Source organism: Vulpes lagopus, chromosome 11 (genome assembly GCF_018345385.1).
Source record: "Vulpes lagopus strain Blue_001 chromosome 11, ASM1834538v1, whole genome shotgun sequence".
Taxonomy (NCBI): domain Eukaryota; kingdom Metazoa; phylum Chordata; class Mammalia; order Carnivora; family Canidae; genus Vulpes; species Vulpes lagopus.
Genome location: NC_054834.1, coordinates 38,852,822 through 38,924,910, shown reverse-complemented (window position 1 = coordinate 38,924,910; position 72,089 = coordinate 38,852,822). Strand labels below are relative to the sequence as shown.

Below are 72,089 nucleotides of genomic sequence, written 5' to 3'. Positions count from 1 at the left end.
CTTTGCATGTAGCTCTCTGGTTTTCCCAACATCATTTATTGGAAAGACTATCTTATCCTTATTGTACATTCTCACCACCGTTGTCATAGATTGACCATATAATGTGTGTTATTTCCTGGCCATCTATTCTGCTCCATTCATCTGTGTGTCTGTTTGTGTCCTAGTACTATAGTTTTGATTACCATAGGTTTGTAGTATAAAGTCTAAGAGCATGATGTGTCCAGATTTGTTCTTATCAAAATTGCTTTAACTATTTGGGATCTTTTGTGGCTCCATACAAATTTTAGGATTATTTGTTCTAGTTCTGTGAAAAATTCCATTGGTATTTTGATAGGAATTGCATCAGATCTGTAGATTGCTTTGGGTAATATGAATGTTTTAACAATATCAATTCTCCCAATCCATGAACATGGTGTTTCTTTCCATTTGTTTGTGTCATCTTCAAAGTCTTTCATCAATATCTTATAGTTTTCATAGCACAGATTTTTCACTTTGTTAAATTTATTTCTAGTTATCTTATTCTTTTTGACGCAACTAGAAGTGGGGTTGTTTTCTCTAATTTCTCTATCTGATAGTTCATTATTAGTATCTAGGAATGCAACAGATTCCTGTATATTATATTTTGTATCCTGCAACTTAACTGATTTCACTTATTAGTCTTCACAGGTTTTTTGGTATAGTCTTCAGGATTTTCTATATATGGTATCATCTTTGAATAGGGACAGTTTTACTTCTTCCTTTCCAGTTTGAATGCATTTTATTTACTTATTTATTTACGTTTGCTTGCCTAATTGCCGGGGCTGGGACACCGAATATTATGTTAAATAAAAGTGGGAATGGGCATCCTTGACTTATTCCTGATCTTAGAGGAAAAGCTTTCAGTTTTTCACTCTTGACTATGATAGTAGATATGAGTTTGTCACATATAGCCTTTATTATGTTGAGGTACAGTCCCTGTATACCCACTTTTTGAGTTTTGATTATAAATAGATGTTGAATTTTGTCATTTTTTTCTGCATGTATTATTCATTTTGTTAATGTGATGTATCACATTGATTGATTTGCAGATGTTAAACCACCTTTGCATCCCTGGATTAAATCATACTTTATCATGGTGTATAAGACTTTTATTTTATTGTTGGATCCATTTTGCCAATATTTCATTGAAAATTTTTGCATCTGTGTTCATCAGGGGTATTGGCCTGTAATTTTTTTAATTAATTAATTAATTTTTTTGTAGTGTTCTGTCTGGTTTTAATATCAGGGCATTGCTGTCCTCATAAAATGACTTAGAAACATTCTTTCCTCTTCAGTTTTATTTTTTGGAATAATTTGAGAAGAATATGTATTAACTTAAAAAAAAATTGGTAGAATTCACCTGCAAAGCCAAAAAAAAAAGTTTGTTTGGAGATTTTTGATAACTTATTCAATTTCATTGCTATTAATCAATCTATTCAGATTGCCTATTTCTTCATGATTCAGTCTTGGAAGATTATGTTTCTAGGAATTTTTCCATTTCTTCTAATTTCTCTGATTTGTTGGTGTATAATTATTTATAGCAGTCTCTTCTGATCTTTTTTTTTAATTTTTCTTGTGGTATTGGTTGTAACTTCTCTTTTATTACTGATTTTATTTATTTGACCCTCTCTTTTCCTGATAAATCTTTTCCTCTCTTTTCCTGATAAATCTGACTAAAGGTCTATCAATTTTGTTTATCTTTTCAAAGAATCAGCTCTTAGTTTCATTGATTCTTTTTCCTCTTTCTTCTTTCTTTTCTAGGAGACACTGCTGGGTTTTTCTTTTTTCTTTTCTTTCTTTCTTTCTTTTTCTTTCCCTTCCTTACTTCTTTCGTTGTTTTCTTTTCTTTTCTGTTTATCTGTCTGTCTCTTGTTTTTAAATTTTTTTTTAATTTTTATTTATTTATTTATTTATTTATTTATTTATTTATTTATTTATTTATGACAGTCACACACAGAGAGAGAGAGGCAGAGACACAGGCAGAGGGAGAAGCAGGCTCCATGCACCGGGAGCCCGACGTGGGATTCGATCCCGGGTCTCCAGGATCGCGCCCTGGGCCAAAGGCAGGCGCTAAACCGCTGCACCACCCAGGGATCCCTGTCTGTCTCTTATTTATTGTGATCTTTATCTTTTCCTTCCTATACTAACTATGGCCTTTGTTTTTCTTTTTTAGCTCCGTCAGGTGTAATATTAAATTGTTAATTTGAAATTTTCTTTTTTTGTTGAGGAAAGCCTGTATAGCTATAAATTTTCCTTTTAGAACTGCTATTCCTGTATCCTGTAGATGTCGAAAACTTGCATTTTTCCATTTTCATTTGTGTCAAGATTTTATTTATTTATTTATTTTTTGCTTTTTAATATCCTCATTTATCCATTGGTTGTTTGGTAACATGTTGCTTAGCTTTCATGTGTTTGTGTTTATTCCAGTTTTCTTCTTGTAATCAATTTCTAGTTTTAAACCATTGTGATCAGAAAAGTTGCCTGATATGATTTCAATCTTCTTAAGTTTACTGTTTTTTGTTTGAATGCCTAATGTGCAGTCTATCATGGAGAATGTTCCACATGCACTTGAAAAGAATGTGTATTCTGCTGTTTGGGGGTGGAATGTTCTATATATATCTGTTAAGTACATCCTAATAGTTTTGGCTAATGATCTAATGGTTTTGGCTCAGGTTTTGGTCTCATGCATGGTGGGATGAAGCTCCATGTCAGGCTCCATGCTCAATGGGGACTCTGCTTGAAGATTCTCTCCCTCTGCCCCTTCTCCCACTTTCTTTCTCTCAAATAAATAAATAAATCTTAAAAAAAATAAGGTCTATTTTGTCTGATACAAGTATTGCTTTTAATTTCCATTTTCATGGAATATCTTTTTTCATCCCTACACTATCAGTTTGAAAAGGATAAATAGAGCTTCTATAACAAGGGACAAAGAGACAGCATCAAGATTGGTAGGAGTGGCAAAGGCAAGTTGTCACCAAGAGAATAACCACCTCTCCAGGAACAGCAATCCACAATTGGGAGGGATCTCAAAAACATGAATTTTTTTTTCCTTGAGGACCAAGGAATTAGGTCTCCATATCAGGTATCCAGTCCTCGGATCTTGCACAGGAGAGATGAGCCCCCTAAAAGCTGGGCTTTGTAAACTAATGAAGATTACATCCAGGAAAACCATAAACTTACAAAGAATGGAGAACCTGATCTTAAAGGATTTGTATGCAGTCTCACTTGCCCTGGGACCCAGAGATAAAATACCAGTCAGAAAAGAGCCTAGAACATAGGTGAAAGAGACCCATTTACTAGTCCCAGGGCATCTGCCCAAGAGGCAGGAAACTGCTGAGACACTCAGTGGGGATGGAAACTGCTGGGCTTCATTCTCATGATCACATTCTGCTTTGCTAGGGCTGATACTAATGGGTGCCACCTTGGAATTCTCACTCTAACTTGCTAATACTGGCAGGTATTACTCACAGCCTCTTGTGGCATACTGGATTCCATGAACCAATAAAATGTATAATATTATCTTCATTTTCTACATTATACCAAAACCCAAGGGGCCGTAACTATAGGGAATGCAAATAATAGATAGCTTAGGAGTGTTAAATGACCTGCCTAAAGTCTCATAGACAGTGAGTAGTAGTCCTGGAATTCAATGTACTTTCCCCACCCACTCCTCCAACTTCTACTAGATAGCACACAGAGTTACCCACTCTGACAGCCTCTCCAATCTCTCCTCTCTTAAACTCTGTCAGCCACTCTGACCTTCTTGCTGTTCCTTTAGCACACTACTTACTCCACTGCCTCAGGACATTTGTACCTGCTGGTTCCTCTTCTCAGAATGCCCTTCAACTAGATGTCCATAGGGTGTACTCCTTCATCTTCTTTAAATTTGTGATCAAAGGTCACCTGTCATAGAGACATTCTCTGCCTACTCTAAAATTGCAGCTGTTCTTACTCTCATTCACTCTTTTTTTTTTTTACTTTTCCCACAACATTTATCATCCTGTAAGAGATTATACCATTTACTTATTTTTTTTATTATTTATCATCTGTGCCTCACAACTACTAGAAGAAGGAGATCAGATTTCTAAAATCTTTTTTCCCACTCTATTACTATGGCTTTAAACAGTGTTGACCATAGAATAAGTGTTTGATAAATACTTAAAAAAATGAATGAATGAATGAATGAATGAATGAAAAAATCCTTAAAATACTCACACAATGCTTTGTATTAAGTTACTTTTAACACTTATAATTTTGTCTGATGCCAGAAAAAAATAAAAGCAAGTAAAGGCAATTCTGTAGGGAGTTAAAACAACATGGGTCCAATATTCATCTTTATTATGGATTGGCTTGATTCAGTGAATAAATTTATATCAGGGATTCCTAACTTAATTTGTGTGGATCTTCATGGACCTCTGAGAATGGAATTCAGGGGTCAATACATTATGAATAAATGTGTAAATTAAGTAATATGCTTTTAGCATATTTAAGCAGAGGAGCCCATCAAAAAACTGGCCACAAGAATATTTCTGAATACATTTCATTTTGCCAATTACCCTTCCCCCCAAAAAAACTGCTCCTCCTGGCCTAGCTTGATAAAAATTGAATATGCCTATCACACAGAACTAACCCTCACAGTTTTAGGCATACTGTGTGTATTTACATATGAAGTCAAATACTATCTCTATTCTGATGGAAATTATGATATAGTTTAATTTATAAAAACAATCTTACTGTGGATAATTTTTAATAGTAAGAAAAATAAATATGCAATATAGATATTTCATTGGCTTATGAAACATTTTTTCTTAATGAAGTCCTTTAAGTATTAAAATTCCATAACTAATTTAGTGTTTCATGCACACATAAAATCTAAATTAGTCAATGTGACTATTTTGAAATTTGAGAGAAATTTAGTATTAAATTTTAGTATTAAATAAAAATATAGTGGAGTTGTCTCTTTTTAAAATATGGTACAATACGAGCATACTTTAAATAGTTTTCATTTGGAGGATCATTTATTTCCCCTAGGTTTTTATGAATTCTCAGTTAATATTACCACCACAATGAAGATTAAGAGAGTGAGCTCTAGAGTCTTGGTCAGAGTGGAATATTAAGTGAATGATTTTCATAGAATTAGGATTCATAACTCTATGGATTTGGCTACTTGGAGCACTCTGGCCTGTCACTCTTCATAAGTACAGATAACAGAAGCCACACTGCCCCTCTTGGATAATGCTTGTACTTATATGTTATGTTGAGCTTGGAATTGTCACATTTTTAAGGAAAAAATTGGACAAATATTGTTTTTGATGTTTTATAACTATTTCCCCAAAGCCCCATACTCAAATATTGACTTGTGTAGGTCTAAAAGACTGTGAATTGAATGTGGATTGTAAGGATTATTGCACAGTCTAATGAAGCACCGCCACAGGCAGAGGAAGGAGACCAGCGCAGCCTGCTGATATTGGAGCATCCAACCCGCCTGAGGTTTCAGAAGACCAGGAAGAGGTGCATCCTTCAGAGGAAGCATATGGAAAGCCTGTGGCTGAGGTCAGGAATCATGTGGTGAGGCAGTGTTTTCAGGACCATCTGTGTCCATATGCTTTAAGAATATGTTCTGGTGATAAAAGTTCTATAGGAATGTTTTTGGAAATGAAACGGTAAAGCTCAGGGACAGAAAAATCTACAAGGGACGGATTATGTCTGAAATTCCATCTTGCAAATAATTCTATGTGTTCTGTTCTGCTTTACATTGCTGCTTCCACCTTCCCTCCCTTTTGGAGAGAAGAACAAATGTGTGTAAATGAATAAAATTATTGTTTCAATTAAATCTTTAAAAAGGCAAGAGACATTTGCCCACAGGAAAAAAATGAAATATTACATACTATTCACAACACCCCAAATGAGTTTATTTCATTTTATTAGGTTCAGTAAATTCCAATTTTAAGAAGTTTTGACATATTTAAAGGTAAGATAGATGTGGACTGTGTTTAGGAGGGTAATAACAACAATCAGCAAATGAAGAAGGCTTTTCTGTCTTAAACCCATTTCCTTGGGATGCTAAATATGAATAATGATTCAGTGTCCAAGATTGATGTTTTAAAAAAAAGCAGGCAATAAGTTTTCTTAGTTACAATTTAAGGAATAACTCATTTATGCAGAGGTCTAGTATAATGCCATCTTCATCACAGAGAGTGTGGGAAAAAACTTTCAGCACCTAAACATTTGTCACAGAGCCTTCCTCTATACCAGAATGGGGAATGTGGATTTGAGTAAAAAAACCCGATTTTCTGAAACAACATAATATAGAAATCATCACACAGGATGAATGCTACAATCTTTTTTGTTTTTTGTACATCAATTAAGAAGGACAAGAAACCAAACACATTTTAGAAAAGTTTCCAACAAAAGCAGTTCAGTATTAATAAATAAACCGATACTTGAATTTATTTACCTACCTCATGTAGTCGTTTTTGCAGTGGGGCTGTGGCATGACAGTTGATATAAAGTGAATAACAAACCGATTACTACCTGACCAGTCAGAAGTTTAAGCCAAGCCTATATGAATTAACCAGGGAGCCCATGTTGAGTAAGTCTAATTTTTCTAGGAATCAATTCTTCCTTCTTCAAAATTAATGTGCAGGTTTGGTTAGTTTCTTTGTTTCCTCTTAGTCCAAATATTTTAAAATTATGCAACTTTAAGGAACACAAACAATGTAGTACAATTGTTCAAGTAAGATGTAAAATACTTTGAGCCAATATATTTTTGAAAATTGTCATTCCAAAGATTCAAAATACAAATAAAATAGAAAAACAATCTGGTTACTTATTAAGTAATCAACATTAATAAATTCATCAGTTTCACTTTAACCTGAAATTACAAAATGGAGGTTATTATGACTTTGGATTTCATGAGGAAACAAAAAAAGGAAATGTAATTTTTGAACCAATTGGAGAAAATTCTTACTTTGTATTTTTCAATTATATGTCAATAACAGTAAGAATGGTAACCAGGCAAATAATATTCTATTAAATTTCATGTTGTTGCCCAATTCCATTAGACCACCTGAGATATTTTTAAAAGCCTGAGGCAGGAAAGGAACAAAATTAAGTCATTTATCTTTTGACTAATTTGTTCATGAAACAGACGGACTCATGCAGAGCTCCTTTCAGATAAAATATACCAAATGCTTTCCTGATGTCCAAAGTCATTTTAATCTGCATATTTCTAGTTCATAATTAACTGTCAAAATTATGATATTTTATTTAAGAGAACCCCTATCAAGGAAGAATCTTATGTTAGAAATTTGTGTATTTTCAAAATTAATTTCCACAATGCCTATGATAGATAATAATAGAATACCTTTGAAATCAGACCTACACATGTTGACTGTGTTTAATTTCCACTAACTGAGTTTGTTTTGTTACCTACTAAATTGAATCTTGCCCTCAATTTATAATCATATAGATCTCTGGAATTCTAACTATAGAAAGAAATGTCTATAAACCTAAAAGTTAGGGTGAGAAAGGATGAAGAAAATGTCATAACCTTGGTTTTGGTCAGTTCTTGTCAGTTGGTTGCTACTGGGTGAAAATCCTATAAAAAGAAATTTAACCACAATAAGATACCTCTTCACATCCACTAGAATGGCCATTATTTAAACAAAACAAAACATAAAATAACAAGTGTTAGTGAAGACATGGAGAAATTGTAGCCCTAGTGCACTATTGATTGGATGTAAAATGGTGCAGCAGCTCTGGAAAATCGTGTGACAGATACTGGAAAAATGAAACATAAGATTATCATATGATTCAACAATTCCAGTTCCAAGACTCAAATAGGTATTTGTACATTCCTGTTCAGAGCAACATTATTATTCATAATAGCCAAAAGGTAGAAGCAACCCAAGTACCCCTTGACACAGGAATGGATAAAGAAAATTGGGATACCTGCTGTATCATGAATAGACCTAAAAAACATAATAACCAGTCACTAAAGAGCTTCTTATGAGGTTCCTAAAGTAGTGTAAGTCATAGAGACAGAAAGTGAAATGGTGGAGTTTCAAGGGAGTGGTCTAGGGGAGTAATGGGAAGTTGCTGTTCAATAAGCAGAGTTTCTAGTTGGGGAATATGCAAGAATTCTGAGGATAAATGGTGGTGATGGTTGCATAATAATGTGAATGTACTTCATGCCACCAAATTGTACCCTTAAAAATGACCAAAATGGCACAATTTATGTCATATGTAGTTTATCACATCTTTTTAGAGGGACAACTATGGCCAAGAAACTGTAAAATGCTTAAAAAAAAAAAGAAAAGAAACAACAACCCAACAACATATGCTGTTTGTAATACATACCTCATGTCACTATCCTAAAAATCTAAAATTGTTATAGATCTTTTAGATTCATTTAAAAAGCATTTTAGTTGCAAAAACTCACACAATAGGAAGAGTTTGTTTTGTTTTGTTCATTTTAGGTCCTAGGTAGTACTTTCACGGTGATCTTTACATTTACTAATTTTTCTAAATTTGTTTTCCTGCTTGTCTCAAGTTTGTGAACATGCCCTTTGCAGCAGTAGTTCAAGTGACCAAACAAGGCACAAGCAAAACATCTTGTTCATTCAAGGAAACCTGTATGTGGATGGCCTTCTTTTGCAATGCCATCTGTCTGCTTCCAGATTAGTCTTTACATGTAGAGCTATTGCCCTCTTTCTAAAATTTATCTTCTGACTTGCAAAGTAGATAATGTTACCTGGTTAACTTCAGACATATATTGGCTATCTCTTTAATTTATATTTTGAAGAAGTGAAAAAATATATATTGCCAGGTAGAAAATCCTTTCCCCGTGTAGGCATGTTTTATTGCCTGAAAGATGAAAAGGAACAACTCTGTTTTTTCCCTTCCAGCAAATCTGATTTTTTTTTACATATTATGAATAACTAAATCTAGATAAATAAGCATGTTACAGAGTAATTGGCTTTCTCCTTTGCCCACCAGATATAAACTATGCTTTTAATTTTCTCTATTCCTTATTCATTTTTTGATATAAATGTTCAATAGGGGTTTAAATCCTTTTCCCAAGCTTCTCCTTTATCATGTTTCTAATTACCTAGCCTAATTGCTCAGAACCTTTTAAAGCTTGTGAAGTTTTTAAATGGTTTTCTTTAATTATGATTCTTTCGTGAAGAAACTGCAGCTAAACAAAAGTTAAAGCTGCACATTGAATATCTGTGTTCTAGAAGTCAAAAGAAGGAAATGAAATGTTTGCTTTAGAGACACAGCCCAAGAAAAGTGATTTTCATAATGATCTTGTATCGGCCACTTGATAGTATAAAAAGATTCAAGATTCGTGGTGACGAATTGATCTAATGAATAGACTCATACACAATATAAATAGTACAGTATACAGATGAGAGCCTATTCTTTTTTGTTTCCATAATTTGCATGTGCACAGTGTCATAACAGTAAGGAAGGATTATTGTATATTGAACATAGATGCTTTCTGCCCTGTATAGAAATTTAGAACCCTAATTCAGATCTCAAGACGAAGACAATTATCATCAGCAGTTTCTAACTGGGTACTTAACATAATATTACTGAAAAAAATCAAAACATGGTGTGCTGGGCAAATGGTATTTTATATGGTTGTGACTTTTTTTAAGGTTTTAGTGAACAAAGATATATTTTTAAAAAATTATCTCACACATAGTATAACCAAAACTGTGTAGATTCAAGCCAGGTATTGGAATCAGAATGTGGTTTGCTTTGGAATGGCATAGATTGGAAGGGTTCATTTATTTCTAAAGATTCTAATGATAGCTGGAGGGTCAGGAACAGATGCAGGGATGCAGATAAGAAATATGTGACAATGTTCCTTTAGGGATCAACGTTTGGGAATGTGAGCCCCAAAGGCAGGAGAGAAGTAGAGTATGAAGTTGAGCAGAAAGCAGAATGAAGGAGGATTAGAATTTGAGAAAAGAATGTCAGGATGAGATTGTCTGAGGCAGTACGGGTAGAAATAGAGGGATTATGTGAACAAGTTTGGTAAGGAAATAGAGAAGAGATGTGGGCTGAAGGGGCCAACAGTTAAGGTACAGAGGGCAGATTCAGTTGTGATGGAGCCATGGAGAGGTACAAAAATAGATAACCACAGAATTAATAAGCAACCAAAGTCTACATAAGTCTGACAAAGAGACACATCAGTGTCAGAAATGTCTACTGATGGGTAATGGTTACCTACACATGGAAACTGGAAGCCAGCTCCAAGGCTAGCCCCTGGAGCCTGAGCCAACCATGCCAGACACTGACCCGTAGGGACAGCTAGTGTCCCTGCTCTGATCTGATCACTAGTGGGGACACTAGCCGGGCAGCCCCTTCCTGAAAGACACTGTTGTGGGCAGAGTAAAATGAGCCTCCCTTCATCATCATCATCATCAGCAAACCAGTGATGCACAGCTGGATGGCATATTATTCAGGCAGAAAGGAAAAAGTCCCTTTCTCAGGGTGGACTCATCTCCACAGTGGTTGGGCAGGGCTGACTGCTAAGCCCACGTGGGTCTTGGCCCTAGTATCCTTGTGCAACGCCCCCCAACTGTCCAGCCATGTGAAGCATTCCTGCCTCAGGTACAGTCCCTATAAAGTGGGCTATAAATGGTATCAACAGAAAGAAAGGCTTCATTCTTCTCTCACTTTTTCATTCAAGAAATACTTACTGAACATCTGACCTGTTCTAGGTATCGTGCGTGACTATAATCCAGGCATGAATCAGATGAAACCCCACTTAAGGCCAAGAACCTGGCCCGGACTGAAGCTGGTGAGGATGGGCAATCAGATGACTGGCCTGTGGCAGAGCAGTGCTCCATCCATTTAGCACCATCCAGAAATCTATGTATACCTCTGTATGTAAATTCATTCCTAAAAAAGAGAGAGAAAGCTCATTAACGAGTGAATACTTTTCTATTTCAAAATCTGGAGTAGAATTTGCAAAACACAGACTATCAGCATTCCCACGTTTAAACTAAATATGTTTTAACTTCTCTGTAACTAGGAGTACTTTTATCCACATGAATGACTATAAAATACATTGTGGGTCTGGGTTCTGACATTACTTATGTTTAGCCGTGTAAATATAAATGCGTGTGTAATGCTCTTAGATCTCAGTGTAGGTAAGTTCTTTTCCAGCTCTGGAGTCCTCTGTTTATGAACTCCATTGGTCTATCTCACGTCTAAATGAAAGATAATATTTATACAGCACTAATCGTGCTGTCCTTAGTACTTTACATGTAGTGACATATTTAATCCACTTGAAAACCCTGTGAAAGAGCCAATTTATAGTTGAGGAAATTTAATGGAGAAAGGGGTTACTGACAGCTGCAAAGTGACAGAGATTTGCATGCAGGAAATCTGTTTCCAGAGTGGCTGCCCTTATCTAAGAGGCCACTGCTCTCATCAGATTTCTTAAGGAGCAAAAAAAAAAAAAAAAAAAAAACTCAAGTGTCAGTGCAACTGGAAATCTAGGATGTAAATCAAGCAACTACTGAGATGCTTCAGTAGAAGAAGAGGGGGTTGGTGGGGAGCAGGGGGTGGAGGGGCAGGAGCCTAGACCTCTTGTCTCTTTGTCCTCCCCCCTCTAGACCTTTTTGTTCCACAGAGAAGCGACTCCAACCTACCAAAATAGATGCAAAATAAATTATCTTAGTTGAGATGCCAATATTTTGACTTTATGCCTTTAGAGAGCACACACATTCACTTTTGCTTAAAACATACTTATTGCTTATATATATATCTATATATATAGATATATAGATATATATATCTGGGAAGCAAAACATATTAATCCTATTTTACAGAAAAAGATAGTTTTGCAGATTCTCCTTGTCAGCATGAAAGATGAATATTATCATGTAGTTGTGCTTGCTACATTGCAATTACTTTCTCAGCAGTGTATTAATTAGTCAACTGCAGTAGTCTAGAACTCTTTGATGCTAGGTAATGAGATTAATAATAGATTTCTATCCACCCTCCCAAAGCTACAACAGGCATCAAGTACTTCCAATCTGTATTGCCTGTATGTGACATGAAAAAGCTCTTCAGGTATCCACAGTTAAATGGAGACCATCATGTTCAGCACACCACAGTGTCTAGTGCTTACAAGGGCAACATCTACGAGAACAGCATTCCAATATTCCATTCTACACCGGTGTACAATGGACTGGCTTGTTTCAGTTACGTACATAAAGTCGCAAGTGCTTTCCTGTAGGAGTAATTTGATGCTAGCTGTAGCCTGATGGATTGTAGCTTCACAGAAACACAGGCCTGCAGGTTAGGAGGTGCTGGACACACAACAAGTAATGTGTGTTGGGAAATATCTTTTGTAAAAATCAAATATCAAGAATTCCTCTTCTTGAGGCATTCATAATTTTCTCAAGAGAAAGCTGTTTTGTGTGAAGCAAAAGTAATGGATCATAGAAATATTATCAAAAAATTAAAGCTGTATGATGTATTATAAATCCTTACATGGACATGGAGAAATAATCAAAGCCATACTCATTGTGTATATGGTTCTTCTGCCTTGTACAGTTCAAGCATAGTCTTTTCTTTCTTTTAATGTCTCAGCATACCTTTATTTGGCCAGTGGAAATATGCCACCATGTGTTCTGACGTGCAGAGCTTCCTAATCATGTCAGAACCCCAGTAGACTTGCCTTCTCCTAGGGGCTCCCCTCTGGTGAAAGACTCACTATAAGAAATTGAACCCTACGTTCTGGATTATGTCTCATGACTACTTGAAACATCAGCAATATGAACATGAATTTTAAAGCTTTGCCCTTCTCAATTTCTTACCAAAATATGAGGAGTGATATCTGTGTACTGGCAGTGGTCCGTATCTCTAGGTATTTGTTCAAGATTATATTCACTGACCTCTCTCTCTCTCTCTCTCTCTCTATATATATATATATATATATATATATATATATATACACACACACACATATATATACACATATATGTATATGTTTATATATTATTTATATATTGTATTATATATTATAATATATTATATATATATTATATATTATAAAAAATGAGCTCATTTCAGGAGATGTTTGGCCACATTCTCATTTGTAGACCTAATGCTCCCAAACATTCATAGTATGTTAAGATTTTTCTTTTTTATTGCAAACTATAAGAAAAAATATATTATTTATAGAAATATCTTTGTTTATAAAAATATAACAAATTGTGATTATTAACTATTGTTCTCAAATACAACAAAATTTCTTTTTTTTTTTTTTCAACAAAATTTCTAAGCAACTTTCTCAGGAGGATAAATTTCACTTTTGCATCAAAGGGAATATGTGATGTTTGGAAACTTCCAGAGATATATGTCTGCACATATTGTCTGTTAACATGGATACTATAGATTAGTGGGGACCTGCCCCATGAGATGACCTCAAAGAAGGGGAAGGAGTAATGACTAGATCTCTTTGCTGCCTGTTCTTTCTTCCCCGAGGAGGCTAAAATAAGGTTCAGAATATTACCCTGCTTGAAAGTAAGTGCTCATGTTCATTGTGGACAAAAGTGTGGTATCATCACTGACTCTAAGCATGAGGAACTGTGAGCCGTGAGAACTGCATGTGAATTCAAAGATTGCAGTACATGTGGCTTGGTGTGTGAATGTGTGAGTATGCATTAGTGTGTGTGAGTGTGTGTGTATGTGGTGAAATTGGAATAATAAAAGCCATAATTTACTAGAATGAGAGTGCCTGCACTGCCTTCCGTTTTTTCTACATCCTCCTTTGACATAGTGGTCACATTATTGTCCTATAAGATTAGACTGATACAGTTAATTTAATGAGAAAACTGACACCACTATTTTTCAGAGCTGACTTAGTATAATCTTCATTTACTCTTATGCTTTGAGTTAGGTGCATTAAGTTGACAATATTAAGTGCACTAGAATGTTCTAAAAGTCTGCTAGGTTGCCATGTGACAGAAAGGGACCTAAGAAAAATTTCAACCAGTGAGATTTGAAATGCATTCCTAGAAAGAATGAATTTCATTGTCAAGTCACATTCCTTGATTAAACAAACATCCTCTTAAATTCCAACCGATCTCCGGCAGGAAGTTAGTCTTTTATCAAAGGTTTTGTTGTTGCTGAATTCCCAGTATGGAGGTGTTCCCTGATGTTAAGTACACCTTTTCCCTACCCTCTTTAGTTAGCATAGGATAAAGGTCCTATTCATCTGAATCAGGTGCATGTTCACCAACTTTTATGGCTTTGCCTGGGGTGATAAAACTGTGATTGAAGGTTCCAGTCCAGTTTCAGGACTAAAAAGAGCCCGTTTTCTCTTCCCTTGCATACTAGTGGCTGATGTTCCTCAATTTTATTTGATTATATCCTTTAAGGCGAGGTTAAGAAAATTTTTGTATCATTAGAACCTTAAATATTGAACATGCTTTGAGCTCTAAAATAAATATGTATTTTGTTCAGTTTTTTATAGTTTATTATTTTAACTCTATTTAATTTATACAGAACCATCTTTTTAAAGGACTACAGATTAATATCTCTTAGAAGATTGGTATTCTGGAAATGGAGTTTGAGAAATTCTTCTTTAAAGCTTTGTCTCCTATTGAAATGCAAATGAGATTACCCATTAAGCTGTACCATTTCACTAAGTATAAGTTCTATTTATCAAATCTTTTCCTAACAAGTTTCAAAGATGGGAGGAGGAAGGTATATGAGGATACTGATGTTGGTAGGAAGTTGAATCCTGGCCTCTTTTACAGTTTTGTTTGAGCACATTCTCGGGCACATGTGGTCAAAAGAATATATTTTAAATTGAGGCATAGAGCATTCCACTCCAGCCAGGAGCTATGGTTATTTGGAAGCACATTTGAACATATCATTGATTTACTGAAATCAAAGAATTAAGTTGTTTTCTGTGTGGTATATTAATTTTTGAGTGAGTCACTTTTCTGCATATTAATATTTTTAGATAGTGATTACATAACAGGGATATCATAAGCAAATTATAACATTTTAAAAGTAAAAATCAAGGACTTTCAAGGTTGTGAAGCTTAGTCATGATCTTATTATTATCTTGGTTTCTAAATTATTATTACTGCTACCATATTGTCTCTTCAGCACCACAATCACCACATATTTTCCTTTTATTTTTTTAATTTTTTTAAAAGATTTTATTTATTTATTTATTTATTTATTTATTTATTCATGAGAGACAGACAGAGAGAGAGAAAGAGAGAGAGGCAGAGACACAGGCAGAGGGAGAAACAAGCTCCATGCAGGGAGCCCGACATGGGACCCGATCCAGGGACTCCAGGACCACGTTCTGGGCCAAAGGCAGGCGCTAAACCACTGAGCCACCCAGGGATCCCCACATTTTCCCTTTATTTCCTGGGATAATAGAGTTGGTGGTTGTTATGGGTGAATTGTATCCCCCTGAATTCTCCTGTTGATGTCCTAACCCCCAGGACCACAGAATGTGAATGTTTTTGGATATAAAATATTTATAGAGTTAATTAAATGAGGTCATCAGAGTGAGCTTTAATCCAATTTGACTGGTCTCCTTACAAGAGGAGGTGATTAGACATGGACAGAAAGATGACCACTTAGGAACCCAGAAGTCAGCTATCTGCAAGCCAAGAGATGAGACTTCAGGAGAAACCACACACACTGACACCTTGAGCTCGGAACTTCCAGCCTCTGGAATTGGAGGAAAAAAAAAAAAACTTTTGTGCTATTTACCTCATCCAGACTGTAGTATTCTGTTATGACAACCTTAGCAGACTAATGCAGTGATTATGCAGGGTATTTTCTACTTACCCCTCCAAATGCAGTCTCTGCTTCTCTTGCTCCGCAGAAGCTGATCTTCATGAACCCTGATCTAGGCTTCTCTTACCCAGTGTCTTCAAGCTGGGTTTCAGTAAAAAGGAAGCATCGGCAGAGGAACTGTGACCAGGAGGAGAGTAAGATACAACAATTATCCTCCTGGCTTCTTCAGGCTGGGTGTCTTCAGGTACCTGGCCCTCATTAAAAACTGCAACTCCTATTCAGCAACCCTCATAGCTTCAGCTTACTGGCTTAGGTTTCTAATTAACCTCCCTTCACTTGTCCAAAGTCTAAGGCTGGTAGGACTCTGTCTGTAGCTCCCTGCTCTGGCACTTCCCTCTACCCGCCCACATCTTGTACATAGCCCCCTTATTGGCATCCTCAGTAACCTCATTTGAGCCTGCCAGCTGCTCCTGCCAGGGCACTGAGGCCGCAGTTTAGTGAATGTGAAGGAAACAGTCTACTCTTAGCAAGACCAGATCAAAAAGTCAATGTTACCTGATTGGAATATGTACTTTACGGTAATACATTGTCGCTTTTTTCCTATTCCTTTATATTAAATCTGATAGTGCCTCAAATAGATGGTACAATCAATGAATAATTAGTGAGTAGCTATCTTACAATACCTTTTAAAGATGTTCATCTGCTAGAGTTGATGCTTTTAATCTCCAACACATAATTGCAGGTTACTCTAAGGAACCAGAGAGGCAGAATTAATGTTAGCATTTCTTAATTCACATGGTCTCAAAACGTTTTCTCACTCAACCTCACCCTATTTATCTCCTTTTTTTCCTATAAGGGTTTAAAGGTATTCACAAATCTAGAAATTGGGGAAAGTGAAAAACTGGGTTTAGTAAATGTAATCTATATTAAATATCATTAACTCTTATTTATATCGAGTGAATCCTTGAAATTAAAACTATGTTAAGATCATTGTACTCTAAATGATATAAAGTAATTACCAAACATACTCTAATACACAAATATTTCACCAACCAATTCTAAACTTATGTAATTTGTCAGATTTCAAGACTTTTTAAAATTGTATGTTTTTCATAAGCCATTTGTAAATATACTGTGCTAAATATTTATAATAATTGTACTTCTGCTGCCATCTACACTTTAAGGGAAAGCATTGCATGCAGACTTCTTTGTATTGGATGAGTTGATGCATAAAAAAAGAAATGGTGCAGAAAAGGATTATCTGACAATATCTGGTTTATTAATTTTAACAAACTGTTGGAAAAAAATGTTGTAGGAAACTTACAAATAAATGCATTTAGTTGTTACATAGTCTAATATATGTAAGCTTAGTTTATTTGTTAATCTTTAATGGAAGAGGAAAGAAAGGGGAAATGTGTAAAAGGATGAAGCAACTCATATTATTTCAAGAAGTTTTAGGTAGAATAAGCAACACTGTAAATTAACAAGATCAAGTAAGGTTTACAGCAGATGTACTTACTCTTTTAACGTTGATCTCCGCAATTAAAAGTAATCTACAACCATTATGATATGTCTGCCCCCACCGTTAAATATTCATAAATTTCATTGGGAAGCCTAGAGTGAAGCTATAAATGTCAGGCTTTGGAGGGAGTTGGCATCAGGTCCAAATCCCAGTTCTGACACTTACAGGCCATGTGAACTTCAGCAAGTTGCTCAGCCTGTCTGCGTGTCGTGTTCCCCATCAATAATAAGGAGATAATATTACCTGTCAGGTAGATTTGTTTTGAGGATTAAGTCTGGTGACATAATACCTGTGCTAGACACAATGTTCAGGACATTTTACCTGACAGTCTAGATACCATCTGTCTCAGCCTTCAAGCCAGGAGTCTCACTGAATTTCCGAGATGCTCTAATCCTTCCCTACACAACCAGAAAGTTGCCTTTAATATTTAGCATGTATTATCTTTGCTGTTTAATTTTCTGATTAGAAATTTTACCCACACTTACAAAATTCAGATGCTGCAGAAAGAAATCTATCATCTAATTGATGATAGATACATGATAGATCGATAGATATAGATAGATAGATGATAGGTAGATAGATGATAGATAGATAGATAGATAGATAGATAGATAGATAGATAGATAGATGTATCCCCAAAGTACCACTCTTCCTTCAATGGCTGCCTGTCTTCTCTTGCTTGCTGCCTCCTCCAGGCCCGGCAGGCCCCAGGTTTTAGCTAACCTTCCTTTGCCTCTGTTCATAAGTAACCATGTTACCTGGCACCTCTTTCCTTCCTTAGAGCAATTTAGTTCTCTCTTAGCTTATCTCAAAGGTAGAAGATTTCCTGTAGGTCCTGCATAAAATGCCAAGGATTGTGGGGTCAAGGGTAGTAATTATTGTAAGTAATTTTTTGTTTGTTTATTTTTATTACATTGCTTTTCAACAAACTTTTTCACTTGAAAGTATTTCCTGGGTAATGTAACAACCAAGGTCTCCACCAGAAAAACATGGTAGACTCAGTGGATTTAACCGAGGAACTGTCTTTAATGAAAGGACCCTTTATAGAAGTCTGGAGAGAATTGAGGGAACACTCAGGGATGGTTAATGCTCCCAGGGAATAGCAATACTGAGAAGCCATGAGAAGCACTAGGCCAGTTGGCCACGGGAAGCAACGGTACTATAGATGCCCAGAGAAAGCTCTAACACTGTTCTAGCTTACATTTTAACCCTAGAATTAGGCCATTGCTGAAGTTGGAATGAATTCTCTGAGCTTTGTCTCCTCCTACTTCTCTTAAAGAGAACCTGATTGGACAATGTAGCATAAAGCTGCATGGAGAAAGAAGGTGATTCGATAAGGGAAAGGAAGGGGAAGGAGGGGGAAAGATGCTGCAAACAGAATGTACACAGAACTCCTTCAATACATAGACATATAGGATTTCTTCTCTACAATTAGTTGTCCTAGAGCTGGAAGGCAGAGAAATATAGTTTGTCTTCTGCTTGTCTTCTCCTTTAAAATTTTCCCCTTTAGTAAGCTCCAGATTATTTTAAAGAAAATACATCTGTTTCTTAATAGCATGAATTTAATTATTTTATATCCACTAACATGGGCTTGGTATAACCTAAAAGTTTAATAAAATGAATTGAATTGAAATCTATACAAAATAGATTTATAAAGAATTCATGTATTTTTAATATGAACAATGATTGAAGCACAGTGCTATCCCAAATTCCTGAACATTTATACATGCAGGTTATTGAATGTATCATATATAGTGTGGCTGGAAGCTGCATGGGGCTCCCTTTGTAAACAACAGTTTATTTGAAAGTCCACTCTGAATTATTTTTCAGTATGCATCAATTAGCCATTGTTAAGCATCAAAACCCATCTAAACTTAGTGGCTTAAAGCAAGTACTATTTATTACTTCTCATAACTCCCTTGGGTTGTCTGTCTGGAAATTTCTTCCTTTGGTCTTGTTTAGAGTTACTCATGTGGCTGTAATCATCTGATGGCTAGACTGTGACTGGAAGCACTGCGTGTTGAGCAGTTGATACTGGCTGTCATCTTGGGAATCTTTGTTTTCCTTCATAGGCTGGCCCTCTTATCCTGCCATAGAGTAGTCTTCCATACAAAATGATGATTTTGAGTTCCAAGAGTGAAATATCTAATCTTGGGAGTAACAACAGTGTCACTTAGTCCACATTCTATTAGTCAACACAAGGCAACACAGGTTCTAGAGGAGAGAAAAGAGGATCCAACTCATGAAGTAGTTAAACATTGAAACAGGCATACTTGGTAGAGAAGAATCTGTCATCTTGACAAATGATATCCCACAAAGATCTAACTGGTTATTTAGCTGTGTTATCCAAATTAATAAGTTCTCTTGGATCCTTTCATACAGCTTATATTGTTCCTCGCTCCTGTGAGCTTACAGTTATTCATGTTTATAGGTCGGTATTGCCCACAATACTCTAAACTCTAGGTAAAATGATGAAATGTCTTTATCTTTGCAATCCAATTGCATTATTTGGTATTTGGTTGTCAGCACCAGATAAGCCTTTCTCTTCTCTTCTCCTTCTGTTCCGTATCTTGCCAAACATTTAAGAAAGCCCAGGTGTCCTCTCGTTTAATGACAATAAGAATTTCAACCTGTACAAGTGTCTAATGACACAGGAGCCCTCAAACCTTGCCCCACACCTCAAACATCATGAAAATCCCAAGCTTGTCACATTTCCCTATCTTCTTAAGCCATTTGGGATCAGCTTTGGAGGCCTGCCCCACTTTTCCTAGAAATACTCATTATGTAAGTAATGAGACTCTGTGTGTGTGTGTGTGTGTGTGTGTGTGTGTGTGTGTGTGTGTGTGTTTCCATCCATTCTGACAGTTGAACCAAATTTTGAATCTTAAGAGTGGCCACAACTGTTGACATTGTGAACAGGATTGTCTGGACAATAGCAACCACTACCAGCAGTATTTCTTTTCTTGTTTTGGCTTGCTAACTGGCTCTGCTACCAGCTGACAAGCAAGCCGTTTGAACCGTGCTGCTTTGTGCTGCATTTAATGAATTCTACCTAAGTTGGATATTTTGATAACTAACATTTAGGGACAAGAATTTGAAATTAGATGCTTCTTATTGTGCCTCTGGATCATATACCTATTCCCAGGCATATCCGTGTGTCTTAGATTGATTCATGTGTCCAGATTTCTTTTTTGTTGTTGTTTTAGATTTTATTTATTTATTTATTTATTTATTTATTTATTATTTATTTATTTATTCATGAAAGACAGAGAGAGAGAGAGAGAGAGGCAGAGGGAGAAGGGAGCTCCATGCAGGGAGCCTGATGTGGGACTTGATCCCAGGTCTCCAGGATCATGCCCTGGGCTGAAGGGAGCACTAAACCGCTGAGCCACCCGGGCTGCCCAATATGTCCAGATTTCAATATAAATTGTGACTAACCCTAGACTATAGGAAAATAACCTTATCCTTTGACCGTTGGTTATGTGCCTCACCAGACATTGGTCCTGTTTATACAGTACCCTGTCCAATAAGTGACCACGGCACAGTCATTCATATGGAGGGAGAAGAGCACTATGTAAAGAGCAGTCATTATCTGAAGATTTGAATTACTAAGGTCCACACTCCTAAGGGTAGATGTCTTATTAGGACTCTACAAAATGCCTTTGCTGCTGCCTTTGCATTTTGCTGCTATCTCCAGAAAACACCCTTATCCTTAGGGTTATAGGGAAAACACATAGCAACTCTGTGGCGCAACCAATGAGTTTAACATATCCCTGGGGGAAAACTTTACCCCTGATAATACTGATTTGAAGCTATATGGAGGAAGGAATTTATAAATAATTGCAAGGTAGAGAAATCCCCTCATAGTCTATCCAGTAACCTACACACACACACACACACACACACACACACACACAGAGAGAGAGAGAGAGAGAGAGAGAGAGAGAGAAAGAGAGATGTTAAGGGAGATGAGACCAAATAACAAAACAAAACAAAGTCCCTCAGAAACTTGCATATAGGTGAAGGAGGAAATTAAAAATAAAACAAAAACCTGAAACAGAGGTCCACAATTTAACAGAATTAGAAATCCAAAATTTACTAAAAGAATTTATATAACAAAAAGATGAAATGGTTATGATTGGCTTGTACACATCTACAAAATATATCCTGAATTAATGTTAACATCTGAAAAAATGCACCAATTAGAAAGCCTTCATGGCCTTAATCATTAGTGGGTACAAGTTACAGTTATATGAGCAATTCCACTAAATTTCAACAAAGTACTCCTTATAATCTTAGGGGAATATAAATATGAAAGGGAGGACAAACAAGTGTGCCTCACCTTAGCCATTGGAACTATTGCCTATCTAAATTCCTATGATCCCAGCACACATAGTCCTAAAACATTGGGTAGTGAACATGGACAATGTGATGCAATGAGTAATACATTAAAATTAATTTTTGGCACTTACCAATTGGCTTGACACCATCAGACTCTCTTGGACCTATCCCTTCCCTCCCATTAAAAGTTAATAAGCTCCATGTAAAATAAAATAGGATTTTCCAGGATTGAAACCCATTACACAAGACCTATTTAGAAAAGGAGCAATTATCCTCATGGATTCTCCATTTAAGAGACCTATTTGGTCTGTTTTTTAAGTTGGAAATAAAGAGACTCACAGTGGATAACTATAGCCTTAATGCTGTGTTCCCACCCATTCCAGTCCTATATTGTGCCAGAAGAGTCCACCACTCGTTTTAACCCCTTGACTATCTGGAAAGTCCCTTGGGGTAAACTGAGCAAGCAACAATGACAGCTTATATATTTTATTGATGGAATCACTACTATGCTCACTGGAGAGCTTCTGCTTCTTATTCCTTAACTGGGATAATCCCAATAAAGGATAAACACAAAGGTCAGTAGCTGGCCAGATTTCAAGTAATCATCTTAGCACTGATGCCCTGGCCAGCAATTAGCTTCATCTGCACATTTTTACTGATTCTTGAGCCATTGCCAATGATCTTGCTTTGCTGTCTGGCCTGGCCCATGGCAGTAATAAGAACAATTCCTTGTCTGAGGTTGCCCACTTTGGGTAAAGAATTCTGGCAATTTCTTGCCTTATAGATATTCAAAATCCAAATCAAGTTCACATATATCTCTGTACATATTCAAGTCACCCTACAAGTCCCCATCAAAACACTTCTTATTCTCTGTGGAGTTCTACATCAGTTCCACATTATCAGAAGCGACCCAATTTATTTCCCCAAATACGCAATGTTGGGCTCTTGAACAAGGCATTCAATAGAACTTTCACTTGCCTTACTGACATCTGGCTGCAAGCCTCCTAAACACAATAGTGGCTTATTTAAACAAGTTCTTACTCAACTGGATAAAATATAGTACATTTTTGTCATCAACTGAGCATCTGGTATGAAGAGTAATGAAAGAGGCTGATTCCACTTTTTTATGTTTCAGGGCTGCCATCTTTGAAGCTTCACTCTGTCCTCTTCTCCTTCTGTTAAATATCTTGGCAAGTTGATAAGAAACTTTGAGCACTCCCTCCTTTAGTGCCTGTGGCAGTTTAAAGTCACACAGGCCCATGCCAGAGTGGTAACTCTCACTGCATTCTCACTTGCTAAACACCACAAAAACTCCAAGCCAGTGTCTTTCTCCTGCTCTTTCAAGCCATGCTCAGACTAGCTTTGAGGACCAGCCCTGCTTTTCCACCAATGCCTCATTACATAGGCAATAAACCTTTCAGATCCTTTTGGCATGTGTGTGAGTGGCATCTTTAGCCTTGACATCAGATCAGTTTGGGGGCAGAAGCAGGGGCCATCATGCTTCTTCAGAGAGACTACAACAATTTTTTAATCTTATTTTTAGGAAGACAGTGTGATTTAATGAAACAACATAGACTTTGAAGTTAGACAAACATAGATTTTATTTCTGAACTGCTACTTCTTAGCTAAGTAACCTTTGAGCAAGCTGCTTACTGTGTCTCCAACTCAGCTTACAAGACATGAATAAGTATTTCCAAGATCAAAGAGTGTAAAGCTGATATGAAATGAGTACTCATGTAAATAAGGAAGGACTCAAGCAAGATTTTCCTATTTAAATGTTTGTCACATTCATTTGATGTTTATATCCTGAATCTGCCTATAAAGGTGGCCTAATTTCCAACACCATGTTAAGAAAAAGGTTCCAGAGAACGAACAATCTTACCTTCATATGGTCAACAGCCTTGAAAAAATTTCCTCTTTCTGCCCTTCAAATTACCTGTTTCATTCTCTTTCCTTGTTGCCAGATCTACTTAATCATTTCTGTTTTCCTTTTAGTCCCTGAATACAACAAATACCCTTCAAAAATCATTTTGTTTAACATTATGGTTTAAAAAGCACTTAACTCAGTTTATGTGCATGTTTGGACTATAGGACAACTTATAAAGACTATCGGTGATTTATACAAGTTAGTAAAGAAGCCATTCTCTAGTGGTGGTAAAAGAAAACTCTTCTATGGATGTGATATGGAGAAATGTCAAATCATGGGCACATCACTCTGGTAGCATTCAAAAAGAAAAGGCTTATTGGTTAAGAGATGACTGTATTTTAATCCCGCACCTCTCCTTATTACCTAAGATTTAGAGCAATTTACTTAACTCTTTTAAATCTAGATTTCTTTATCTATAAAATAAGAAATATACTTGTGACTACATAGTGCTGATTTGAGAATGAAGTGAAATAAAGCACCAAAAGTGTTCAGAACAATGATTAACAGATAAGATACTTGCAAATGTATACAAGTTGTCATTAATACACAGTGTGAAAAGGAGAACTCTCCCTGAAGAGGAATGCCTATGAGCTCTCCCCGGTTTCCTGCCATGATATGGTATTTGAATAATGTAGGAGGTTGATTCTTCTATATACACACATCTGATTGCATCAGAAATTCAGGATTAAAGTTATTTTCCTTCTTTGGTTTCGATGATGTACAGCTTTCCAGGCATACACTGAATCAGGCATTACCTGATAGACTAGGAAAATAAGATACCATGGAATGCTCAAAACAATGGCATTTAAGGATGACTTCTATGACTATAATACATAAAATGGGTGCAGTGGTTTAAAAATATATATACAGGGGCACCTGTGTGGCTTAATCAGTTAAGTGTCTGACCGTTGATTTTGGCTCAGGTCATGATCTCAAGATGGCAAGATCAAGCCCCAAATTCGGCTCCATGCTGGGAGTGGAGCCTGCTTAATTAAGATTTTCTCTCTCCCTTTCCCCTCCTCACTTGAACTTCTTCTCTCTCATAATAATAATGATGATGATAATAATAATAAGTCCACACACTTTAAAGTGTCTCCCTTCAAAAGATGATTATTAATTTTATTCTTCTTGAATGTGGGCTGAATTTAGTGACTCATTTCTAATGAACAGAATGAAGCAGAAGGATGCTATGTCACTTCTGAGACTAGCTTATACAGACAACACAGCTTCAATTTTGGGTTCACTCACATTTGACTGGATCTATTGGGAAGCCAACTGACATGTCATGACAAGCAGACTTCAGAGAGACCCATGTGCAAGGACCTGAAAGTCTCTGAGAAATAGCAAGAAAAGCACTGAGACTTGAAAACTGCCACATGAGTGAGGTTGGAAAATTATCCACCACCAATTGAGCCTTCAAATGAGAAAACAGCCCTGGCTGACAGTTTTACCACAACCTCATGAGACACCATGTGTCAGAGACATCCAGCTCCATCAATCCCTGGTTACTGACCTGTAAAACTGAAAAATAATAAATCTCTGTTGTTTTAATTTGCTTAGATTTAAAAGTAATTTATTATTTAGCATTAGATAACTAATACTAATATAACTAATAATCTATAATATAATATAATATATAATATTATATATAATATATAGTTAATATATAATTATAAATATATATTATATATATTTATATATTATATATAAATATATATAATATATATATAGTTATAATAATATAACTAATAGTTTTCTCTAGATAACTAATCTAGAGAAACTAAAGTTTGATAGATTAATTTAAATGTGAAAAACTAGAAATTAGACCACATAGATGCAGTACAAATGGATGTAAAATACCTTTTATGAAGATTAGAAATAATCTTCTAGATCTAGAAAAATATATATATATATATACACATATTTATGGCATATATACATACATACATTACATCAGAATGCAATGTATATTATATTCATCATCAGAAACACTTACTAGTAAAAAATTAATTTTAGTGTCTGACTAGATGAAATAGAGGTATAGAACTTTGAGCCTAGAAGAAATCATAATAACACAAATTGCTGATCCAAGTTGAATTTAAAGAATAATAACAGTTCTCAATTTCACATTGTGTTAAATCAACAGCTCCAATGACATAGACAGCAATCTCAATAATTTGTACTGAAAAGAATATAATGTATGTCAAATTACAACCATGAATTTGTGAGCAAATAAACTCCATATAATAATAAAATGTTGCAATAGACTCACAGATAGGGTCATTTCAAGGACTCACTAATATAACCTTTGTCTGCCTATTTTTAAAGGAAACGAATCCTTGATATTTGACCACAAAGATTTTATTCCATGTGAGAAAGTTACTGAAAATTTAGAGAATAATGGCTCTAGTGCAAAAATGTGAATTCTATTAGAACATGTATGGTAACTTGACATCATAAAACTATAAAATGAACGATAAAACTTTAAAAGGAGTAATTTCTAATGAGGAATAGAATCATCAGTTCATAAATTTTATGGTTTTCCAGTTAGGTTCTGTGGTTGATAGATCAGGCTAAAGTTTAAAACTAAGAGCTCATGACATCAGTAAACATGAGAAATTGCAACTAGTGTTGATTAGAGAATCTCCCTTAACATACACACACATAAAATATACACATTCAACAATGAGTTCACCATATTTTTGTGAATTGGATAGTTCTTAACCTAGGAAACTTAATATGTGTTCCTGGACAGAGGTTATTCTGAAAGTTTTCCATATCCTTATAGATTCATTTTTCTAAGTAGAGATACACACACATAAAATGTACACATTCAACAATGAGTTCACCATATTTTGTGAACTGGATAGTCCTTAATCTAGGAAATTTAATATGTGTTTCCTGGACAGAGGTTATTCTAAAAGTTTTCCATATCCTTATAGTTTCATTTTTCTGAGTAAAGATATTAAGAACGCATGCTCCGGATGACTGCCAGCTTTTAGGGGCATAATTCTGTGCATACAGCATTGCAGATTTTGCCAAAGTAGCCCTACATTCCACAACAAAGAATAAATTAAATGCATTGAAAAAATACCTATTTATTAACACATAATTGTCCATAATACTTTAATTCACTTTTTAAAGCTCCTTTCCCATTGTACAATTTTCCATGTGAAAATAATTTTCTATAATTTACTTTTTTCAATAATTCTACCAGTTTATACATAATCAAGATGGTTATTTCTTTTTTGTAAAGTTGGAAGTAAATGTTGCCATTTTTTTCATGTACTTTGTGAGCCATTGGAATCACAAATAAGACTCACAAGAAAAATATAAAGACCTCATATAATTTTATAGGAAAGCCTACTTAAGATTCCAGAAAATTTAAAATCACACCATGTATGTTCTTTCCAACTTTTTTAAACTTCTATTTCTCATAAAGAAATATAATAAAATCTATGCAATGAAAAATATTTTTTTACTTGTCTTCTTGGGCCTCAGGGTACATCATTGGCTTTGCTGAAAAATCTGAACCACATGTTAATGGAAGAAAAATGCCAAAAGATATAAGGAATGGTGGCAGCTACTGAACAAAATAAATTAGGTTGAGTCCTTGGAGTATGTAGCAAAAAGATACAGGATCTATGGAAGGTTGAAGAATTTAGCGATCCTTTCTTTAGACCTGGGTTTGTATTCATTTCTCAACTAAATACCCATACAATCTTGAATGTGACTTTAAAACATTCTGAACCACAATTTCTTCATCTGTAAAGTTATTAAGAGTACTCACTTCCAATAATTGTTGATAATATGAAGGAAAATAATATATTTGAGGCACTTAACATAGAACCTAGCGATCAGCATACTCCTGGCCATAACCCTTATTATGTATGTGTATAAAATTTGTTGACTATTTTATTATTATCCCCATTATTAGTGATATAATTAATACTCTCACAATCATCAATATTGCAAGTAGATACTATTGTTTATTTTGAATTTATAAGGAAGCAGAGGTGCTGAGAGTTTAAATAATTTGCTTATATTTCCACAGCTAGGTAGTGATAGAACCATGATGTGATTTTAAGTTTTCCTGACACAAAACTCATGTTGTTTTAATGTACCATAACACCTCTCTCTCATTTCAGAGGTGGAATAGAATCCATAATTCCTCCATAGTATGTAGCCTAGCTGGGTTGATGGTGAGGTTGTCAGAATAGATATAAATTACTCAGATAGTTAATCTTTTAAGTAGATAGACTTTAAACTACCCTGAAGAGTGACCAGAAAATTAAGGTAGGATTATATATAATATCTATATATTTCTTTAAAGTCAAGATGAATGACAAGTAAGATATGCCAATTGTTGCACTGACAAAATAGACAGTATTATGGCAGCTTAAAAAAATCCAGAATATATATTTATAATAGTCTTTTACACCATCTGTCTCACAAGTGTCAAACTTGGCTTAAGTGTCTGACATGCACAGCTGGTGATGGGCTGCTGTGATCCATCTGCATATATGCCTCATGCCAGTGGCTTGACTGGTACTAATTTGGGGAATCTGTGCTCTAAAAATATTCATTTTATAGCTAATAAGTATTTATTTGCTGGTATGTGTGTATTCAGAATGTCTCATATAAAACAGTGCCACCAGGAGAATAAAAAGAAGTAGTATTTGAGTTTTCCTAGTAGCTTTTTGTAGATATGGTTCTAAATACTGTAAGCACAATTTGCTCATTTTAAAAATAGTAATAATAAACTTCCATAGGATTGTTGGATAAATGAAATAACACAATTCACTAAGCACTGTGTTTTACATATAGTAAATATACATTAACTACCACTACTATTATTCCTACTACCATTATCGTCATTACAACTAGTTCATAATGCAAGGAAAATTGCTTGAGATAGAAAAATTAAATTCAACAAAATCAACTAGAGGCAAACTAAAAGGTTTATCATAAATATAATGAAACTTGAAGAAAATAAGGGTGTTGTAATTAGAAGTATATAGACTTTTAAGTATACATGTTAGGAGAAATAATAAAAAAGTCAATAATAATCAAGACAGGGGATCCCTGGGTGGCGCAGCGGTTTGGCGCCTGCCTTTGGCCCAGGGCGCGATCCTGGAGACCCGGGATCGAATCCCATGTTGGGCTCCCGGTGCATGGAGCCTGCTTCTCCCTCTGCCTATGTCTCTGCCTCTCTCTCTCTCTGTATGACTATCATAAATAAATAATAAAAAAATTTAAAAAAAAAAAAATAATCAAGACATAAAAGACGAAACTTCTGGACATCAAGAATTAGCAAAACTAAATTTAAAAAAATCCTAGTTGATAAAAATTATTTGAAACAATAAAGGAAATTTTTAATATCCTTGATATGTAAAGATCTTTTCAACTCAGTAAAACAGTGAAAATTCCATTTGATAAACAGCCACATTACATGAAAAGACAATATTCAGAAATATGAAAAAAATCATTGTTAACCACATGAAAAATGTATATCCTCATTAACAAGGAAAGATAGTCAAATTAACCCAATGCTAACTTATTTTTATTTTAGCAATTAGCTATTATCAAATGATATTAATAATGTTCAATATACAGTAGATCAGTTTGTTAATATCTACAGAGTATGAGTATAAATCTGTCGATATGTATCAAGAAACTTTTAAAAGTTAGCCGGGTGGGGCACCTGGGTGACTCAGTTGGTTAAGCATTTGACTCTTGATTTTGGCTCAGGTTATTATCTCAGAGTGGTGAGATTGAGCCCCACAATGGGCCCTGAGCTTGGCGCGAAGCCTGTTTAATATTCTCTCTCTCTCCCTCTGCCTCTCCCCCACCTTCCCCTCCCTCTCTTAAAAAAAATAAAATAAAGTTAGCTTGGTAATTTAACTCCTACTAATCTATCATAATTAATAGCAATTCAGACAAATGTTTGTTCTGGAAACAAGTCAAATATCCCCCAAATTAAAATATTTCACATAAATTTACATTGTTAGATATTTCTATACAAAATACAACTGTTAATAGTCATGAGAAATTGTAAGAGAAAAAAATATTGCAATATGAAAGTACTGGGAAGAATTGCAAGACTAAAGGACCAACTTTCTCCTGCTCCAGTTCTACTTACATCCTGGGATTCCATCGGTTTCTGCAGAAGGGGAAATAACAATGACACAGGTTCCTGTCCTTGAGACATTCAGGAGGTTTTTCTCAGGATAAATGGAGGGCAGAGCTCAGGCCTGCCTGGGCCTAGTCACCAAAATCTCCTGCTGCAGTGCCTGTCAGCCCAGCCTCCACTAACCCCTCATGGTTCTCAGCAGCCTGGACTTTGTCAGCTTGGACTTGGTACACCTTCGGTAGGACTTGACCCTTGCTGCAAACAATAGGTCCTGGGCACATTTAGAGGCCACTGTTGCCCACCACTGCTTTCATTAACAGTGAATGTGAAATTACTGATGATTTTTATTTTCTTACTTCACATTATTTTAGACTCCTTAGAAGAATCACAAAACTGCTTTATAATTGGATTATAATTAGACGAAATGGTAGGTTAGGTCCATAAAAGCTATGAAGCACAATTGGGATGTCATAGGAATTCTGTGCACTAAAGATATTTTTGAAAATTGATGTTGATGATGCTTATTGTCCAAATTCTGATGCCTAAATGAGAAAGACTGTCCAGCCCTAGAGGAATGAGGAGTCAAAAGGCAATAGAACAAGGACAGGTATATATGTCTTCATTTGTCTCTAGTGAGAGTCAATTCATCTCCAGCTTGAACAAAGAGGGAAACACTGATGTTTCTACAAAGGGGGAAATGAAAGGAAATCTTTAGCTTATTTTTTTTTCTGAAAACCAACATAACGAATTGTTTGATTTTCATATACTGCATAACAATTATATGCCGTGACAAATTGTTTCTTGAGATTGGTTCCAGGTGCTGCACTTGATGCATAATAAAGGAACTCAGAGAAAAATGAATCGTTTTCATTTTTTATAAAACTAACGTGAACTAAATGATTAGAACATCTTATATCCACTGCACTGTTTTCCTCTCTCTCCTTTTCTCTGTCTCTCTCTCTTCTCCAGTTCTCTCTCCAGTTTAAGGCAATTGAGTTATGACACATTTTCCTTTTTCCAAAAGAAATGTGTATTCAATAACAAAAGAAAGCTATTTTAAAGATGTCATTTTTTAAAAGGCAATGGTAAATGACGCTTATTCTTTTTCAGAAAGAAAATAATTGCTTTAGTTGAAGAAAAGGGGAAAATTCTAAACTGAAAGAAAAAAGGCAAGCTGGGATTTAAAGGAGCTTCTGTATAAGCAACAATCAAACACCTGTTGTGAAAAATATGATTAGATAGGTAAGTAGATATGAATATAGATTAGATGTGGACATCCATATCCACTATATATATTAAATATATACACACACACACACCAATACATATATGTGTGTTAGTATATACATGTTTCCTTCATAGATTTATACATAAACATATATTAAATATTATATTATGTTATAATTATTATATCTTCCTTGATCAATGTTAATAAGTGGTAGCCAGATGGAGAACAATCTTAAATGCGTCATTTTATAATCACTGGGGAGGACAACAGTGTGATATGAATATTCAATATTCAATATTCATCATATATGTTTGAGGAATTAACAAAATGATAATCATTTCTCATTTCATTGCATCATTTACCCATCACCAGGATGACAATAAGAAATTATTACATGATTGTTCGCAAACTAGGCAAAAACTCATTTGGTAAGGTTTAAAGAGTAAGGCAACACTAAACCATTACTTTTATACTGGAACTCCTCGTGTGAAGCATATTGTTGTTAATGCTGTGAAATGCAAGGAAAAGAGAAGAAGAGAAAGAAAGTCAATATTTTGTCTCTCTGTTAGTCTTTCTTCATTTTTATATCATCAAGTATTCTTGGAGCTCCAACTACACACCGGGCACCCCCTCCCCACCCCCAGGCACTGTGATTCTTCCATATAAACTAAAGCACTTGGCACTAATTACACTCTTCCACTATGCTTACTCTCGCAGATGGGCACAACTCTTACAAAATTAACTCATATGTATACCAATAGGGGATTTCACTGCTTTAAAAAATTCTATTTATATTTAATTTATCCTCAAAGAGGAAATATATTTTCAAAATCTTTGTTCTACTCCATACCAGTTAGCCACTGAGTGTCAGGTTACTCTATTATTTGGATTTTGTCTAGCACAATGAAAACTCTTTTTTGGATAAGTTGTTTCAGCCTGCATAGATGCCCAAGGCACTTTTCCTCGATATGAAAGATTCAGTAATAAAATATCCAAGAAAGTTGTAGTGTTTCTTTTTTAATGCTGCTAAATTTTATATTTTTTTTTCCTTTTTAAAATAAAAATCTTTGGTACATGAAGGAGGTGCCTGCCAAGTGATTAAAGACAAATGAATAAAAATCTTAAGGATTCTTAAAAAGAATTACTCTGAAAGGTAAGTGCCCCAGACATTCGATCTAAAGTGTAAAGATCTTATCCACTAAGAAATATTGCCATTTGTCATTGAAAATATATTTTTATCAAAGTCTAATGATATTTTAGTAAGATATTTGAACCAGGGCTCAAGATAACCAAGCCTCCTTTGTTCATTTTTATATTCATTTACAAATATATATTTTTAAGTATTTCTTGTATCTTCATCTATCTTCTAGGCACTAGGAACAGAACAGTAAAAAAAAAATAAAATAAAAAATGAAAACTTAAAATTCCCTACCTTCTACTTGGGAAGGACAAATGATAAACAGTATAATAAATAGTATTTCAAACAGTGGTAATAATGAAATACAAAGTGCTGAAATTTGCTTTTTTACAGAAGATGTTCAGCAAAGTTGGCACTGCTTAAGAGATATGTGAGTGGACATCTGATGGACATGAGAGAACATGATGGGGGGCTATTGAGAAAGACCATCACGGGTGAAGGAACACCAACCACAAAGCCCTGAATGAGGAGAGTCTTTAGTGTGTAGCAAGAGCTAGTATGGCTATAGTAGAAAGAATGAGAAGGAAACTGCATGATGCAGTCAGAGAGATAGGTATTGAGGGTGGAATACAGATCATATACAGCATTTGATCATTACAAAAACTTAGACTTTTACAATAAGTGAGATGAGGAATTAACTAGACCATTTGGGGCAGAAGCTTGGCATAACCAGTCTCTTGCGTTAAAAGAATCACTTGGGCTGGTGGGCTGGAAATATAGTGTGCCTGTGGTGAGAGGATATTAGTTTGAGAGCCATTAGCTTAGAGATGGCATTTAAAGCAATGAGGTAGATTTAATTTTAGCATTTCTAGTTATGATGCAGGAAGTCTCAAGTGACTATTGCTCTCAGGCTATTAATAAAAACATACTAGAGTTACATGCTTTTTCTTTGTTTGTTCGTTTTCATCAATTAAATAGCTGAAGATGCATAGAAATCATAACATTTTGTTTCATTTAATAAGTCAGAAAGGTGAAAATGCATCAATATATAACAAAACTAAGTTTCAGTAATATAAGCAGTTTACAAACAAATCAATGTACAGATTCAGAAAGCTCAGCTAACCACAAACAGGAAATAAGGAAAAAAAAAGGTAGCATGCTAGGTACTTTTATGTAAGTGTTAAATCACTAAAATGTACACCTGAAACTAATATTGTACTATATGTTAACTACTGAATTTAAATAAAAACTAAATAAAAAAAATGCCTATAGACACCATAATCAAACTGCTAAACACCAGTGGTAAAGATAAAAATTCTAAATAACAAGAAAAAAAATGTCACATGCATAAAGGGAACAACAATGCAAACAGGTGTGGAGTTTTATCAGAAATCATAGAATCTGAATGCCACAGAATGCAGAAAAAATATTTTACATCTATTTATGATTAAAATTCTTTTTTTTCTGTTTTTTTTTTTAAGTTTATTTATTTACTCATGAGAGACAGAGAGGCAGAGACACAGGCAGAGGGAGAAGCAGGCTCCATGCAGGGAACCCGATGTGGGACTCGATCCCAGGACTACAGGATTATGCCCTGAGCCAAAGGCAGATGCTTAACCGCTGAGCCACCCAGGAGTCCCATATTTATGATTAAAATTCTAAGCAAACAAGGAATAGAAGGGAACTTCAACAAGCTGAAAACAAGCACTTCCAAAATATATAATAATGAATATTAAACACTCTTTTTTCTTCAAAAATTTGGAATATGACAAGGGTATCTAATGTTACTCATGCTATTAAAATCATGCTAGTAGATCCAGTTACTGTAACAATGCAAGGAAAACAAATAAATCCATATAAAAATAGGAAGTTAGCTTTATTTGCAGATGACACAATCATTTAGATAGAAAATCTTAAGGAATCCATATATTAAAAAAAAAAACAAAACTTCCAGAACTAATACGTGAATTTTGCAAGATCATATGGTATAACTTTGGTTTATAAAAAGTGATTACTTTTAAAGAATTGATTGTTTTTATAAACAGGATTTTAAAATAAAATTTTAAGCCATTTATGTCGCATTGGCTTTAAAAGTATAAATATTTAGTAATAAATTTAATAATTTAATAATTATGAAAATAATCATGAATAATTATGAAAAACTTTTTTGTTGGGCAGAACAGAACTCTGTAAGAAATTGAAGAAGACTTAAACAAAAAGGTATGCCATCATCAATTGCAAAACTCAATATTATTAAGATATCAATTCTCTGCAAATTAGTCTCTTGATAAAATTCTATACCAATAAAAATTTAAACATTTTTGTAGTGACATTAACAAACTGATCCTCAAATTTATGTGGAAATTCAACTGAGAATACCAAAACAATTTTAAAAGACAAAAGAGAATTGTAGGAATTATCTGATATCAAGACTTGATTTAAAGCTGTAGTCATCAGTAGAGTATGGAATTAATGAAATAATAGACATATAGATTTGAAATAGAAAAGAATAATCCAGAAATCAATCCAAATATGTATTGCCAATGGACTTTCAAAGAAGGTATCAAGGTAATTCAGAAAATAAAAGACTTCAAGATTTGCATATATTTTACCTTATTGATACAGATGGTACTGAAACTCTGGATATTCATATGGAAAGAAATGAACATCGACTCTTGCCTTGTGCTGTACATAAGATTAGCATAATTATTAACTTAAAGTTAGCTTAATTATCAGATGGCTTTAAAATAAGATTACCCTGGGTACCTGAGTGGCTCAGTGTTTGAGCATCTGCCTTTGGCTCAGGTCATGATCGTGGCATCCTGGGATAGAGTCCCACATTGGACTCCCCACAGGTTGCCTGCTTTTTTCTCTACCTGTATCTCTGCCTCTCTCTGTGTCTTTCATGAATAAGTAAATAAAGTCTTTTAAATAAATAATAAGATTACCCTAGATTATCTGGATTGGTCAAGTGTAATTTCAAGTGTCTTCAAATGTGGAAGGTGGGAGCATAGTGATGAATGTAAGCAAGACTTGACTAGACATTCTTGGCTCTGGACATAGAAAGAATCCATTAACTTACAGAAGCTGGAAAGATAAGAAAATGGATTCTCCTCTAGAGCCTCCACAAAGAAATAAAACCCTGATAGCACTTTGATTTTAGCCCTGTGAGACCTATTTTTGGAATTTGACCTCCAAAACTATATGATAATAAATTTGCTGCTTAAAAAAGTGGATCATAAGATTATTTTTTTTAAATATTTTAATTATTTATTCATGAGAGACACAGATGGAGAGAGGCAGAGACACAGGCAGAGGGAGAAGCAGGCTCCACGGAGGGAGCCTGATGTGGGACTTGATCCCGGGACTCCAGGATCGCGCCCTAGGCCAAAGGCAGGCGCTAAATCACTGAGCCACCCAGGGATCCCCCAAGGATCATAAGATTAAATGCAAATTCTAATACCATACAACTTCTAGAAGAAAATGTAAGAGAAAATCTTTTCAACCTTGTGGTAGGGTAGCATTTCCATACAGGAATTTCTTCTCAACAATCCTGACAAAGTATGTATATTTTTTCAAGTCCAGAAGTTAGAGAAACAAAATCAATTGAAAGATTGAAAAAGTGTGAAAAATGTATTATAATTCTGAAAATATGAAAGCTTACCAGGCAACATAAAGACAAAACTTGAAGAAATCCACTAATACCAAATTGACGGGGGAAAAAAAAAAAACAGAAAACGCTAACATATGACCATAAATTTCAAGGCCAATATCTGCATGAACTGAATCAAGAACAGGCAGGAGAGAAGCAGTCACTACACTCATAGCAGTTGCCATATTTTATGCAAATGTGTTTGGTCCTGTTTGTGGCTAACAGCGAAACATTCTTGCACATAAAATAACTTTTAATAAGTTTAAGGGCATAATGTACCTTTTGCAAACACTGAGCAGTGTTCTAAGAAGTAATGTATTTAGGAAGAATGTCTTTAAATTGGCAATTTCTGCAAGTAATTTTGCATGATGCTATTAAACTTGCTAGGAGATCCAAATGTTGCATTATTCAAATGCTACACAGTAATATCCACAGGTGGTTTTCAGTGTTTGAATATTCACTATAGGTTTCACTTCTTTCTGGCCTTTAAATGAAAGTATTGCAAAGTGAAGAAGATGTGGATATTATTGTGGAATACGCCAACATGAAATTGGAAACTATTCTAAACTCTAAATCATCAAAAGTAATGCTACCTTCAATGGCAAAGCCAGATCAGGGCAAGCAAACAACAGTTTCATTATTTAAAAAGCAAGTAAGTTTATGTTTGGGGAGACAGTTTTCCATTGGGCTCTCCTGTGTAGATATTAACAACAACTAATTTGCTCCCAATGGCATATTCAAGTATTTTTGTATAAGCAAGCAGGCAGGGAAGGTAGAAATATCTTCTTCCCCAAAGATTTGCTTTGCTTAGTTTCCAGGATATTAAAGATAAGGATCTCCCCTCAACCTCGAATAAATTTTGTACATTCCAGAATAATAAAAAGAGTCCTCTCCCTCAAGAGCTGCATATATACTTGTATTATCAGGGTAATAGAGATAATGTCTCTCTGGAAAGGAGAATGGGTAGGTCAGCTTACAGCCTCCTATATAAGATCATGCTCCCTAATATCAATTTTGTTCTCCTCTAACACACTCTGTTTGCATACACAGCAGCTAGCTTTTATCACATCACCCTAGGGGAACCGGGCTAAGGTGATTGACCCAACAATGGTACTTTGGCTACTACCATTGTTGTGAGTAATAAAACAGATTCTTACACTTTTTGTCAATATATATTAAACTGCAGCAAGTTGACTGATTAGATTGCAGGGAATGAAACTCTCAGATACTTTGTGTGTTCTCAAAACATAAATCACCATGTATGGTAACACTCATTTTGAAGATTATTATTATTATTATTATTATTATTATTATTATTATTATTTTAGAATAAAGAAAAGAATATGAAAGAAGACTGAGAAAGAATAGCCAAAGCAGCAGGAGTTTTCCCAAAAGAAAGCGTTGCCCTAGAAAGTCAAGTTCAATGAATATACTCTGTAAAGTGTTGCTGACAATCACATAAAATATGGTTGGAGATCTCATCACCAGAAGTTATTAGTGACTTTGGCAAGAGCTCTCTCAGAAAAGAGATAGAAATGGAAAACTAACCAGTGTAGGTTCAAGAGGGAGGAGTAGAACATAGATGAGAAAACTAATATGGATATTCTCATTTTAGAGTTGAAGGAACTGAGGGCCAGGAAATTTGAAAAAAAAAACAAAAAACAAAAAAAACCTTCTCTAGTAACTAACGATGTTGAGAGACTCTGGTTCGGTCAGATTCTCTTTCCATTATAGCATGCAGCCTACTCAATGGAATGTTAGAGCTGTCATGGTCTTAATTCTCCTGACAGATGAGAATTTAGAAGTCATTTGTGAATTAATAGCACTATTGTGAATTATGATTGAGATGGACTCTGCATTGGCTAGCTATACTTTTAGGTTAATGAAGATATATTAGATTTAAAATGATGGCTAGGTGATTTACATTTCAATTGACTCTGGGAATTTAGGGTTTATTGCCTGGGGAAAACCTTAATTCTCGTATATTATGATTGACTACTCCATTGTTAAGGGGATATAATTTGATTTTAGCTAGCTCTTACAATGCAATTTAGCTCTTTTTCTCCTTAAGTGTCCTTCTTTTTATTTTTGTTATTATTATTTTTAATGTAGAGTGGTATCTATTTTGGTCCTTGCATAAATTATGTGCCAGAATGGCCATCTCAAACCACACAGCTGCTCTCCAATTCCAGAGAGTTTTGGTTAATGCAACATCTGCCTTGTCTGGCTTGTGGTTGCCCATGTATTAATACTCAGCTTTGTGCAGCTCACAGGATCTCTCAAGCATATAATAAATAAGTTCCAATGAATTAGAACCTTCTGCTTCAGCTGATATTAGTTTGTGTTGTTGTTTTGTTTTTCTCTTGGCTAGTTTAAAATTTTTCCTGTTCTCCCAGAATGGTTCAAATAGCCAAGGATTAAAATTATTTTTTAAAAGGTTAATGTTTCCTTTTCTTTTTTCTCCCTCCAGGAAACTTCAGCATCTGCTTTTGTGGAGTAATAATTGATTTAGAAACAAGTTTAAAAGCAAAAGATTAGAATATGAGTGTTTTGTCACCTCCCTAAAAATGGTTTTCATTTCATAGGGAGCTGGAATACACTATACTGAAGTCATTCTGAAAATCAGAATTGAAATAGTTTGATTTTATTATATTTTGAAAGTATATATTTTCTCACTACACACTTTAAGACAACTAAAACCCAAAAATATATAAAATATTATTTTCCCTTAATAAAACTTTTATCCAAAGAGGAAAAAGGAAAAAGAGGAGGGATACACTACTTTCATCTTCTGTAAGACAGATTCTATGTGGATATTACATTTTTTAAATCTCCAATGGAAATAAATTAAATATTGCAATTAGGAAAATTTACAGATACACCGATTTCTGTTTTGTTTCAGTTTTCTTTCTTTCTTTTAAAGATCTTATTTATTTACTCATGAGAGACAGAGAGATAGAGAGAGAGAGAGGCAGAGACACAGGGAGAGGGAGAAGCAGGATCTATGCAGGGAGCCCCATGTGGGACTGGATCCCAAGACTCCAGGATCACACCCTGGGCTGAAGGCGGCGCTAAACCACGGAGCCACCCGGGCTGCCCGGTTTTATTTCTTAATTGTATATACTCATTTATGTTTTAAGAATTCAGGCAAGCACACGGAACTGCTAGGCAGCCAACCTTTTTGCTACAAACCAAAAGCCAATAGATAGCCATCCACCCTGGCTTTTGCATTTCAGTTTTGTCTGTATCTTTGTAGGAGTAAGCTAGAATGGAGGGGTGAGAAGATAAGGCATTAAGGAAGAGAGAGAATCCATAATTTTTCTAGAGGTGGAGTTCTATAGGTTCCTTGCCTTTTTAGTTTCCCTGTTTGGTAGCAGCTCACAGATTGGGTGAATTCTAAGTCTGGGGTCTCCATACTCAGCAAAGATCATGAGATACTAGGTGGTGATAAAGCATCCAATCTCAACTGAGTGATCTTGAGCTGTCATATCAGCATAGAGATCTTCACCTAACTTTGAAGGTTAGAAAGGAATCCCAATAATAGCAGACTGAAATATAAGGGTTTGGAGACTGATATAATCAGACGTAAGAAAGAGAAATATTATGACATTTTCTATATAGAGTGCATCTAACACGTCAACTCAAACTTTGATAATTGCTATTAAATTAAAAATTAAATTACAGCTATTTAAAACCTTTATGTAATAAATCATTTTATTTCGCCCACATTTCATAGGACCTTCACAATCACATCACATGGATATAGATAACATCATTCTCCATTTTAAAGATTCAGAGATTTATATTTAAAATGTTAAATGGCTTATTTAAGAAGTGAAGGAATAAAATTTAAATGCTATCCAATTCCAAAGTCTTCCCATGATATTTCAAAGAGATACTTTTATTTTAGGGAGTAACCACAGCATGCCATGGCCTCAGATGGGAATTCAATTGGAACAATAGCGTCAGTTTTTCTTTGAGGATTTCACCTACCTTCCCGTTGGAGGAGATAGAGGCTTCCCAGCAGGTATTCTTTGAGTCAGCCAGCCTATCTATAGAATGCACACTTGTTTCAATTCCATGCATTAAGTTAAAGGAACCAACTGTTCAGAGACCTTGTGGTTTCCTAGCTCTGACTGTGACCAATGAGAAACTTAATTCTTAGGTCCAGAACTGGAAGTCCATGCACACTGAATCAAGGTTGATTTTTTTCAGTAATATTAATATTTTTATGTCCTCCGTGTGCTTATCTCTCAATTTGTCCCAAACTCATGAAGGTAGAACAGGATACAATTATTTGGTCCCCATTACACTCTACCAACTGTGTCTGAATTGCAACTTTCAAGCTCCTGTGTTTAAATTTATTCAGTAGTTCTTAATGTGAACTCTTTTGGTTGCAAATGATAGAAATCTGGGTCAATCTAAATTTGGTCGAGAGTAAAAGATTAATCAAATTGCAAGAGAGTCTGGGATGCAAGCAGGTATTGGGAACATGGAAGTCACGGATTGGAATCTTCTGGTCTCTTCTCTCAGCTTATTTTTATGTTGCCTTCACTTAAACTCTCTCCAAGTGGTGGGAAAGAGGGCCATGATGCTTCTGATGCTTAAGTCTATTTTTGCCTTTATAGATACCAAAGCTGCAGACGAAGTAGCTAATAATAGTAAAGTAACAATGACAACTAGTATTTACATTTTCAATGTGCTAAGAACCTTAGAGGGTAATTCTTTTTATCCTCACAAGGGGCTTAGAAGATGTTCTCAACAGCATCACACAGTTCGCAGTGGCACAGCCAGTATTGGAAAGCAATTCTGAAGGTGCTCAGAGTTGGCTTGCCAACCTACACTGCTTATACTGCTTCTCCCAATTATATACTTCCTCTCCTAATCTGATTAAAAATGCAAAACTGGCAAACTTTGGTTTTTTTTTATTTTTTCTAATAATACTGATTTCTAATGTAGCCTTCACTGCATGAACAAGTAACCATCCAAGTAAATGTCATCTCTAGTTGTTACATGTTTAAGTTTGACTTTACAACATAATATTTGGCAAAAAGTGTTTTTGGTCATTTTTTATTTTATGAAAAATCCATATTGCTTGAGTTTTTCATTTCTCAAAATTCACTTGTTACCATATAAAAGCGCAGTTGTTTACTGGATAATTCATTGGCATAACGAACTTTCATTGGTTATGAAAGTTTTCTCTCTGAAGCTCGAATCCACAAAAAGTAAAACATACAATTATGAATATATTTAATGGAAATGCCACGATGTATCACTTCTTTAATACTTGATGGTCTACCATGAAATTTAGGTTGACATTGCCTTAAAATTAGAATTTTGGCATTTCTGATTATAACAACTGTTAGCAATACTTCTTATTCTTAGTGGAGGGATGTGGTTGAAAGAAAAAGAAGAAAATTTTGTTTTGAATAAGAAGGATCCAAAACAAGAGCATGTTTATAAAAATGAAGTCAATGCTCTCATATACATTGTTATCTTTGGTAGAGTGAATATATTTTAATAACACAGATCAGGAAATATGAACTGACAGGTATAAATATTTTGGGGGATGAGAGAAGATTTGAAATGTGGCCTGTCCCAAAAACTTAGAATATTCGGTTGCTTTGTATACAGTTATCTATCAAGATTAAATGAAAATATTACTTATATTTTGGTCTTTCCTATAAATTGGGGGAAAGAGCATTAAAGTCTTCCAAACTAATAAGAAGTAAAATGCATTTCTAAAAGTAGGATTTTCTTCAATCTTGATAGTATCAGTTAAATGTCATGAAAAACATTAATCTCCAACACACCTTTTAGTTGGTTTCCGCACCTTTCAGCTTGGCCACTGCCTATTCAAATTAGAATTTCTCTTTTTTCAATCTTTTTTGACTTCCTTATTCTGTGCCTCCTACACAGGTCCACTGCCATGGAAATATCTTTCTGCTACAAATAAAAAGAAAACAAGCAAGAAAGAGATATGTAGAAAGATGATTCCTCTTATCTAACCATTGAATTAAAATGTCATGCCCAGGGGCACCTGGGTGCTCAGTCAGTTAAGCAACAGCCTTCAGCTCAGGTCATGATCTAAGGGTCCTAGGATCAAGTCCCGCTCAGTCCTACTTCTCCTTCTCCTGCTCCCCCTGCCTGTGCTCTTTCACTCTCTTTCTCTCAGAATTCTCTGTCTCTTTCTCTCTCTCTGCCACATAAATAAAATATTTAAAATAAATAAATAAAATAAATAAATAAATCTGTCATGCCTAACCATGCTTTAACTATTTCCACAACAAAATCCTCCCATAGTTGTCATTCCTGAACATCTACATAGCAACTTTAATTCTTCCAAGAAGATGGATTTGCAATATCAAGTCTTTTATTTTACATGCTGTTCCTAAGAAAAAAGTCATAAGTTTGCAAAATTTTTTCTCACTTTGGCTCTATGTATTTTAGATATGGGCTGATGATATATCAAATGTTCTGTGATTTAATTCAGGACATAAAATTATGAGGTTGAATGCAGGCAACATCAGTACAAAAGTCTTGTAATTACTTTGTTACTGCTCAAACTCTCTATGATGTTAGTATGTCAGATGTTAGTATGTCAGTTATCTTTTAAGGAATTTCCTTGAGGAAAGGAAGCTGCTCAATGTTGTACTCACTAAAACTGATTTAAAAAGTAATATTTTCGTATACTTTAGAATGTACTAGTTCTATAAAACGAACACGCACACACAAAAAAACAAAATAGGCTTCTACTTCTTCAGTTATGCAAGGCCATGGTTTGAGGGTTGGATATTTTTCAAGTAGCGATGAAGAGTAGCGGAATTGTCTTAAACCAATTTGTTTTTATATATATCCACTATTTAAGGCAGTTTGTGTTTGGGCCAAAAGCGCGCTCTCTGATTCTCAAGGTTCACTGGCTATCCTGGTCTTTAACTATGAATAGTGATATGTATATTACTTATCTTCCCTTTCTGGATCTAAAATGTTGCTCCCCTACTGACATTGTTATAGTCTCACTCTGGCTAGCTGGTTAGTTTCTGAGAATTTCCACTTCAGATTTTAGAAGAAATTTTCCTTCTCCAGTTAAATAATCATAAATGCATATGTATTTTAAGGGCAGGGTAGGTAATGAAAAGGTGTAATGCCAAGGGGAACGAAAGGTGCTTACACAGGGTAAGAGAGTGTGGTTTTCAGACATCAGATTGAATTCGGTGGGCCATGGCCAGCCCTTTAAAATGAAAGAATAAAATAGAATAGAACAAATCAGAACACATCCCCTAAATGTAGTAAGTGTAAGGACTGTTTTGTATTTGTGTGTGTGTGTCTGTGCGCATATGTGTGCATGTATATGAGTGGTGGGGTTGTTGGGGAACAGGGAAAGAGAGAGAATAGTCTGAGTAACAATATAACATATGCTTCTTACTGTGGATATTTTCAGATTTTGAAACATATTGAAGCAGGTAGCATCTGCTTCATTTAGAAACATTCAAATTTAAAACAAAATGAATAAAACACTGCTCTAGCCAAAGAAAATATATATACAGGTGGGACTCAGTCTAGATACAGCCAACATGTGAATCCAAGTTGAATTTTTCATGTACAATACTAATTTATTTTCTAATTAAAATGATCAAGGATGGATATTTTGGAAGTGAATTACTTACATTGAATTTACCAGTGCTTATTAAAGCTCCAGCATCCTAAACTTACTGAGGTGATTATGGTTATTTCTAAGTCATCTTCATTTACTTGGCTCCATATCTCACTCCTCTTTTAGTAGTTTACATGCATTTATGTACTTTTATATTCAAAATCTTGTCACTAGGTAACCAATTGATACTGACACATAAAAAACGCTATCTTGTGATATGTGAAACATCAGAAGTTTTTAAACTACTTTAAGAACAAAGTAACCGGGATCCCTGGGTGGCGCAGTGGTTTGGCGCCTGCCTTTGGCCCAGGGCGCGATCCTGGAGACCCGGGATCGAATCCCACGTCGGGCTCCCGGTGCATGGAGCCTGCTTCTCCCTCTGCCTGTGTCTCTGCCTCTCTCTCGCTCTCTGTGACTATCATAAAAAAAAAAAAAAAAAAAGTAACCATAAATAACGTGTTAAGATATGTTCAATGCAAGATTATGTACTAAAACTTTCTGATCTCCTGAATTCTTTCCTCTCGGTGAGTACATTGTTTTCCTGCCCACAGGTAACCCTAAAAATAAATATCTTCTTTTTCCTTTGAAGAAAAACAACATGCATTCAAAATATTTATCTGAAATACCTTTCATGAATGTAAAAAACTCTAAATTCTCAAACTAAGCTTTCGTAAGTATTATAATTGATGGCTGTTACTTGAGATAACATTTTAAATCAAATATTCAGAAATTCTGAAAAAAAAATCAAAATCTTCACACTAGAAAATTAAAAAATGCAACCTCTAAATCTTGTCCCTTACTAAAGGAGAAGGTATTTGTAACCAAGAAAGGAAATACCATATTTTAACACTTTTTATCATAAAACTTAAAATATTAGAAAAAAACAATAAACTTGAGAAATAGAACTGCATATCGAAATATTTATTTCCTTCTCACAAGTAAAATTTTGCTTTCTCATTTAGTAGACTCAATGCCCTCCTTTTAGTAATTCACAAAATATATTGTTCCATTGTTATATATGTACACAAGCACTTTTAAGCATAAATACCAAATTCAGAAATATAAGAATAAGATAGACAGATTGATTTAGAAGCCAAAAGCATGGAAGACCTGTTACCACATTTTACAAGCCACCATCTGAACTCCTACTTTGGCCATTCACCATGATATAAGATCCCACATTTCCCATGCCACTTGGTCCACAATGTCTTCCTTCACAACTCTGAAGCAATCGAATGCCATATATTCATGAAATGGGTCCTGCCACCACCACTTTGGGCTTCATCTGGGACCCCTCCATAGCAGCCTGGGTCATCTTCTGGGTATTCGGAGGAAAAGTTTGGTGGATGTTTCTTTGGATTGGTAGATTTCTTTTTCTTCAACTCTTCTGTTTTCCTCAATTTCATTCTTTGATGGTAGGGATTCCTTGAATGATGAAGTTACTTCACCAATCTCTTGTTAACAATTATTCTGTTCCATCTGGCTGAGGCGTGTTTTCATGGGTTTCTGTTTCTTAAAGCATGTGAGAAGACTCCTTTCCCTGATGCTTCTTCTGACTAACTTCTGCTATTGCGTACTGATTCCACCCATCATTTTTTTTTTCATATTCCTTAGTGTCCTTCTCTTCCTCCCTCACAGCCTCCTCTTCCTCCACATCAGGCTCATCCTTCCATCTCATTAGAGTCAGAGGGAGTTCTGAATGTTGGGAGGGGGAGAATATTTCCCTACTATTCCAGTTTTTAATTGGGATTGGTTTCCTTTTTTCATGCTACCAAAAAGAATCAATGAAAGCTTTTTAGCTTACACACACACACACACACACACACACACACACACACACACACACACACACACACACACACACACACACCTCTCTAATGTGATTTCCAGTCTTTTTTAGTTCTGGTATCCCAGTGGGCTTTGCAGTTTTTGTCAACCCTTTATGTCTGCCCTTGTTTCCTCAGCTCCAAGTTCTCAAGTAGGTTTTTCCGCATACCACCTAATACACTCTCTGATTTTGTTTCTGACATGAAAGCATATAAAATATCTGGAGATGGTGACTCACAGAGCTTTGCTTGAGGCTTTTAGCCTCTCAGACGTTTCAGAGCATCCCCTTTCACTTTCATTTGACTTGGCAACCAATGACCAAAAGGTCTTTGGCTTCCTGGGAATTTTTCAGACTTCTTCATCTGTTCAGAGGTTTCTCAACCAGATCAGTCAGATCAAAGAAACTGTCATCATCATTACCATTAAATGCTTGTCTTCCCAGTCTTTGGCTCTCTTTTTCCAAGAATCTGCCTCCTGACTCAACATTCTCTAAGTATACAGGACCAACAAGCTTCCAGTGAACACTATCATTGCCTCTTTTTCTCTTTTCTGAGCCAATGGCTTCAGCCATCAGTTGTTTTTTGGTTCTAATTTTACCCTGCAAAGAGAAAGAATATCCTTTGTTGCTGCTTGGCCAGTTTCTTCAATTGCCTTACTACACTGAAACCCCTCTCTGTCTTCCTCTGGTCCCTGAGGAATAAAGAGCTGGTGCCACTTCCAAAGCTCAGAACATGCTCCATGTGAACCAGACAGTAGATGTGCCGTGGTGTTTGGATTTGTTTGAGAAAAATGACACCCCTGGGTGCTTCAGGATCCATAGGCTGCAGGAGACCATGACCAGGCCTCCAGGGGAAGAAGCTGCTGTGGATAGTAGGGCATAGCCGTTCCTCCTGTGGAGCTCTTCAAATAGGGTCCAGCAGTGCCTTTGGTTTCTCCTTCACTTCTTCAGGGTTTGAGGGACTGGTGGCCAGCCTTTGCTCGTGTCATGAGGAGCACTTAGCAGGGCTGGCTTCTTGAAGTCACCATGGAGTGCTTTGACATTGAGAACTCTGATGGGGAGGAGGGATCACAATTGATTTTTGGCTCACTGGTTCTCTTAAAAACAATGGAAACAATAACAGAGAAATCTACATTCACATTTTAAGAAAAGATTTGAGTGGGACACCTGGGTGACTCAATGGTTGAGTGTCTGCCTTTGGCTCAGGGCATGATCCCAGGATCAGGAATCAAGTCCCACATTGGGCCCCTTGCAGGGAGTCTGCTTCTCCCTCTGCCTGTGTCTCTGTCTCTCTCTATGTGTGTCTCTTATGAATAAATAAATAAAATCTTTTTTAAAAAAAGATCTGAGTGAGGCATGTATGTTGGGGTTTACTATGGAGTAATGAGCTATGAGGCAGAAAAATGATTATATATTCCATATTCATATTTTATACAGGTGAGGTCAATGACATTTAATACAAAATGTGACCCTAAAAAGGGAAATGACAGTTTAAACTGATATGTAAAATCAAGGGGCACAACCCCTCCATTTACATTGTTGGTGGAAGGAGAGAAGTTCCGTCCCCAGCCCACATCAGAAACTAAAAATAGGAAGCCATTTATTAAGTAAAAATGTTTTGAGTTAACATGTTTTATTATTTTCTGGGTTGGGGGAAGCAAAGGATGGGTTTTTTAATAGCAGCATTAGGCTTAAACTCACTCTGGTGGCTATTCCAAAATCCAAACTAATTTTAAATTGTTAGCCAGATCCTGTATAATTCACGAGAAACAAGCAGAGATGCTAAACAGATTTATTTACCCTGGGCTTGGTCAGGATTTGTTCATACTTCTCCTTGCTCACTAACACTCTTTTACACCTACTTCAAGGTGAGGCAAACCTGTCACATTCAACAGCAGGTGGGTGAAGCACAGGCCCTCATATGAGGCCCCTGGATGCTTGACAGCAGGCTGCTATGGGGCTGCTATGTGCTGCTCAGTGTGTACATGGCTACGTATGTGCTGGGGTGACTTTAGGAAGCAGGGGGATCTTTTCCCATCTGTTCCTACCCACTTCTGAGGTTACAGGACTCTACCAGAAGGCCAGTAATCCAACTCTGCTCAACAATATCCTATTAGTGTCAGGAATATATTATGGTAATTTGATCTTTATAAATATTATAAAGTGATCCCCATAAGTTTTGTTATCATCTCTCACCATACAGGGGTATTACAATATTATTGACTGTGTTTTCTATGCTGTACATTACATCCCCATGACTTATTTTATAGTTAGAAGTTTGTACCTCTTATCCTCTTCTTATTTTGCCCACCCCCAACTCCTTCCCCGTCTAGTAACCACCAGTTTGTCTCCTGTATCTATGAATCTATTTCTGTTAGCTTTGTTCATTCATTTGTTTTGTTTTGTTTTGTTTTTTTAGATTCCACATATAAGGGAAATCATACTGTATTTATTGCACTGAGTGCAATACCATCTAGGTCCATTCCAGTTGTTGCAAATGGCAAGATATTATTCTTTCTTTTTTGCGGGGGGGGGGGGTGGGTTGTAGCAAGGTTTTTATTAAAATATATTTTTATAATAAATTTATTTTTTATTGGTGTTCAATTTGCCAACATACAGAATAACACCCAGTGCTCATCCCATCAAGTGCTCCCCTCAGTGCCTGTCACCCATTCACCCCCACCCCCCGCCCTCCTCTCCTTCCATGAGTGTGCATGTATATATATAAAAGATGTGAGTTATATACACTGTATATACATATATATGTGTATATATATGTGTGTGTGTGTATATATATATATATGTATGTATATCTATCTTGCATCTTTTTTATCCTTCATCTGTTGATGGACATAGATTGCTTTGATATCTTGGCTATTATAAATAATGTTATACTGAATCCTATAGTAGGTTACAGAAGCTCTTTAGGTATTTGGGATATTTAGCCTTTATTGTATGTTCAATTTGCAAATATCTTTTCCCATTCAGTAGGTTGCCTTTTCCTTTTATTGATGGTTCCCTTCACGGTGCAAAAGCTTTTAGTTTGATACAATCCCATTTGTTTATTTTACCTTTTGTTGTCATTGTCTGAAGAGACTGGTTCAAAGAAGCTTACTGCCTATGTTTTCTTTTAGTAGTTTTATAGTTTCAACTCTTACATTCAAGACTTGAATACAAAAAAAAAAAAAAAGACTTGAATACAAAAAAAAAAAAAAAGACTTGAATACATTTTAATCTATTTTTGTATATGGTATAAAAGAGGGGTCCGGTTTCATTCTTTTGCATGTGGATGTCCAGTTTTTTTTCCATCACATTTTTAAAAAAGATTATGTTTATTTAAGAGAGAGAGAGAGAGAGTAAAAGAGAAAGAGCATGAAAAGGGAGGTGAGGGGAGGAGCAGAGGGAGAGGGAGAAGCAGACTCTCCGCTGAGGAAGCTGCCCAATGTGGGGCTCTATCCTGGGACTCTAGGATCATGACCTGAGCCAAAGGCAGACACTTAACCAACTGAGCCACCCTGTGTTCCTTCCACACTTTTTTTTTTTTTTTTTAAGAGGCTGTCTTTTCCTCATTGTATATTCCTGCCACCTCTGTCATGGAATAATTGTATATGTATGAGTTTATTTTGGGGCACTCTATTCTATTCTATTCAATTGATCTGCGTGTTTGTTTTCACACCAGTACCATACTGTTTTGATTACTATAGCGTTGTAGTATAGTTTGAATCAGGGAATGCAATACCTTCAGGTTTGTTTTTCTTTCTCAAGATTGCTTTGGCTATTCAGGGTCACCATCAAAATACAGATGGCATTTTTTACAGAATTAGAACAAAGAATCCTAAAATTTGAATGAAACCACAAAATAGTTTATTGTTAACACATGAAAAATTACAAATAAAAAGTAGTTAATTAAAATCATTTTATAAATCAGGGTTTGCTTATACGGAATAAAACCAGTTTTGCAACATTAAATATTTGTTTTATTTTTAATTAATTAATTAATTTTTTTGTCAAGTATAAAGAAGCTGAAAAGCACTCCTAATCCCACTAATTATGACCCAAAATTTGAAGTCCAGGCCTGGAGACTGAGCATGACCCTGGGCTTGCCTGCATCTCACCTTTTTTACTCCCTGTGCTCACTGCACTCCAATTATATTGGCCTTTATCCACCTGGGCTTGGCTTTTTTTTTTTTTTTTAACTCCAAGTTAGTTACCATATAGTGCAGCACTGGTTTCATAAGCAGAATCCAATTATTCATCACCCACATATAACATCCATTGTTCATCCCAACAAGTGTACACCTTAATGCCTATCATCCATTTAGTCCATCTCCCCAACCAACCTCCCCTCCATCAACCTTCAGTTTGTTCTCTGTATTTAACAATCTCTTATAGTTTGCCTTCCTTTATGTTTTATCTTATTTTATTTTTCTCTCCCTTCCCCTATGTTTATGTTTTGTTTCTTAAATTCCACATATGAGAGAAATCATATGATTTTTGTCATTCTCTGACTTATTTGCTTACCCTAATACACTCTAGCTCCATCCACATCATGGCAAATAGCAAGATTTCATTCTTTTTTATCACTGAATAATATTCTATTGTGTGTGTGTATATATATATATATATATATACACACACACATATACATACTACTTCTTCTTTTCCATTCATCAGTAGTGGACATGTGGACTCTTTCTATAATTTGGCTATTGTTTATACTGCTGCTATAAACATTGGGGTACATATGCCCCTTCAAATCAGCATTTGGATATCCTTTGGATAAATACATAGTAGTGCAAGTGCTGAGTGATCGTGTAACTTTTTTAAAAACCTCCATACTATTTTTCAGAGTAGCAGTACCAGTTTGCCTTCCCACCAACAGTGCAAAAGTGTTCCCTTTTTTCTTCATCCACACGAACACCTGTTGTTTCCTGAGTTGTTAATTTTGGCCATTTTTACAGGTGTTAGGTGATATCTCATTGTGGTTTTGATTTGCATTTCTCTAGTTATGAGTAATGCTGACCATCTTTTCATGTGCCTGTTGGCCATCTGGATGTCTTCTTTGGAAAATTCTATTCATGTCTTCTGCGCATTTCTTAACTGGAGTATTTGTTTTTGGGGTATTGAACTTGATAAGTTCTTTACAGATTTTGAGTACTAGCCCTTTATCCATTATATCATTTGCAAATATCTTCTCCCATTTCATTGGTTAACTCTTAGTTTTGTTGATTTTTTTCCTTTTTTGGGCAGAAACTTTTTATCTTGATGAGCTCCTCATAGTTCATTTTTGCTCTTATTTCTCTTGTCTCCAGAGACATGTCTAGTAAGAAGCTGCAAAAAAAAAAAAAAAAAAAAAAAAAAAAGGAAGCTGCTGCAGTCTAGGTCAGATAAGTTGCTGCCTGTGTTCTCCTCTAGGATTCTGATGGTTTCCTGTCTTATATTTAGGTCCTTCATCCATTTTGGAAAAAAAAAATATCTATGGTGTAAGAAAGTGGTCTAGTTTCATTCTTCTGCATGTTGTTGTCCAGTTTTCCCAACACCATTTGTTTAAAGAAACTATCTCTTTTCCATTAGATATTCTTTCCTGGTTTATTGAAGATTAGTTGATCATACAGTTACAGGTACATTCTGGGTTCTCTATCTGTTCAATTGACCTATGTATCTGTTTTTGTGCCAGTATCATACTGTCTTGATAATTACAGTTTTGTAATACAGGTTGAAGTCTGGAATTGTGATACCCCTCCATTTTGTTTTTCTTTTCAAGGTTGTTTTGTCTTTTTGGGGTATTCTATATACCCCAAAAAGGTTCTATATAAATTTGAGTATTGTTCTACCCCTGTGAAAAATGCTGGTGTTATTTAATAGGGATTGCATTGAAGGTGTAGGTTGCTTTGGGTGGTGGAGACCTTTTGACAATATTTGTTCTTCCAATCCATGAGCATGGAATATTTTGTCACTTTTTTGTGCCTTCCTCAACATCTTTCATAAGTGTCCTGTAGTTATCAGAGTACACATCTTTTACATCTTTGGTTAGGTTTATTCCTAGTTATGTTATGATTTTTGGTACAAGGTAAATGGGATTGATTCCTTGATTTCTCTTTCTGCTGCTTTATTATTGGTGTATAGACATGCGACAAGACGTGTGTATTGACTTTATATTCTGCAATTTTGCTGAATTCCTGTATCAGTTCTGGTAATTTCTCTTTCATTTGTGATTTTATTTATTTGGGTTCTTTCTTTTTTCTTTTTGATGTCTGGCTAGGATTTTATCAGTTTTGTTAATTCTGTCAGTAAAACCAGCTCCTAGTTTCATTGACCTATTCTGTTGCTTTTTTTAATTTCTGTATCATTAATTTCTGCTCTAATCTTTATTATTTCCCTTCTCCTGATGGATTTAGGCTTTATTTGCTGTACTATTTCCAGCTTGTAAGGTTAGATTGTGAATTTGAGATTTTTCTTGCTTCTTCAGGAAACTCTGTATTGCTGTAGACTTTCCTCTTAGGCCTGCCATTGCTGCATTACAAAGGTTTTGACTGTCATATTATCATTTTCATCTGCTTCCATGTAGTTTTTAATTTCTTCTTTAACTTCCTGGTTAACCCTTTCATTCTTCAGTAGGATGATCTTTAACTCATGTATTTGTGATCTTTCCAGATTTTTTTCTTGTGATTCTCTTGAAATTTCATAGTGTTGTGTTCTAAAAATATGCATGGTATGATTTCAATCTTTTTGTACACGTTAAGGTCTGATTTGTGACCCAGTATGTGATCTATTCTGAAGAATGTTCCATATGCACTCGAAAAGAATGTGTGTTCTGCTGTTTTAGATAAAATGCTCTAAATATGTCTGTTAAGCCCAGTGTATCATGCAAAGCCTTTCTTTGTTGATCTGCTTAGATCATCTATCTATTGCTATGAGTAGGGTATTAAAATCGCCTACTATTGTTGCATTATTATCAATGAGTTTCTTTAAGTTTGTTATTAATTTATTTATATATTTGGCTGCTCCTAAGTTAAGGGCATAAATATTTCCAATTGTTAGATCTTCTTGTTGGATAGACCCCTTTGTTATGATATAGTGCTTATCTTCATCTCTTACTACAGTCTTTGGTTTAAAATCTAGCTTCTCTGTTGTAAGTATGGCTACTCCAGCTTTCTTTGATTTTTATTAGCATGATTGATGGTTCTCCACCCTCTCACTTTCAATCTGGAGGTGTCTTACTGTCTAAAATGAGTCTCTTGTAAGTAGTATATTGATGGGTTTTGTTTTGTTTTGTTTTGTTTTGAAGTAGGTTCCATGCCCAGCATGGAGCACAAAGTGGGGCCTGAACCCACAACCCTGGAATCAAGACCTGAGCTGAAATCAAGAGTCAGATGCTTAACTGACTGAGCCACCCAGGCATCCCTAGCTCTTGTTTTTTATACATTCTGATACCCTATTTCTTTTGACTGGAGCATTGAGTCTGTTTACAATTAGAGCAAGAATTGAAAGATATGAATTTAGTGCCATTGCATTACCTGTAAAGTAGTTGTTCCTGTAGATTGTCTCTGTTCCTTTCTCATCTTTGTTACTTTTATCTCTCTTACCTGCTCAAAATGTCCCCTTTAGCACTTCTTGCAGAGCTGATTTAGCATTCACTAACTCCTTTAGTTTTTGCTTGTTTTGGTAACTCTTTATATCTCCTATTCTGAATGACAGCTCTGCCGGATAAAGAATTTTTGGCTGCATATTTTTCCCATTTAGCATGCTGAATATATCATGCCACTTTTTTCTGGCCTGCCAATTTTCTGTGGACAGGTCTACTGCTAACCTTATGTGTCTACACTTGTAGGTTAAGTACCTTTTGTCCCTAGCTTCTTTTAGAATTCTCTTTGTATTTTTCAAGTTTCACTATGATATGCATTGGTGCTGACCTGTTTCTGTTGACTATGAGGGGAGTTCTCTGTGGTTTTTGGACCTGAATGCTTGTTGCATCCCCAGATTAGGGAAATTCTTAGCTATAATTTGTTCAAGTAAGCCTTCTGCCCCTTCTTACCTCCACTCCTCTTCTTTTGGGACTCCCATGAATTGGATATTATTGCTCTTTGTGTAATTGCTGAGCTCCCTGTTTATATTCATCATGTAATAGTTTTCTTTCCCTCTTCTTTTCAGCTTCCTTATTTTCTAATTTTATCTTCTATATCATCTATTTGATCCTCTGCTTCTTTCATCCTCATTGTGATTACATCCAGTTAGTTTTGCATCTCAGTTATATCATATTTTATTTTAGCCTGTCTAGTTTTTAGGTCTCTTATCTCTGCAGCCAGAGTTTCTCTGGTGTCTTCTATGCTTCTTTCAAGCCCAACTAGTATTCTTTTTTTTTTTTTTTTTTGGAGTTGTCAACTAGTATTCTTATGACTGTTGTTCTAAATTATTGTTCAGATATATTGCTTATATCTGTTTTGAGCAAATCCCTGGCTGTGATTCCTTCTTGAACTTTTTTTTGGGGAGAATTCCTCCATCTTATTATTATGTCTAGGTTTCTGTCTTTTGTGTATTATGAAAGCTTGGTATGTTTCCTGCTCTTGAGAGTATATATTAAGAAAGGGTCTTACACTGTCCAGGGCCTAGTACTTCAGGAAGTGTTTCTGGTGTATATTGTATGCACTCTGCTGTTGTGTTTTGACTGCTCTTTCCCACAAGTCAGTCCTCTAGAGAGTTCCACCTTGCTTGCAGTGGGGAGCATTTGGACCCTTAACTAGATATGCTTTGATTTGTTTGTTAAGAGAAGCCTAGTACATTGTGTGGGGGTGGGGGGGTGGGGGGGCTGGGCTAGTGTTGGTCTTCTGAGGGAGAGGCCCACTGCCTCAATCACAGTCTGATCTGCCTTTGCAAAGATACCCTGGCCAGGCATAGGGTGGGTGGGCTTGGTGTAAGCTACTTTAGTTTCCACTGGAGGTGATGTATTTCTCTCTGAAGTCCAACCATGCCAAGTGGTGGGATGGGGAGAGTGGAAGATGGTGTCACTCCACTGTCATCCCTGGGAAGAAATCACAACCTATGCTTTTCAGGAGGCCCTCACAGAGAAGTAAATAATCTCCTCTCCTGTGTCCCAGGCTTTCATCAGATTGCTGCCCTCAACCTGTCTGTACCTGGCCATCGGCATGCTTGGCACTACAGATGTGTGTTTTATCTGTGATGCGTGGCTGGAATTCAAAACTCCAAATCTTGAAGGGCCTGAAAAGGTGTGGACCTACTTCCCTCCCGCAGGGTAGAGATTTGCAGCACACTCCTCACCATTCTGTACCAGAAAGACAGTTGCACAAGGAACACACAGTGGCTGGAATCCATTGTGATACACAGTGAAAAGTTGCGACCAAACTATCTGCCCTCTGCACACACTTGTCCCCTGCTTCTGAACAGTTGCTCAATGGCTCCCAGTGTGCCCTTTGTCCTTGGAGAGGCAAAATACCCTCTTTCAAATGTACTCCAGGATGGGGAGCAATCTCTCCCAGTGCTATCCAGGAAATCCCCTCACTGTAGCATATTGTGGGAACCCTATGCTTTTCTCTTTCCCACTCTCCTCCCCCCTCTCAGATTGCTAGGTGAAATGGTTGCCTCCCCTCCCCAGCACCATGGCTTTTCTCTCCCCCAATTTGCAGCTCTGAACCTTGCATCTGCCACATTCTCTCCTTCCAATTGGGCAGACTATTTTATTAATCCTCAGATGAATGTCCTTTGTTCAAAATGACTTGATGTTGATCTAGCTGTATTTGAGGGATGAGACAAGCTCAGGGTCCCCCTACTACTCCACCATCTTAACTATACTTGCCTCTGTTTTATTTTATTTGGATCTTATTTGATTTATTTGATCAAAGATTGCCAATATATTCAGTCTATAGAAGTAAATTATTCTGATCTTTTATCTGTATGACACTAAATTAGTTTGGCTGAAATTCTTACCATATTGACTGGTAATATCAAGTAATGAGAGCTTGTGTCAAATGAGAAGTAAGATTTCTTGCTGATCATGTTATATAGCTGTTTGGGCCAGGTGGGCTTCTACAAGGATTCAGAAGATTGATGGTAGGAATACAGCATAGCTCTCACCAAAGATTCACAAACATACACAGTTCTTTCTAGGCATGTTTCATAGTCTTTTGTCCTGTTCAACTGGAAGGTAGTGGTGGCAAACCAGGTTATAAGCAAACTTATTTTTATATTTGGTCTAATCATGCTCTTCAAATTATATATGAGAAAGAAATATAGCATAAACTAAGTGTATATACATGCAAAAGTGTTATCACTTCTTCATTTGTGCATAAGTACGTGGAGAGTGATGTAGAAGATAGAATGGGAAAAAATAAATACCTTTTTATTTATGGAAATAGCACTTCTGCAAGTAAAAATAGTTCAATTCAGTAAATGATTTGAATCCATTTATTTTAATGTCAAGTCAATAGATGATAGACAGATAGATGATAGAGAGAAAAAATATATTGGCTAGTCACCAGCTTTAAAGAATACATTCTTTTATTATTTTGGTCAGATTTAAACTCACACCAGAAACAAATCATAATTGTTCTAAGTCAAAATTTCATTATTGTCTGGTATAAATGAATGTATTTTACACTTAGTAGATGATGGCATGCCTAATAAGGAACTGCTAACTCTTTTGTTTGATATAGCTTTTTTAAGTAATTTTTTATAATTAGTACTAAATTATAGTAATGAAATGTCTTACTTATGAAGAAAATACTGAATAATGTATTGACTAATAGCATATATTGAATTAATTTTTAGTGTAATTTGAGAGAAATATTTAAATTCATGTTGTTTTGACTCTGACAGTGAAATACATCATGTACAAAAAAATTTGGAGTACCTGGTATTTTTTACAGAGAAACTATCCATTTATATTTCAAAAGCAGAAATAGAAATATTCCAAGTATATCATGGAAAAGGTCTATATGTCTGCTAATATGTGTCTCTGACATATGAAACTAATTAGGTAAACATTTCAATTGTTTAATCTAGTTAATGTTATTAAGTATTATACAACTTAAAAGTATGTCTTATGTTGAGAAGTTAATAAAAATAATAATCTTCCTGATTCAGTAGTGGTCACAAGTCAAAACGTAAGTATAGGGCTGCCCAGAAAATTCTATCCTAGATTTATTTTAGTGTGGTAGAAATAGGTTGCCTTTACCAGATCCTATTATTTCAGTCTATGGATTTAAGGACTCTATATTATCCTAGATATAGGACACATAAAAAACCTAGGGCAAACTACAATATAACAATTTGAAATAATTAAAGAACAAGAACTACCTGTATTGAGAATAACATAACATACATGTAACCATAATCTAGTTGTAATTAGTAAACAGAAGGCATTTAGGTCAAGTGGAGGATCACTTTATATTGAATCTGCTGAAGTTGGCATAAAGGACTGCAGCATTGAACAGGGCTCAGTGGTTATGTAAGAGTCACAGAAAAAATGTGGCTGCTCTGGATGTTGTGAAAAGCACAAGCACAGGGAAATAAGCAGAGCCTAGTATAGCACTATTTAAGAGAAATATGTCACACAAAAATGCAAACCACACAGGTAATTTCACATTTTCTAGTGGTCACACAAGAAAAGTTAAAATAAACAAATGAAATTAAACTTACTAATACATTTTATATAACCCAGTGTGTTCAAAATATTATGATTCAAACTTGTAAATTATTGAGATATTTTATGTTTTTTATACCTAAGTCTCTAAAATTCAGTATATATTTTACAATTGCAGCACATCTCAATTCAGACTAATAGCATTTCCAGTGTTTAATATCCATAGATGGTTGTTGCGTACAGAAAGTTCAGCCACAGACTCTCCTTGGGCCTGCCTGGCTATGTATTCTCATTAGTGTTTTGAGTGAAGAATTCCTTAGGAGATTCATATATTATATTCATGAGAAAATGAAAAAAAGCAAAAAATACCCTGATAGTTTAGAGCACCATATAAATATTACAAAAGCTTAATCAAAAGGGCACCTCTTGGTCTCTATCTCATTGGATCTTTCTGCTGCATTTGCCACCATACATTATTACCTTTTCCTTCTTAAAACTATACACTGAGGGTTCTCTCCTAACTCAGTAACTAGTTCACATTTTGCATCTTAACTGAACCCCCTTTCTCTGCTCTTCAGTGTTGGTGTTTTACAGACTCTTTTTTGACCCTCACTTTATTCTCACCTTTCAACTTCTCCCAGGAATACCTTAAACTCTTATTTATGCTGATACCACTCAAACGTATCCCTGGCCTCACATCTTTTGTTAACTTTTATTTCCAAATGCCCATTGGATATATCCAACTGACTGTTTTACAAGCACACAAATCCATCATTCTTCCTTCCACACCTATCCTTCTAGTCCATAGTTCATATTGTGTCATCACCATCTTTTGAATTAGAAACTGATGGTGAGCCTTGACTCTCCCCACTCCCTCTCTAATCAGCAAATTCTGTTGATTTCACCAACTTATATATCAATATTCCCCTCCCTCAAAAAACATGTGCAAATCACTTACCTACTACTTACCTCTTTAAATGTAGCAAAATCTTCATTGATTCCCTGTTCTACTAATCATATGTCCTCAAACCCGTCCTTCCACCCGTTATGGAAAATGAAACGCTGACCATATTTACTCTTGCTTAAAACACTTTGGTGGTTGCCTTAAGTTAAAGAATAAGATCCAGACTCTCCGGTCCTTCATTTCCTCCTACTGCCTTATGCTTTAACTTTATTTCTATACCACTTTCTAAACTGAACTTTACATTCTACCAATACAGGACTCCATGTAGCTCTCCACAAACATCCAGCTGTGTGGGCCTACCGAGCTATGGGAGTTGTACTTACATGGTTCCTTCTTTTCTTCCCTTTCTTTGTTTTATGGACTCACCCATTAAAAACCCATGAATGTATTACATCATTTCCTTTAAAGGTTGTAAATTGACCACCATCAAAGACTGCTTCAGACTAGATTGAGTACTCTTGTTGCTATCTAAGCATACCTCTATCACAGTATTAAGCATATCTATTACCCTCTGGATGTTTCCACTACCACATGGTATTCATCTTGTATCTTTGTATCTTTGATATCCAGCATACTGCTTTTTATAAGAATTTGATGAACTCACTGAAATCAGGTTAAAAATGTTAACATTTGTATGTGCACTTACACGTACACATGATGTACAGTCAAGCAAAGTAGAGACTAGTTCTTTTAAAAGCAGCACATGTAAAGAAACTGACACATTTTAGTAAATTAATGATTGAATGTGGGTGAACAATGAGTACAACTCCCTCAAAACATGAATTATGTTAGGCTGCCTTATTTGAAGAATATGATTTTCAACTCCATTTTTTTTTTTTTTTTATTTTCAACTCCTTGTCAACACCCTAGGGGCTGTCTAGTTGTGGGTGAACAGAGGGAAAAAAGATCATGGAGATTAGTGCTGAAATTGCCTCATATGATCCATGGCACCAATTCACTTCACCAACCCTCTGTTTTCTCATCAGCAACATGAAGAAATTAGGCCTATGAGAGTCCTTCCGAATCTTAGATTCTATAATTCAATATTGTGTCTACATGAGGGATGGAGAGAGGAGGAAAACAGGGAGAAGAAATAAAACAAAACTTGCTAACATCCCAATTCCTTCCACTTGAACCTATTAAAACACAAACACATCATTTTAATTAGAGCTGTTACATTAATTTTAATTTTTCCAAATATATGAGTATTTATGCTACATTACAGAAATAATTAGTTACAAGGAAATGTGAAAATGTTTTATTCTTCTTAAGTCCAATAGGCATTACATGATAACAATGTCCATAAATGTTAATGATCTTAGTTTCATTTTTCTTTTCCCAAGATAGGATAGTTGCTTTACTGACAATATTGAATCTGGTAAGGATTTAATTCCTTATGCAGCCATGCTCAGGAAATCAATGGGATAAAGCTGAGATGTCAGTGCACCTTCATTTGGTCAGTCATGTCATACAGACGGGTTAAAAATCTTTGTATTTTTCTATAGGAAGTTCTGAGTGGCATTTAAATTTACAAACTCAATATGGTTATCAGAGTGTTCTAGCATCTGATTGTGTATACTGTGAGTGAACAATGAGTGATGGTTTAGTAGCTGAATCATTAGCATAACAGTAAAAATGTGCTCCATGGAGCACAATGGTATAGTTTTAAGAGCATTTATCAATGACCAGGAAGGCACTGTGAAACAAATTGTGTGATAACAGACAGTGTGATCTTTGTCATATAGGAGCCTTTGTAGAGGAACATTCGTTTTACTTCTATATAACAAGTACATGCTTGATGAAAAGATGAAGACAGTACAATAGGATAAAGTAGAAATTCACCCTTCTTTCCATCCCATTTCCAAAATAACTTCTCTGATAACAGCATGGTGTATAATGGTCTGGGTTTTTTCTATGCCATTGTAATGGGATATCAAGGAACTTTTCCTGTTGTTCTCAAATTGTCAGTGGCCAGAGCTGAGGGCAAAGGGTGCGGTTAACAATTAAAGCAGATGCCTTCACCTCTCTGATCCTATGGAAATGAAAATTAATTTCCTTCTTAACTCGGAGTATTTTCTTTTAATTGATGAAACATAAAAATAGTCTATAATTATTGTGATTATTGTGATTACTGCACAAGTAGGGAATTATTCTGATTCTTAAAGAATGAAAATAAATTTTGGATCTTATAATGCCAAAAAAGCAAGCAAGAAGCCCTGAAACCTATGAAAACCTATCTGACTGAAAAATGTTAATGAAGTTGAATGTAAATTTTGTGATAAAATCAGTGTCCATCCAATAAAATGTCTGCTCAGCTGAAGAGTGGTCACTAAATTAAAATAAATTTTAACATTTTATAAGCTATTCATGACATTGTCAAACAACGTGTTATACAACCATTAAAACTTTTTTACTTTTTTAAAAAATTTTTATTTATTTATGATAGTCACACAGAGAGAGAGAGAGAGAGAGAGAGAGAGGCAGAGACATAGGCAGAGGGAGAAGCAGGCTCCATGCACCGGGAGCCCGACGTGGGATTCCATCCCAGGTCTCCAGGATCGCGCCCTGGGCCAAAGGCAGGCGCCAAACCACTGCGCCACCCAGGGATCCCTACAACCATTAAAACTAATTATGATTAGTTTTCTTTCCTCCTGTTTCAAAAGAAATACATTAAATAAACTTCAGAATATAATAATATTCTGTACATTACCATTGCAGCATAAAAAGCATATACAAACACGGAAAACAGTGTGCCTAAAATGAAAATAATTGTAATTAGCTTATAGAACTGTAACTTTTCAACTTTACATGTTTTATGTCTTTTCGTTGTGTTTCAATATAAGGGAATATAGGAGATAGAGAAAATCAGTGGTCCAGCAGTTACTACTTTACTGTGAAATAAGCAAGATAAAGTCCCTAGGACACTAATATAAGAAATTTATCTCAGTGGTCCTTGTTATGGACTGATGGCTTGTCTCCCCACCCCTCCCCCCACCCCATTCATATGTTGAAATCTTAACACCTACCCTGGTTTTAGGAGGTGGGGACTTTGGGAGGTGATGGGATTAGATGAGATCATAAGGGGGAGATCTTAGAATGGGACCAGTGCTCTTAGAAGAGTTAGGAGAAAATTTACTTTCACTGCTCTGCTCTCTGCCTAACAGGGATGCAAGAAGTAACCTCTCTGAAACATAGAAGAAAGCTTTCTCCAGAACCAGGCTTCCAGATAGATACCCCCTAATTTCAGACTTCCAGGCTCCAGAACTGCAAGAAATTTCTGTTGTTTATAAGGTAGCCAGTGTATGATATTTTGCTACAACAACCCAAGCTGACAAAGAAGGTCCTATAGTAACAAACCTCTAAGCAACATAATGGGTGTGAAAGGAGGAAAAAGTTTCTTTCCCAGTGGCTTTGGACTTCGCTAATAATGTTTGCTTATTTAATGTCTTTTAACATTATTTTGTCAAGCCCAGATTCCCAGAGTGGCTTGAAAGATTCTGAACCCCTGCTCAGACCCTCCCTACATTTGGAGCACTGACCAAGAAACGTTCTCCACAGATTTATAGGAATTAGGAATAATTGTTGCTGGAGAAAGCATTTAGAAAAGAACCATGACCATGTTCACAGATGTGTCCATTACCCCATGACTTCTTGCTTTGAGCCAGGGCACAGAGAGGAGACCCAGGCCCGCCCTCACAGAGAGACCTGTCTGACAGAAAAGTCAGAAGACTTGGACATCCATTATCTCCATCTGGTTGTAAAATGAATTTAGATGCAGATTGCTGCACAAGATGCCATGGGGACTTGGAGGAAGGACTACCTGGGGTAGGAGGCAGAGAGAAATCTTCAAGGGTGGGGAAGGGGGCAATGTCCCTAAAAAGAATACTATCTTCAAGGCAAGGGGGATTTAACTAGAGAATTCATTCCTCGTGTTTCTAAAGCTGCACCAGCTGCAAGGAGTCAGGGCTTGGGATGGTGGGAGGGGGGAAGAGCACAGAGAGGAGACATAGCCTGGTGAAAGTTGAGGTGGAAGAGATCCGAAAAGCTGAGAGCAGCACAACTGGAAATCTCAGAGTTATCCTATGGGAAATAAGGAGCCATAAAACGGTTGGAACAAGATGTCACCCAAGCAGCCATAGAGAAGAGGCACAGGAGAGTGTCACAGCGACAGGTGAACAAGATGCTAGGGATTGAAGAGTCTCATTTCCAGCCCACTTCCTTTGCATCTAGGGAAACTGAGGCTCAAAGAGGTGAAGTGACCTGTCCATGGTGGCCAGTTGGCTTCTCAGATTGAATATGGGTGTGGGGGCACCAACGAGGAGCCTGCCTTAATTCTCTGAGGACATGTACATGGTCTTGTGGGAGCTGCTGGGTCTGTGGACAGCCAAAGTCTAGCATTGGGGTAGGAAGAGAGAAATGAGAGGCAGCGGCAGTGGGGTTTTTTGACCAGCCCTGCTCCCACCCTCTCTGGCCCCTAATTTCCGGCTACCTTGGGGAGACCCTGAACCTGCCCTGGCCTCTCACAGTGGATTCAAGGCCAAGGCACAGAACAGGCAGCAGGGATGGCAAAGGAGGATTTCTGCTCTCGGGATCCCTGCACTTGTATTTCTTCCAGACCTGTGACTATTCCCACTACTGCAGGAGTCTGGGGGCCATCTCCACAGACATCTCCCCACAATCCTTCCAGCCACAGGTAGGGTCAGCAGGTACCAAAGGAGACAAAGCAGAAGCAAGTGATGCCTGCAAAGCCCAGGTGCAGGGTTCTGGTTGGGCAAGGCCCCCGTGGCGCCCCCAGCTGGCTGCAGTTGTCCCCGCGGGGGGGGTAGTGTGACCTCTGAGACCATGTCCCCTGCCGCCCCCGCCCCCCTGCCCCCCTGCCCTCCTGCCCCCTGCTCCCCTCCCCCACCCTCCTGCAGAAAGTACTGCCCACCAGCTATTGTATTTTTTTAATCAAACTGGACGTTCAAAATAACAAAAAACATATGCAGAACTACATTATATTTTCATAGATTTCAGTTTTATAAATTTGAATGCTTCTGTTTAGATTCCCAAAGCTGCCATTTCAAGTGGAACCAAATATTCTCAAAATATGTGAGAAACTGAACATTTTATTATTCATAAATAGCCGAAATTGACAGAAGAGCGCATAAAATAGCCTCAAAATACTTTAAAAGCATGTTTTGTTTTGCTTTTTTTACCCAGATACTTTTACATTGTGAAAATGACCTGGAACTCTGATCTCTATAATCTGTCTAGTTTTTAAATACATTAATGTTTAGTCTTTAGACTAGGAAAAAAAAATCGCTGTGAATGATAATTCCAAAATCAGCCTGTGACCCAGTACCTCTCAGTGGATTTGGCGGCCTGATCTTTTCTCATTCTGGTGTAACCCCAGCATCCTGCTTCATTTAATTCTTTAAACTTTAATTAAAAAACAGCAGGAAAAGCCAAGAAGATAAAACAGATGAAATTCCCTTTATAGCTGTAGTATAGTGAATAACAGTTTGAGAGAATGAGGGAAATTTTGTTCAAATATGAATATGATCCATGAAAATTTATTTCTCATGGGCAATCATTTTTGCAGAGGAAAGCCCTATCATTCTAATGTCTTACTGTACCAGAAATATAAGAATCAAAAACTACCTGAAAAGTCTGTATCAGATAGACAATGTCATTTTACCTAGTTCTTTTTCTCTTTCTACAGTATTTAAGCCTGTTGTTAGATTTACTCAATTGTGGGGTACAGGGTCATAATCTTGTAATGCATTCTGCTCTGGCTGATGTGGCCCTTTCAGTAATGTAGCAAATATGAGAATTTAGCTGTAGTTTGCTGAAGGCCAAATTAACCTTCTAGCAATCTTCTAAGTTAGGAAAGTGATCTATTTGTAACATAATTATAACCTGAATTGGCATCCAGATGTTAATAAAAATGAGGCAAGTGTCTAGCCCAGGTCCCTGAATATAAGATGCACTCAATAAATGTTTTCTCCATAAACAGTTGAGTGCATGAGAGGTGGAAAAGATATTAAAATAATGTTTGCTTGTTTGTTTGTTTTGTACTTAGAATACCTCTGGAACATTTGAATAAAATTCTTTAATAATATCCATCTTTTCCACTAGTACATCTAGTGTGTTAGAAGCTCAATTTCTTTATTTGGGAGAGAATATTTAAATGTGGAGGTTTGCATGTTTGATTAGATTAACTGATTTTCCTGAGCTGATTGCAATTTATAGATTATCATACAGAGGTCATATAACAGTGTCTTGCAGGATGAATTTTTAGAAAGAAGTGTCCCCTGAAAGCTTGCAAACTAAAGGCAGAAGAAATGGAAAGGGTCAAATTATAAACCCATAAAGATAAATGAATTTTCCCAGGACATACACTCTGCATTTTCCACAAGGAAGTGAAATAGTTTTCTTCTGTGCTTTCTTTTCCTCATGTTGGATTTTAACATTACATGGTCATTCTCCCAGTCCTCCCATCACAGAACCTAGTGCCCACCTTACAGCTTCCATGAGATGCTTTCTGACTGCTTCAGTTTGTCTTCTTCCCAAGAAATTTTGGCTGAAATTTTTATATGACCAAGCCCATAGTTCCTTTAAAAGAAATAATTATCCTCTCTGGGTCATATGTCTCTTTCTCCCCCAAAAATCATGTAAATCCAGGAGGTCACCCTCCAGGGTGAATCACCCTGGAGTCCAAATATCTTTCTAGTACAGTTCCCCACTTGGTTGGTTCTCGGTGACTAGTCTTTCTGTACTCCACCCCATGTTGGTGCCAATAGTTGATCTTGATTTCTGACTTCCCCATAGATTGAGCTTCGTTGCACCATTGAGACAGGATTTCCTCTACATTCTGCTTCTTCTGTGGAGGCTATTCTGATCCACTTCCCTTCTGTGTTCTTTGCCAGGCTCTGACATCACATTTCTCCTATTACTTGCCCATTACTTTATAATCCTCAGTGGTAGCACATTTACTTAGGTTTCACCCAGACCTCATATTACTGCTAAGCTTATCTTGCTGTTCCTCAGGATCCTCCTCTCCCTTATGGATTTAGGAGATTTAGTAGTTCTTCTCCTTCTCAGATACTAGTTTAATATTGGTCTTCTGTAGTAACTAGAGTCAGTATCAATAGTGCAAGACAAGTGATGCAGTAATAACTAGCACTGTAACTTTATTCACCTGAATACCATGAAGATATTCACATGGTCCTCAAGCCCACAACTACATGAGAATTATTTAAATACCAAATACGCATGATGCTATTTTTAAAATATATACATGATCTTATGATTAATAAAATAAAACACATAAGTGATGAAATTCAAAGTAACTTGTGCTGTTATTTACTTCCTTCATCAATGCGCAGTAATAGTACTAGCAGTTCCACATGTGTTTTCCATATTGATATAGATCATGAAGTATTGTCGAAGTGTGGCCACAGACTGTTCTACTAGTCATCATTATTGGGTCACTGACTGCTGATGATTCTGCTCTATAGCCAGCACAGATAGCAAGGGTGGCAATTGACACAAATTTCCACATCTGAGTCAGTGGGATTTCTCAAACTAGAGGCAATGAGTACAAAGCATTTCCTTCCTGGTGGTTTGAACTTCTAAGTCCATGAGACCGAATAGCTCTTTGCTCCTTCTCCTTGAACAGAAGATAACCTGGAGTAAGAGAGAAGCAGGAGTGAGAAATAACGTAAGTTCTGGAAAACTTTCTCCCCACAGATACCCAAGAAAAACCGTGGATATTTAGGCTACTCCAGTTTTACCCTTTCAAGTTTTCAGTGTGCCTAAGTATGTATGTATTTATTTATTTTTAAGATTTTATTCATTTATTCATGAGAGACAGAGAGAGAGAGAGAGAGAGAGAGAGAGAAGCAGAGACACAGGCAGAGGGAGAAGGAGGCTCCATGCAGGGAGCCTGATGTGGGACTCGATTCTGGGTCTTCAGGATCACACCCTGGGCTGAAGGCAGGCGCTAAACTGCTGAGCCCCCCGGGCTGCCCATACCTAAGTATTTAGAGAGGTATTCTTATCACTTGATCCAAATAGACAACTAATAAAATAATTCATTGAATTGATGCAGTGCATGGTGTATGTGTATTCAACTGGTCTGCTCTAAGACTCAAAAGTATCAAGGAGCAGAGACAATGTGGAAGTGCATCTTCTATTTGACCAGAGCATATAAAAATGACAGAGAAAAAAATATTAAGACTTAAGACAGGTCATCCTGGCTAAATAAAGAGATATCATGAGATCTCATTCAGCTCATAGGAGTTTCAGAATTTGTTGTGAATTGTCAGAAGTCCTAGCAAAATGATCTCACAATATCTGAAGGAGTCTTATCTATAAATCAGGCACACTGTTGTCACCTGCAGCTGGAGTCAGAGAGCAGCTTAGTCTAATACACAGCTAAAACATACTCCACCAATCAGCACATCTTTTTCACTCCAGACACCCTCCTGATCCCTTTTATATTTTTATCCAGTGGTAATTTGAGTTTATGTCCTTACATAGAAATTTCACTCTACTCATTGGAGTTAAAACGTCAAGAGTCATCAGTTTTGGAAGTCATTAGACAAAGAGCTAGGTGCTGCTATTGGAATTATAAATAATAGAGCCACAGGGGCATGTTGCTTTTCTAGAATCCAATATATATTAGCAGACAATTTTACCCAAATAGCAAGATTGACTTGTCTAACACAGAAGGGTGATGAGTGATAGGCAAGAATCAAGATTGGCTGCTCTGTAAGCCTGAACCGAGAAGTGAAAGAGAAGCACTGTTTCAGTCAAGGCAGTAAGACTGGAGTTGGAGATGAATTAGATAAGGAGCCTCATGTTTGAGGGGCCTGTGTAACATGTGCTAGCTGGTATGACTAGGAGACAATTAGGTAGATGTACAGTGTCTGCCTCTTCATGGGTAACAAAGCTGGAGGTAAAGAATCAAGATTTAATGGCATAGAGATGGCATAGAGATGGGCATTGAAGCAACAGGCTACAAGAGATTGCTCAGGAGAGCACAAGTGGGAAGGTCCAGGATTAGAAGGCCAGTTCTTGATAGCTACTCATTTAAATATATAAATATAAATATAAATTATAAATATAAATATAAATAAAACATTCTTCTGTAGATTTGATAGAACTACTTACTTAATTTTTAATAATAATAAAGTGTGCCCTTTCTAAAGTTTATTACTAAAAGACCATGATATTCAGTTCTTCCATGAATTATATACCTCTTTCCTTTTGGTCTAGAAGCCAGGTGAACTTTGGCTACTCATCATAGATAAAATGTGTCAGATAGGACTGATTCACCTTCTTCATCATTTACTTTTAGTGCTTCCTTTCCATTCTTTGATGTTTTCATTTTGCTTTCTTTTTGTGCAGAGTGACTCTAGTGAAGATAACAAGCTTAAGGAGGAGTTGATACTTTTGGTCTGATAGTCTTCTCTGCTCCCTTTAAATGATACTGCACAGAAAAGTGTAGAGTTCCCTGGGGATGTAGCCAGCACCTCCAACATCCTTCCTAGCTTTTTTATTTAAAGACAATCTTTGGATCTTTCTCTGTTTGGACAAAGTCTTTAGGTTCTGTTTGATAGAAGTCTTTAGGATCTTTCTCTGTTTGGACACAATCCTTTGGATATGAATAAAGGAAATCTTTCCTATGACCTAGTAGGCTGAATAATGACATTCAGTGCTACCAGAGCCTAATACCTGAATTTTGTGAGTGTTACCTCACTTGAAAAGGAATGATTATAAGTGTGATTAAATTACAGACCTTGAGACGGGGAGATTCTCTTTGATTATCTGGGTGGACTCTAAATGCTATATCACAAGTGTCTTTTTAAGGCCAAGGCAGATGGAGATTTAACATATACAGAAGACAAGATGATGTAAAGATGGAGCATACAGAGATTTAAAGGTGCTGCACTTGAAAAAAAGGAAGGCGGGCAGCCAATAGACCCTGGGACACACAGGGCAGGATTCTCCTCTACTGCCTCCAAAGGAAGCACAGCCTTGTCAACAGCCTAATTTTGACCCAGTGATACTAACTTTGGACATCTGGTCTCCAGTACTGAGAGAATACATACATTTCTGTTGTTTTAAGCCACCCGGATAATGGTATTTTGTTATAGCAGCCATAAGAAACTAATGCAGGTTGGACAAAACCTGCCTTTCTTGTGCTTCTCTTGTGGCTTTGTCATTTATATTTAATTTGCTCCTCTGAAAGTGAAAAACAGTATGGTTGTATGAGTACAGAATGGTTGTAAATGTATCAGTTGTTTACACTCATGGTCGTGTGGCTTGTTGGGACAGTTGAGCATCATGAGAGAATGTTGTACCACACATCACTAGCCTGGGAAAAGATCAAAATTCAAAATTCAAAGTACAGTTTCTACACATTGATTTCACATGATTCTAAAAGTCGAAAAAATCATAGCTTGAGCCATCATAAATCAGAGACCCTCTCCAGCTTCAAATAAAGAATTGGTAAATACTTTAACTTAATTATAATTTCTTAATAACTTTCCATGGAAAGAAATTCACATTCAGAAGAAAACATTCCATTACCCCAACTTAAACTCTGAAATGAGAAATAGTCAATTTTAGGAATGGAAGTGCATAATTTATATGCAATAGTATATGCAATAGTACATATAATTCTCTATAAATACATTTTAATTGTAACTGAAAAACATATACTCATCATTCTTTTTCCTTCTACCACTTTAGACTATTAATCTCTTGCCAAAAGCAATAGCTAGAAAATTACTTTTATGAAAGCATAGTAGAAAAGTTTTTCCTTTTGCCAACTATTTTGATAAAATTTCATCAATTCTAAGGATTTTATTTCCTTCAAATAGAGAAAGAGTTAAAAGTTTCATAGGAGTCTTAGTATTTTAATTATGGTATTATAAAATAACTAGCATGCTGTATAATAAAAGCATGCATGATCATAGTAACGTATGCATTGTGAAATAATTTTTATCTCATGATATTTTAGAGGCAAAAATAGCTAATATAACTAAAATATTTGATCAATTAACTTAGATAAAACAATGAATTGGCTAGAGAATCTTCACTTACTAAATAGAGAAGTTGACTTTTTTATACAAAGAAAGGCAGTCACTAGCTTGTCATGTCTTTTGAAAAACAGATAATCTGTAATTTCTTGTGCCAGAAATTCCTCATTAGAGATGTTCTCATTGGAGTTTTCCACCAGATGTGAAAGCTCACAGAATTCTCCAGAGAGGTTTATCATAATCAAAACTACAGCCACTTGGAGAATGTGTCATTATTCAAATCTTTAATAGTAAATATAAAATGCACACGATTGAAACAGAAAATAACAAGCAGAGATCCCTTAGGAACTGGACTGCAGGGATCTCTGCTGGAATAGAAAAATTTAATGATCCATGGAAATAGAACAATAATCAAATTTGTAGATATAGGAAGACATTAATATAATTATAACAAGTACTTAGAAGAGTGTGGAGCATGGTTCTGTGGAGAATGGTCAACTCTGTAGATAAGCAAGTAAAATCATTATTTTGGAACTGATAAAAATTCTTACTTCATCTTATCTGAAAACTGTGTTTATCTAAGATTTATTTCTATTAAAATTTTACTGGAAGCCTGATCTATGTGTTCTTTTGTGACTGATGTGCGCCAATTCTCCATCAAGTATATTTTAATGAATATATTTAATGGTATTTCAAAGTTGACATTTATTTATTTTAAATAATCCTTAATTTATTCAAGGGCCAAAATGAAAAATCAAAAGGGGTGTCGAAAGATAAAATAGCTTATGCAAATGAAACAAATTGAGGTGAAAACAAGGTATCCCCTTGGTACCCTTCGTCTTGTACTTAAAATTAACAAATCTAAAGTCATTTAGTGAAACACATTTCCAGCTCAACAAAATTCGTACATAATTTTCACTTCCATATGAAGTGTCTTATATTCAGTCAGTTTAATTATCTATAACCCTTGAATGGCATTTTTTAATCCTTTGTGGTTCACTGAAAAACTTGGTAAAATATAACTAAGTGGTGTGTTCATTAAACTGTCAGAAATATTTTCAAGTCCAAATAGCACAGCATATTTTTTCTAAGTGTAGTAATAATACAATAACTATGCCAGGAGGGTGTAATTAACAACCATTTAAAAGAACAATTGTCTTAAATTATTCAGGATCTTCATGCATAGCATCATAATTAAGAAACAAAATTATTTTTAAGTTCATCCATAGGAAAAAAAAGGAATAATGAAAATAAACTTAATGAAAAATACAAGTTTGCAGAACTTATTTAATATGTTTTACACATAATATAGCGGCAATTGTTTTGTCAAGCCACTTGAAATATCATTAACATTGACAGAATATTATAGTTTACACAGAATTTCAAGAAGCATAGCAGTGATTGCATTCTATTTGGATCTTCACACTAGCTGTTGTGAATACAGAAATTGAGAGCCCCATTATGTTGTCATATTCTGTTTAACTGTTTTAATTTATAGTAGAGGTATGACCAAGTCTTTGGGCGACAGCATGTACCTCCCTATTACTAGGCCCTGCTCAAGTTTTGTGACAGGAGCTCTAAGAACCACTCTCGACATTTACTCATGGTCATTTTGATGGCCAACATTCCTCAGCAGCTACTGCTATGGGTCTGTACAGGGGAAGATGTTATTTATCAACATATGGACATCTTGAGCCAAAGCTGTCCCTCCTGCCTCTACCTGAAAAGGAACACTGGGCTGATTGCCTCTCTGTTTACCTTGCCATAGGCACTATGCTATTTTTAGGAGACTTGATTTCCCCTAAGTAAAATACATGTCTTTCAGTCTATGTTAGATACTTGGATTTTTAAATGATTATATTTTGAAATGATGAATTTCAGGACACCAAAGTGTTTCATAAATAGACTAAACACTAAAGGAAAGGAAGAGATGTAAACACCAAGAACAACAAATGTCGGTATAGCTATATTAAAGTAGACTTTAAAGGGAAAAAAAAAAGGTAAGAGGGACATTTTCTAATGACAAAAGCATCCATTTATCAAAAAGTCACACTTCTAAATGCTTATATAGCCCCCAAACAATTGTTTAAATGCATTAAGCAAAATTTGGCAGAATTGGAAGGAGAAGTAGACAAATCAATAACCGAAGTTAAAGATTGTAATATCCTTCAGTGGCTGATAGAACACATCAATATATATATATATATTTGAAAAACAGTCAACTAACTTTATCTAATTGAGATTTATAGAAAACTACACCCAACAAAGAGCAGACTTTTTTTTCCCCACTGCACAGAGAAAGTTCACTAAAATAGATTTTATCCTGGGCTATAACATGTCTCAGTATATTTCAAGGGTTTCAAATCACATGGAACATACTTGCTGACAAATAATATTAGAGTTAATAACAACAAGGTATCTAAAGGAAAAAATACGTGAAAATTCCTCAAAAGAAACCGTTAGTAAAGAAGTCAAAAAGAAAAATATAAATATTTTAGAAGAATAATAAAATACAACACAAAAAATATTTGGGAAGTGCAGCTAAAGTTTAAGAATTAGAAAGAGAGGTATAAAATCAATGATCTAAGATTTTACCTTAAGAAGTTAGAAAAAGGAGAACAAATCAAATGGATAGTGCCAGAACAATATGATATTTTTATGGTGGAAAAAAGGCAATCTCAACTCCTACCTCAGAAAGACTATTGTCTGTACAAAACAGTAATAAAAATGCCTTATGGGATGCAAGATAAAACAAGAACTAAGATTCATAACAATAATAACACAAAGAGCAGAAATAGTTAAATAGAATTAAAGTGTTCTAAGGCCCTAACACTGACAGGAAATGTGTATAAGTAATATTTGTATTAGACTGTAATAGGCCTAGTATGTACGTGGGGATCTTTAGGGTAAATTAATATATACAACAGTGCACAATAGTAATTGTAAATACAAAAAACTAATAAAGAGAAAAAGAGAAAGTTTTAAATGTTGAAGTTTCCAAAAAAAAAAAAAAAGTCTGAAAAAGAGAGACAGAAGAACTTAAAACATAAGGGTTCAATAAAGAGCAAATAGTATGATGGCAGTTATGAATCCAATCTATCAATAATCATGTTAGATACAATTAGACTGATCTCTAAGATTACAAATCTAAGATTGTAACAATAGGTTTTTTAAAACCTTCCATATGTTATGACTCCCAATAACATTAGGAAATATAAAAACTAGAAGTAAAAGGATGAAATAAACCCCAACAACAACAA

General features: G+C 35.8%; 1 long non-coding RNA gene across 1 annotated transcript; it reads right to left on the bottom strand.

Moving 5' to 3' along the window:
• Positions 1-15,928: 15,928 nt before the first annotated feature.
• LOC121501795 lies at positions 15,929-39,871 on the bottom strand. Its single transcript, XR_005990688.1, has 3 exons — positions 39,751-39,871; positions 16,500-16,564; positions 15,929-15,993 (listed from the first exon to the last, which is right to left on the bottom strand). It is a non-coding gene; the product is annotated as an uncharacterized LOC121501795 (long non-coding RNA).
• Between the last annotated feature and the right edge of the window lie 32,218 nt (positions 39,872-72,089).